The 72,089-nt window shown below is 40.0% G+C and overlaps 2 protein-coding genes and 1 pseudogene across 2 annotated transcripts; 2 read left to right on the top strand and 1 right to left on the bottom strand.

Annotated features, from left to right (window-relative positions):
* Positions 1-20,024: 20,024 nt before the first annotated feature.
* On the top strand, positions 20,025-55,966 carry VEPH1 (ventricular zone expressed PH domain containing 1). Its single transcript, XM_060149199.1, has 3 exons — positions 20,025-20,162; positions 45,842-46,057; positions 55,730-55,966. Exons 1-3 carry the CDS (start codon positions 20,025-20,027, stop codon positions 55,964-55,966), a joined length of 591 nt encoding a protein of 196 aa, XP_060005182.1.
* Positions 39,133-42,279, top strand: LOC132520761 (THAP domain-containing protein 7-like; annotated as a pseudogene).
* A 10,046-nt stretch (positions 55,967-66,012) lies between the features above and the next one.
* On the bottom strand, positions 66,013-71,440 carry PTX3 (pentraxin 3). The gene is made up of 3 exons (XM_060149198.1): positions 71,251-71,440; positions 70,401-70,805; positions 66,013-67,131 (listed from the first exon to the last, which is right to left on the bottom strand). The coding sequence occupies exons 1-3, from the start codon at positions 71,378-71,380 to the stop codon at positions 66,518-66,520; spliced, it is 1,149 nt and encodes a 382-aa protein (XP_060005181.1). The 5' UTR covers positions 71,381-71,440; the 3' UTR covers positions 66,013-66,517.
* Between the last annotated feature and the right edge of the window lie 649 nt (positions 71,441-72,089).

Genomic DNA, 72,089 nt, shown 5'->3' with positions numbered 1-72,089 from the left:
AGTAGCAATTCTCATATCAGACAAAATAGACTTTAAAATAAAGACTATTACAAGAGACAAAGAAGGACACTACATAATGATCAAGGGATTGATCCAAGAAGAAGATATAACAACAGTAAATATTTATGCACCCAACATAGGAGGACCTCAATACATAAGGCAAATACTAACAGCCATAAAAGGGGAAATCAACAGTAACACATTCATAGTAGGGGACTTTAACACCCCACTTTCACCAATGGACAGATCATCCAAAATGAAAATAAATAAGGAAACACAAGCTTTAAATGATACATTAAACAAGAGGGACTTAATTGATATTTATAGGACATTCCATCCAAAAACGACAGAGTACACATTTTTCTCAAGTGCTCATGGAACATTCTCCAGGATAGATCATATCTTGGGTCACAAATCAAGCCTTGGTAAATATAAGAAAATTGAAATCGTATCAAGTATCTTTTCCGACCACAATGGTATGAGACTAGATATCAATTACAGGCAAAGATCTGTAAAAAATACAAACACATGGAGGCTAAACAATACACTACTTAATAACGAAGTGATCACTGAAGAAATCAAAGAGGAAATCAAAAAATGCCTAGAAACAAATGACAATGGAGACATGACGACCCAAAACCTATGGGATGCAGCAAAAGCAGTTCAAAGAGGGAAGTTTATAGCAATAAAATCCTACCTTAAGAAACAGGAGACATCTCGAATAAACAACCTAACCTTGCACCTAAAGCAATTAGAGAAAGAAGAACCAAAAAACCCCAAAGTTAGCAGAAGGAAAGAAATCATAAAGATCAGATCAGAAATAAATGAAAAAGGAATGAAGGAAACAATAGCAAAGATCAATAAAACTAAAAGCTGGTTCTTTGAGAAGATAAACAAAATTGATAAACCATTAGCCAGACTCATCAAGAGAAAAAGGGAGAAGACTCAAATCAATAGAATTAGAAATGAAAAAGGAGAAGTAACAAATGACACTGCAGAAATACAAAAGATCATGAGAGATTACTACAAACAACACTATGCCAATAAAATGGTTAACCTGGAAGAAATGGACAAATTCTTAGAAATGCACAACCTGCCAAGACTGAATCAGGAAGAAATAGAAAATATGAACAGAACAATCACAAGCACTGAAATTGAAACTGTGATTAAAAATCTTCCAACAAACAAAAGCCCAGGTCCAGATGTCTTCACAGGCAAATTCTATCAAACATTTAGAGAAAAGCTAACACCTATCCTTCTCAAACTCTTCCAAAATATAGCAGAGGGAGGAACACTCCCAAACTCATTCTACGAGGCCACCATCACCTTGATACCAAAACCAGACAAGGATGTCACAAAGAAAGAAAACTACAAGCCAATATCACTGATGAAGATAGATGTAAAAATCCGCAACAAAATACTAGCAAACACAATCCAACAGCACATTAAAAGGATCATACACCATGATCAAGTGGGGTTTATTCCAGGAATGCAAGGATTCTTCAGTATACACAAATCAATCAATGAGATACACCACATTAACAAACTGAAGGAGAAAAACCATATGGTCATCTCAATAGATGCAGAGAAAGCTTTCGACAAAATTCAACACCAATTTATGATAAAAACCCTCCAGAAAGTAGGCATAGAGGGAACTTTCCTCAACATAATAAAGGCCATATGTGACAAACCCACAGCCAACATCGTCCTCATTGGTGAAAAACTGAAAGCATTTCCACTAAGATCAGGAACAAGACAAGGTTGCCCACTCTTACCACTGTTATTCAACAGAGTTTTGGAAGTTTTAGCCCCAGCAATCAGAGAAGAAAAGGAAATAAAAGGAATCCAAATCGGAAAAGAAGAAGTAAAGCTGTCACTGTTTGCACATGACATGATTCTATACATAGAGAATCCTAAAGATGTTACCAGAAAACTACTAGAGCGAATCAATGAATTTGGTAAAGTTGCAGGATAAAAAATTAATGCACAGAAATCTCTGGCATTCCTATACACTAATGATGAAAAATCTGAAAGTGAAATCAAGAAAACACTCCCGTTTACCATTGCAACAAAATGAATAAAATATCTAGGAATAAATCTACCTAAGGAGACAAAAGACCTTTATGCAGAAAATTATAAGACACTGATGAAAGAAATTAAAGATGATACAAATAGATGGAGAGATATACCATGTTCTTGTATTGGAAGAATCAACATTGTGAAAATGACTCTACGACCCAAAGCAATCTACAGATTCAATGCAATCCCTATCAAACTCTACTGGCATTTTTCACAGAAGTAGAACAAAAAATTTCGCAATTTGTATGGAAACACAAAAGACCCCGAATAGCCAAAGCAATCTTGAGAACGAAAAACGGAGCTGGAGGAATCAGACTTCCTGACTTCAGACTATACTACAAAGCTACAGTAATCAAGACAGTATGGTACTGGCACAAAAACAGAAATATCGATCAATGGAACAGGATAGAAAGCCCAGAGATAAACCCACGCACATATGGTCACCTTATCTTTGATAAAGGAAGCAGGAATGTACAGTGGAGAAAGGACAGCCTCTTCAATAAGTGATGCTGGGAAAACTGGGCAGGTACATGTAAAAGTATGAGATTAGATCACTCCCTAACACCGTACACAAAAATAAGCTCAAAATGGATTAAAGACCTAAATGTAAGGCCAAAAACTATCAAGCTCTTAGAGGAAAACATAGGCAGAACACTCTATGACATAAATCGCAGCAAGATCCTTTTTGACCCACCTCCTAGAGAAACAGAAATCAAAACAAAAAGAAACAAATGGGACCTAATGAAACTTAAAAGCTTTTGCACAGCAAAGGAAACCATAAACAAGACCAAAAGACAACCCTCAGAATGGGAGAAAATATTTGTAAATGAAGGAACTGACAAAGAATTAATCTCCAAAATTTATAAGCAGCTCATGCAGCTCAATATCAAAAAAACAAACAAACCAATGCAAAAATGGGCAGAACACTTAAATAGACATTTCTCCAAGAAGATATACAGACTGCCAACAAACACATGAAAGAATGCTCAACATCATTAATCATTAGAGAAATGCAAATCAAATCTACAATGAGATATCATCTCACACCAGTCAGAATGGCCATCATCAAAAAATCTAGAAACAATAAATGCTAGAGAGGGTGTGCAGAAAAGGGAACACTCTTGCACTGCTGGTGGGAATGTGAATTGGTACAGCCACTATGGAGAACAGTAAGGAATTTCCTTAAAAAACTAAAAATAGAACTACCATATGACCCAGCATTCCCACTACTGGGCATATACCCTGAGAAAACCATAATTCAAAAAGAGTCATGTACCAAAATGTTCACTGCAGCTCTATTTACAATAGCCCAGAGATGGAAACAACCTAAGTGTCCATCATCGGATGAATGGATAAAGAAGATGTGGCACATATATACAATGGAATATTACTCAGCCATAAAAAGAAACAAAATTGAGCTATTTGTAATGAGATGGATGGACCTAGAGTCTGTCATACAAGTGAAGTAAGTCAGAAAGAGAAAGACAAATACCATATGCTTACACATATATATGGAATTTAAGGGAAAAAAATGTCATGAAGAACCTAGGTTTAAAACAGCAATAAAGACACAGACCTACTAGAGAATGGACTTGAGGATATGAGGAGGGGGAAGGGTAAGCTGTGACAAAGTGAGAGAGTGGCATGGACATATATACACTACCAAACGTAAAATAGATAGCTAGTGGGAAACAGCCGCATAGCACAGGGAGATCAGCTCGGTGATTTGTGACCACCTAAAGGGGTGGGATAGGGAGGGTGGGAGGGAGGGAGATGCAAGAGGGAAGAGATATGGGAACATATGTATATGTATAACTGATTCACTTTGTTATAAAGCAGAAACTAACACACCATTGTAAAGTAATTATACTCCAATAAAGATGTAAAAAAAAAGTAATATAACATTTGGAAAGCTAATTTGTAAATTTGATCTAGTGTACATAAACAGAACACTGAATCCAACATACAATCATATTTTGAAAGACCATATGCTGAGACATAAAACAATATTCAAAGCATTTTAAAGGATTGAATAGAGTGGATTCTCTGCCTAAAATGGGGGAATAAAAAGGCAACTAGAAAATCACTAAATGTTTGGAAATTAAACAATAAACTTCTAAATAAGTCATGGGTCAAAGAAGTCATGATGAAAATAGAAAATATTATGAACTCAATAATGATAAAAATACCACATATCAAAACTTATGAGTGACAGCTAAAACTATGCTTAAAAGAAAATTTAGTTTTAAAGGCAAATATGAAGAAAGAAGGAAGGGTGAAAATCAATAACCTCAACTTCAAACTCAGGAAAATAGAAAAGAACAGCAAAATAAACCCATAGAAAGCAGAAGGAGGGAAGTAATGAAGAGTATAATATCTATAAATACAATATAAAGGAAATTTTTTAGAAAACTAAAAATTATATATGGCTAAGCTAGTCATTCCAAGGGACTAGGGGAAAAAAATGTAAACCCAATAAAATTTGTAGAAAAGAAACAATAGTGATAAAAGCAGAAGTTAATGAAACAGAAACTAAAAAGAAAAATAGGACTGACCAACGAAACTGATGCTGGTTCTTTGAAATGACTAATGGCAAAATGGGTTAAAAAAATCAGAAGGGGTTCAAATGAATAAAAAAGAAGAGGAATATAAATTGGGGGGGGATGGATAAAACTGTCCTATTTACAGATGGTAAGATTATCTACATTCAAAAGTCTCTATAGATAAACTTTTAAAACTACTAAAAGTATTCAACAAGGTTTTGGATACAAGATTAATATACAAATTTCTTTAAGGCTCCCTTACACTAGGAATAATAAAATAGAAAATGTAATTAAAAAAAAGAATCACAAAAAAATTATACAACAGTACCTAAGTTACAAATTACCTAGGAGCAAATCCTACAAATATGTGCATGAACTTCATAAAAAAATATGTTATTGAATAACATAAAAGAGAACTTGAATTAACTGGAAATTGTACCTTGCTCATGAATTAAATAAATCAACACTGAAAAGATATCAAGGGACTTCCCTGCTGGTGCAGTGGATAAACTCTGCACTCCCAATTGAGGAGGCCCGGGTTCAATCCCTGGTAGGGGAACTAGATCCCACACACATGCAGCAGCTAAAAGTTCACATGCCACAACTAAGGAGCTGGCGAGCCACAATCAAGTAGCCCGCCTGCCGTAACTAAGACCCAGTGCAAATAAATAAATAAATAATTTTAAAAAAGAAATCAGTACTTCCAAAATAATCTATAAAATTCATTAAAATCCATATAATTTTAATTACAATTCTAATCAAAATCTCAGATTGATTTCTATGAAAAAATATTAACTGAGTCTAAAATTTATGTGGTCAACAAGCTGTAAAGGTCAAAGAATTGCTTACACAATTTCAAAAAGAAAGCACAAAGAAGGGGTACTCTTTCTATACAATATTAAAGACATATGCAAGACATATTAAAGATATATGCAAGATATATTAAAAAGCTAAGATCATCAAAACTGTGTAGTATTGGCACAGAGGAAAACAAATAGGCCAATGGAACATAATAGGTACTTCTGAAATAAACCCAAACATATATGTAAATGTGGACTATAACAGAGCTGGTATAATAAATCAATGGGTAAAGAGCAGACTATTTACAAAAAGAAATCATGCTAGAAAAATTATATATATATACATACACATATATGTATATACATATATACTAATAAAACCAGATTCCTACCTCACATTATAAACAATAAATTTTGCATTAAAACCTAAATATGAAAAATCTCTATATTAGACATTAAAAATATGAACCATAAAAGGAAAGATGAATTTTTTAAAAGCTGAAAGCTTCTATTCTAATTTTCTACTCTATTTGTAGAAATGAAGAAAGATTGGAATTACCCAAACACCCATTACTAAATAAATTATGCCATATCCATACAGTAGAATAAAATGCAGATTTAAAAAGAATGAATTGGACTTCCCTGGTGGCACAGTAGTTAATAATCCACCTGCCAATGCAGGGGACACGGGTTCGAGCCCTGGTCTTGGAAGATCCCACATGCTGTGGGGCAACTGGGACCGCGAGCCATAACTACTGAGCCCACGTGCCACAACTACTGAAGCCCATGCTCCTAGAGCCCATGCTCCGCAACAAGAGAAGCCACCACAATGAGAAGCCCACACACCCCAACGAAGAGTAGCCCCCACTCACCGCAACTAGAGAAACCCCACATGCAGCAACAAAGACCCAACGCAGCCAAAAATAAATAAATTATTTAAAAATTTTTAAAAATTTTAAATAAAAAAAAATAACGAATAAGCTAGAGCACCATGTTATACTGTTAAGTGATTGAAGTATTATATACCTATAGTATCTGTAGTGATGTCAACTCTTTTATTCCTGATACAGGTAATTTGTGTCTTCTCTCTGTTTCTCTGATTGGGCTGGTTAGAATTTTTTTGGTAAAGGATATGCCTCCTTACTAGTACTAGGAAAATTAAAAAAAAATTTTTTTTTACCAATTTAACAAGAAAATAATTATATCTCAGCCAAATTGATTTATTTGCTATATATTTCTTTGTTTCTGCATCAGAATTCTTTTCAATTACAGAATTACTGTTTTACTGATGCTTTAAAAAGGAAGCCTTTATTCATGAAATTTTTATTGAAGTCCTCCTCTGTGCCAGATAGTAGGCTAGAGCTGGAGTTTCTCAGATGAATTAAAACCTGGTCCCTGCCCATAAGGGTTTGTCAGCTAGTGGGAAATAAGGAGATTAATATGGTAGCCTTCTGTACAAGTGCCCTGTGGAAACAAAAGACGATAAGGTCAGCTCTACTTGGCATGAGTATCTTTACAGAGAGGAAGAGGTAAGAATCATGGTGAAAGGATGAGCTGGCACTTTATAAACAGACCAGGCGTTCCAGGTAGAGGGGCTGCCAGGTACAAGGCACAGTAGCAAAAGGGAGAATGATGGCTGTATCATCGTTCCTTTTTTTAGTTGCAAGCAGTGGAAACAGTTTGGGGTTGATTAAACAGAAATGGATTTTCATTAAAAATCCATATTAGGAGTTCCCAGAATGCTGGGAGGAGTGAAGGATCATTGGAGAACAGGTGGAGAAGCCCCTTCTGCTCCTGCACTGGGAACTGTGGGGAAACCACCTCCAGCCTGGTCCCACAGGTGCCTGTGTTGAGCCAGGACCATGACCTTGCCACCACTCCTGCCCATGAAAGATGGATGTTTCTTTTACCAAACTAAATGACAAAGTGGGTTCTACACAGTTATCCTTCATCAGGTTGTTCACTTCTAAATTACAGTCTTGCATGGGGAGTCTGATTAAGCTTAAATTACCTTCCTTTATTTACTCAAAGGTTATTCAACAAGTCAGGTCCATACTATATGCCAGACACCAGGCTGAACTCTACGGAATCAACTGAACAAAGTTCCTACCTCCATGAGGTTTATAGTTTTGGAGGAATGGTGAGAAAGAAGTATAATAAAAATTTTTTACAAAGAAAGAAGTAAATATATGTTGGAGGAAAACATATATAGCATGTCAGGTGACAGTAAGTGGTATGGACAAAAATTTAAAAATAAAACATGCAATGGGCTTCCCTGGTGGCGCAGTGGTTAAGAATCCGCCTGCCAATGCAGGGGACACGGGTTCGAGCCCTGGTCCGGGAAGATCCCACATGCCGTGGAGCAACTAAGCACATGCACTATAACTACTGAGTCTGTGCTCTGGAGCCCACAAGCCATAACTACTGAGCCCACATGCCACAACTACTGAAGCCTGCGTGCCTAGAGCCCATGCTCCGCAACAAGGGAAGCCACCGCAATGAGAAGCCCGTGCACCGCAACGAGGAGTAGCCCCCACTCGTCGCAACTAGAGAAAGCCTGCACGCAGCAACGAAGACCCAATGCAGCCAATAAATAAGTAAATAAATAAATAAAACAGGAACTGAGACATGCAAGGGAGGCAGGGAATGTCACTGTTTTATAGACAGTGGTCAAGCAAAGCACGCTAAGATGATATGTGGGTAAACATGAAGTCAAGGAGCCAGCCATAAGGACCTCTGGGGGTAGGGCCTTCCAGGCAGAGGAAACACAAATACAAATGCCCTCTGGTGGAAATATATCTACTGTGTCCAAGGAATAGCAAGGAAGAAGAAAACTTTGTGTAGCTCCAGTGTGGCTGGAGCAGAGAGCAAAAACAAGAGTGGTAGATGAAGTTGAAGACAAGGAGGAAGAAGGGGGGAAAAGCTGTATCGTACAAGGCTTTGCTGATCATCGAAAGGACTTTGGCTCTGAGTCAGGGTGAGATGGAGAGCCATTCCACCGGAGAGTATTGAACAGAAGGGAGTCAGCTTTGACTTGCATTTTCATAGGATCATCTAGATGTTCTGTTAAGACTATATTTTAACAAGGCAAGAACAGAAGCCAGGGAGCTATTGCAATAATCCAAGTGAGACATGAAATAATGGTGTTTGGATCACAGTAGTAGTGGTAGTAAAGAGAGGAGAGTGAAAGGTGATAGGCTCCTGGATGTATTCTGAAGGCACTGGCCTCACTACACAGGGCTGTGTGTGCGTGAGTGGTGCAGCAAGCTTGAAAGGGGGTGGGAGCCAGATTACAAAGCCCTTTGTATACCAAGTAAAGAAGTTCGGATTTCATCTTCAGGCAGTGAGCTGTCACTTACTCATTTTTAAGTAAAAGAGTCATATATCATATTTTATTTGAGAAAGCTAATCAAAGTTGAGAATGGAATTGAAGAGGCCATGCTGGAGGCAGGGAGATCTGCTAGGAGACTTCTGTCACTATCCAGATAAGAGAGGATGAAGAATTTAACAGACCAAAAAAAAAAAAAAAAAGAAGAAGAATTTAACAGAAACAAAGCTATCTAGCTATCACAGTGGAGAGGGGGGAATGGTCATGTATTAGTTTTCTATTGCTCTATAACAAATTGTCATGAACTTAGTGGTTTAAAACGGCACACATCTATTGTTCCACATTTTCTGTGGGTCAGGAATCCAGGCATGCCTTAGGTGGGTCCTCTGCTCAGGGCTTCACAAGGCTGCAATCCAGGCGATGGCTGGGCTGTGTTCTATGGAAACTTGACTGGGGAAGAGTCCTCCTCCAAGTTCACTCAGGTTGATGGAAGAATTCATTTCCTTGTGTCTGTAGGACTGAAGGCCCTGGCTTCTTGCTGGTTCTTAGAGGCCTCCCATAGTTCCTTGTCACGTAGGACCAATTACTTCATCAAGCCAGCAAGGAGAATCTGAGAGTGAGTCTGTCAGCAAGATGGAGTCCCAGATAACATTAGGTAATCATGGGAGTAACCTTCCACCATCTTTGCCGTATTCTGTTTCTTAGAAGCAAGTCACAAGTTCCACTCACACTCAAGGAGAGAAAATTACACAGGGCATGAACATCAGAAAACGGATTATTGAGGGTCACCTTAAGATCTGCCCACCACATATAATAAAGAATGTGGAGGACACAGAATGGACAGGATCTAGGATGTGACAGGGTCATTGTATGTGAGCCTTGTGGCTTGTGGGATCTTAGTTCCCTGACCAGGGATCGAACCCACGTGCCCCCTGCCCTCGCAGTGGAAGCGCAGAGTCCTAACCACTGGACTGCCAGGGAATTCCCACTATCACATTTTTAAAATCAAAGTATTTTTTATTTTAATGAAACAGACAATAAACCTAGCCCCAGGTCCTTATTCTCCTTTTCCTAAAACAAACGAACAAACCAAAAAAAACAAACAAACTCTTGCAGTTCAAGCCATGTGTTATTTTGCTGAGCTAAAAGGAAGTTCCTGGACCTGTGTGAATTTCTGTGTTTCTAATGGACTCTTGCAAACCTGGGAGACTGAACACAGAAATGGTATACCTGAAGCAGTGTGAGTGGTTTCAGGTAAGAAAAATTATTTATAGAAAATGAAATCATCCAGGAATTCTCAGTGTTTATATATAATTTACACATTTAAAGCCATTTTAGAATTTACATATGTTCTGTAAAGGAAGCATCTTAGTTTGACTGTGGTTAGAGATTCTTTATTTCAAGTTTGCCAAGGGAGTGTGGGAAGGGGTGGCAGTTGTGCAGAAACAGGGGAGGGGGGAGAGCAATACTCTGTGAAACTAATTACCCAAAGGAATTTATGACAATTGTACATGGATGGATGGATTCCATGATTAGGTTTATTAAGGTCACATAGTACGTGACTCGGATCCACCAAACAAGTTTAGGTGGTTAAAGTGGAAATATTTGGGGAAGTTAACATGTAATTGTTTGAAAAGAATTAATTTGGAATGTCCCAGTTTCAAGTACACTGAATGACTACGTTCCTTGTAAGCCTTTCCTGTCTCTACCTGTTGTCTGTGGAAGCCTGTGGTTGTCACTGAAGAGGCCCGTTTGACAGAGGTGGTTGTCCACTTCCTTTGCAAGGAGCTGCCCTGTGGGGACCCAGGAGAGCCCATCCACAAACTTGTCTTTAGCTGATTCTGTCCCGTAAAACTTTTTCAAAACAAATGGCAGAAAACCCAACCTGAAATCACTTAAGCTATAAAGGCTTACAGTGAAGGGTGGCTCTTGCCAATATCAGAAGCAGCTGGTTTAAGAGCTTAAACAAAGTCACAAGATTTGTTTTTTGGTGGCAAGAGCAACCAGACCTTGTATCACATCATCAAGTTTAGCAGGAAAGACTCTGTCCCCCCAAAGACAAAAAATCATCTTTATCTTGACTTTCATTGGGCTGGAAGGGGTCATACACCTCCCCTAAATTAATCACTATGGTTAGGAGAATCCAGTTCTCTGATTGGCTAAGATCCAACCTGTTTATGTAAATCAACTCTATCTAAAGGACATCATTTCCAAGGAAAATTTGGGTATAGTTTTTACCAGAAGTAGGATGAGTGGATGTTGGGCAGTAAACACAGAAGAAAGTCCTCTTCACCCCATGAGAATGCCTTTGAACTGAGCCAGCAATTTATTTACATGGTAGCATGATTGCCAATGACATGGAAACCTTGATATCTGTGCAACTTGTACAGTTGTACCACTTACATCTTATTCTCCCCACCACACTCCCCCACCACACTCACATACTTCATTTGACTGAAAGCTCTAGTTAGAAGAGGCTCAGAAATATTCTATTGCTTTGTGTGCAGGCAAAACCTCAGATCAATAAGTGTAGAAAGCCCATGTCATGTACATAAGGGGAGAGAAGTGCCTCCAGATACAACAATCCACTGGGTACCGCCAATTAATTTATGCATTAGAGGTTTGAAGAGCACTCTCCTTAAAGGAGAGAGAGAGATGTAAGGATATGTAGGACTGCTTGTAAGGGATCCTCAGTGTATTAGGCCTGAGACGAGGAGTTCCATATTTGGATGGTAAGAGGAAGTGAATTAGCAATTGGGATGGGCACAAGAAGGGACAGTGCTGGCTTGGAACGATCTCTAGTGCTACTAGATGCTTCATTCAGTTGTTCAGGGTTTCACTAGCAATACTAATATAGTTAGATTGTTTGCTCATTGAGACTAGTTATTTTCCTTCTCTTGTGGTATTTTTCTTCTATCATATTTGGCTTAAATACTATCTCATTCCACTACATTCCTCCCTCCATCCCTCCCCAGACCTTTTCACTGATGCCTGCCTGATAAAAGGCCCCACGTCTGATATTAACCTAAAAGTTCCGTGATTCCTTAGAGTGAGCTATTCATTAACAGCACCTAAATTACTGGTTGTTAGGCAAATCTTCTAATTCTTTTCAATCTACGGATCTGCTCCGAGAGGCTTCTGTAAATCTACTGCAGAAATAAGTGAAGCTTTGTGCCAGTTGTTAGCCCTAAGCAGAAGTTTGAAAGAGGGAGGAGAAGTTACTCATTTGCTCGATTCAGCATGGTGAGTCCAGGGGAGGGAATCAAGTGTACCTCAGGCTTGACAAGCAGCTCAGGAAAACACGGCTGCTGCCTGCCGACAGGACAGAACCAGGCAGGGGCGACTGGGCTGCTTCTGATCATGGTCGTGGGTTCCTGCCGAATTGCTCTAAAGATCAAGCATTTTTCCATCTATTTCCTATGATGGCCAGAGTTTCCTGTGCTAAGAGGTACGGCTGTCTTCTTTCCTGTCCTTTTGTTCAGCAAAAACAAAAGCTAATTAAAGTAAACGTCAGAAGCGGTACTGGGGCAAGGAGTGGGCTTCGGGACTGGGGCAGAGAAACTTCCAGCGGCTGTGGCTGATTATGCAGATAAAGTGCATTTGGGAGCTGTGTGTCTAGCCATGTATGCATGCTTTTCAGTTATTATGATAAAAAAAAAAAGCAACCTCTCTGTGGGTTATTAAAACATGTCTCTAGGCCTCTGGAGCAGAAAACTGTGCTTCTAGATTCACAGAATGTGCATTTTTGTTTTACTCCATAATAGTCTAGGCTCATTTCTATTTCATACTTTTGTTTACCTCAAGAAACATTTTGCAACCAGCAAAGAAACTAGCTCTGCCTATGATTTTCAAAGAAAATTCAGTGGCATCATTACAATCACTGGGTAGGACAGTCACCATTATTGTTCGTTGTTGCTGTCATTTTTTTCCCTTGATGTTTCAGATACCTTACAAATCATAACTGAATCTAGCCACTTTTTTGTTTTTCAAATACATATTTAAATTGCTATAGTACTCAACTGCTGAATTCCATGACATTTATATATGTTTTCAATTTAAAGACTAGAAAAAAAAATACTTAGGGCATTATTTGAATTGGTCATGCAGTTGTTTAATATATGAAATTTAAATGTAAATAAAGATACATTTAACATTGAATTTTCCTTGTAATTTGCAACTCTGGATATGTTCTCTGGAAAAGCAAACCCAGAAAATTGGAATTAAAATTTTTTTGGTGAGATTTGTATCAATTCCAGAGCAAACGTGTCTTGTGAAGTCAAAATTTACAAATGAAAATTGATACACCTTGAAATCATTATGACAGATCACAAATTCTTGGTTTAGAAAGTTTGCTAGATGTTTCCTTCATTCCTGATGAACTGTTTCCTATCTATTTGTGTTCTCATAAGTTGCAATACATTTTCAAAATTAAGTAGAATTTTTTGAGCTCTTGCCTAAACAGGTCACCAAACCTATTTTTTGTATGCGCCTATGATAACAAGGCTGCTACAAACTTAGACTGTATGAGTTCTAGCAAAAACACCAAGGGTTGAGTCCTTTAGCATCATTTGGAATAACCCAGCCTCAAAGGCTTTCAGTAGAAGTGAAGTGTAGCAACATGTCACAGCAGAGGGAGCCAAGAGACGCCCAGGGAACAATAGACATCTTGTGGGAAGGGCTGAAATGTATGCGGCCCATTCCCATGGGAACGCCTGTAGTTCTTTCACACTGTGTGAAAAAGATGCTCCTTGAAAAGAATCTTTAATCCTTTCTTTCAAGGGAAAATCTGAGAACTTTATTGAAAGTTTCTAGAACCCAAATGGGTCTAAGTTAGTCACTGGGCATTTTAAACACAGGTGAATAAAATGAGAATTTTTTGATGCACAGTAGTGTTGTCCAAAGCATAATGTAAATAAATATTGCTATTCTAGAATTGTCTGAAGTGAAGAAACCAGAGAATATCCTAACCTGGAGTTGGAAGCTAGAGGCTCATTTCTTCAGAATAATTTGGCTTCCTGAGATAGTTATGTTTATTGAAATCCCCCCAAAAGTGGTATCCCAATAGCTGGGCGATTAAGTCCTCTGGTTCAAGTGTGTTTTCATTTAGCAGAATCTACTGATGCATAATAGAGTAAACCAGCAATGTCTTATGAGCCCCCATTCAGCGTAGGTCACCTTGAAAAGTCATAAAGAACTTTGCCCTCTGGTGCCCTGGAGGGTATAATACCCTCCCTCCTTCCTAATAAACATGGGAGTGAGCGTGACACTTAAGTAGAAAGCTCAGGTATTTGGATTACCTGGCCACAAAAAGTCTGAGATACATTGTATTTCAGTCCATATCCGCTCTGTAAAAAAATTCACTGTTACTGTTTGGCCATGGTGGGGACAGCATCACAGTAAAGCTGTCTCTCCAAGAGAACAAGGCAAGTTTGCCAAGAAATCAACAGGGACACATACAAGATAGTGTATGACCTGCCCAGATTTAAGACGGGGGGAGAGTACAACTAGGATATAAATATGACACAAATGGGAAAGACCTAGGCGTCTTTAACGCTGTGAATTCAATATCAGGTAGCAGTACAGTCATCGTTAGCATTTACAAGGTATGGCATGGGGACGTGTAAACAGGAGAATGACCTACAAGAATAATGATATGATTAAGGATATGATTGCTGTCACTCTTCGTGTGGTTGCTGTACGCCAGATCTGTGTGAAATGCTTTACATAATCTCTTTAAACCTCCCAACAACCCACATCACCATCCTCAGGTGTAAATAAGGAACCCGAGGCTCAGGGAGGTTGATTAATCTGCCCAGGTTTATACCGCAGGTAACGGCAGAGCTGAGCCCAGATGTGTCCAGGTCCCCCTGCACTTACCACTCTGCTCTTCTTACTGGGTCCCCATACTCTGTCCAATTCTGGACCCTAAGCTCATTTAAAAATGAAAGAAAATTGAATAAAAACTAGTGATAAGTACCGTGAATAATGAATAGAGGATGAAGAAGAGGGAAGACTAAAGAAATATAGTCTATTCCATTAAAAGGAAATAGAATACAGCTACTGTATCAGAAAATTATCAGTGAGAGAATACACCTTCTCACGGATGACTAGGTTCTCTATTTTTATAAAGTAAACTCTTTAAGGGGACAGTCCTCCACATGTGGATGGCGTAAAAATAGACTGACCACCAAGTGTTTAGGAAGATTTAAGAGGTTATTCTCCTGAAGCATATGACCTGGTTCAGTGGCAGGTGTGTGGCCACCCTGAGCACACACCTTTATGGGGTAGCACCACTGGGGAGACACCTGCAGTGTTCACATCTTGGTGATCATGCAGATGAATTTATCTGCAGCACAGCTTTTTGTGCACTTTGTCAGCAGATAGGTGACTCCATGGGACGAGCAGACCTACTATAGGAACAGACAAGCTAGGGGTAGAGAATAATATGGTTTAAAACATGTTTTAAAGATGTGTCACTAACTTTTGAAACAGTAAGGAAGGGTTTCGGTACCTTTTTCTCCTCTGCAGTATCAACAGATGAAGCAGATAAACATTTTCTCTGAGTATTGCTGCAATATTTAAAGTACCAATCTAAGTCTGATCCAAGAATCTCCCAGCAAATAAAGTGGGAAAAAACAGGGTATGCATCTTTGTTGGGTGAGTTTGTTCTCTTTATTAGCAACTTCCTGCATCCTGAAACTTTCAACAATGTTGATCTAGAGGCAGAGCAAAAGGATGACTTCTTTAGGAGCTGTGACTCTTCCTGAACAAACTCTCAGTGTTTCAAACTCTGTACGTGAAATCTCGAGGGCGAGGGAAGTGTTAATTAAGCTGCAATTCTCCTCCCTTCCGGGGAGGGGAGGGGGGTGGATGTTGAGAAATGGCTCCGATAGCCGTCCCATTCACCTGCTTGAGTTCCTATTGAAACCGTGTTATCTGCGTGGCTTTTTTTTTTTTCCGCCTCCATTCTTCTCAGGGAAAGTATAGATTTTCATGAACACAGGCAGTTTTGTTTTCGCTGTTAAAAACAACTCCACTTTACTGGAGCAGGCTTTCTGTTTCACCCCAGGAAACAGAGCGTTTCACTCAGAGGTAACTCTCCACTGGGTGAGGCGCAGCCTGTCACCTGACCAGCTCCAGAGCTGCCAGTGGCATTCCTAGAATTCTTGAACCCGGCACCGCAATGAACAACTTCAGGTTCACTGAGCTGAGTAGATTCCACTCCCTGTGCCCTTGGAGTCCGCTGCCCGAGTCTCCCACCCAGTCTCAAAATAGACCGTTGAGTAGCAGCAAGTGCGCCTTTGAGGAGTAGCACGCAGGTAAAGCGCGTTTGTGGGGGACAGCTGGGACTCCCCGAAATGTGTTGCGCATGGTTCAGAATAATTTCTCTTTTTGGGGTGTCTGTTTCTCCATACAGAAACCCGACTTGTCAGTCAACATCTGCTTAAAAAATGTAGACTGAATAATGAGCACCTGGGCATCAGATTAGGGAATGAAATTAGGAGGGCCAAAGGCGGGGATGAAAAGGAATTTTATAAGCCAGTTTTTGTAACATAGAAAGTAGAAGATTTGGAGGCTGACCTACTTGGATGGGAATCTTGGCTCTGTGTGTAACCTGGGGCATGATGTTTAACCTCACCAGTCCTGTTTCCTCTTCGGTAATCATATCTACCTGCAGGGTTGATGGGAGAACTGAGAAGAGTGTCTAGTGAAGAACTTGGTACATAGGAAGTATCCTAGTGTGTGTACATACGTGTGCTTGTGTGTGTACGGTGGATGCATATGTGCACCTACATATAGGCCACAGGACTATGACATTCATAAGAGCACGAAGTTTCTCAGAAGATGAGGTAAATTTGATCCGGCTCTAACCTTCTGGGCTGTTGCAAACAGAGCAGCAAGAGAAGCCAGACACCTGAGCAAAACATTGACCGGAGCTGCTGAAAAATAAATAACATGCCCTGTTGATTCTTATCCAGGAAAGGGAGGACTGGATAAGGATGCAGGGTGCTCTTTAAATGAGGACAGATGGAAGGGAGGCGCTCAATAATTACCATGCACGGTCATGTATGTACCTACACACAGTCCTGAGAGGGGCTTTGTCCTGGGAGACCAACTGCTTTCAATCCTGACTCTGCAACTTACTCTCCAGGTCCCCCTGGACTGCTTGTTTTCCTCTCTGGACATCAGTTTCTCATTGCATGGAATTGTTGTGAGAATTCAGTGGCTTGTTATGTGGGAAACTCTCAAGAGTAGTGCCTGACACATGGTAAACACCCACTAAACATCAGCTGGTGGTGTCATTATTTTACAAAGTGCTCTTTTGTGTGTTATCTGCTTTGATCTTCAAAACAACCTGATGAGGTAGATGAGGTATGCCTTACACACGTTTTGCAGATGAGAAAACTGAGGCTTGGGGAAGGGCAGAGCATGAACCAAAGGCCCCATGACCACTGACTGGCTGGGCTGGAACTTGAATCTGGGGCCCCAGACAAGCAGGTGGCTTAGTATGTACTCAGCACACATGCACTGAATGAAACCTGAAAGTTCTGGCTAAACACCATTTCCTCCACAGACCCATTCCTTGTCATCTTGCCCTAGGAGAGATCTCTCTCTCCCTCGTACTTCCCCAAACTTCCTTTTGTAGTACCTCGGCGACTTTTCTCTGGGTCATCCTTGTAATGTAGAATGTTTGGTACAAGTCTCCTCTCTGCCTCCTCCACCCCTGGATGTGTGAAAGTTTTCATGTATGGCTATGTGTTGAATAACAATGTTGCACATGGTGGACACACAAGAGTAACAGCTGCAGTTGGAAGCATGAACGTGGGACTCCACACCAGGTGTCACTGCAAGTGTGAAAAGAAAAGAAGGAGCCCAGGAGAACCCTGTGGGTGCCCCTCTCCCCCAGCACGTATTTCTGCTCCTTCTCGAGTTCCAGCTTGAGAAGCTCTGCTATGTCTGGGGCAGCTCAGTCTGCTTCCAGAAGTGCCTGATAGTGACCAACAAGCTGACTGGTCAAGGTGAAGTAATTTCCATCCAATACCTTATTTTCCTGAATATTATTTCACGGAGACTCTGTCATTGCAAATACCTGGGTGGGAGAGGGCGAGGGGAGCAGGGGAAAATTCAGGAAAACACTGCCCTAATTTTTCTTGTAGATATTGTAATTCACCCCTCCACATTTGCCAGGATGCAAAGGTCCTTTGTAGGATCCTCACTCTCCTCTCTCCCCATCCCCTGAAACCTTCCCCACCTCTCTCGTTCTTTTCTCATCCTCTAAGCCTCTCTTCCTTGTGACTCTCCTGCTCTCTGGTTGGCCTAAATCCCAGGGTGTAGATGGACAAGGATGCAGGGTCAGTGTAGGAGGCAAGAGGAATTCATCTTCTTGCTTTATGACCCTACCCATATCTTCATCCTCCAATGTTACTAATGAGGTTTCTACTCCTAATGGTAGCTTCACGTGGAGTCTTACGTGTCATCATCAGTCCACAGCAGTTATCGACTGGGAGCCCAGCACTGGAGTCTCTGGGTCCAAATCCCAGCTCTCTAATCTACTAGCTATGTGGCTTAGACAAGTTATTTAATGCCTTGCGTTCCTCACCTGTAAAACAGGAATGAAATAGCCTCATACAGTTGTTATGAGGATTAAATGAGCTAATGTTTACAAAGCATCCAGGATCTGGCATATAGACAAGCATATGTAAGTATTGGGCGTCATTTTTCTAAAGCTGGTAGGTAGTGCAAAAGTTGCATGTAGGCAATACTACCCTTGACATCTCTTCAATGGCCTGTAAATTGCACCATTTGGAATACTACAGATCGCTTCTTCAGTTAGGTGCCTGATGAGGGGTTTGGCTTGTGTTTAGAGAGCATGTTGTATGGAGAGTATGTAACTTTAAAAGTGCTTTCAGCACAGAGAGGTGCTGCCACAGTGATACCTCACGGGGGTACACCCAAGGGAGCAGCAGACTTTCCCTTTTCACACTCATTCTGGGGAACACATTCAGACTGAAATGCTGGGCAGAATCGCTTATGTTACATAAACCGCTTATGTTACATAAATCAGTCTCAGCTCTCACTCTTGGAACAAGTGGCTGCATTTGTAAGTTACCTGTATGTATGAGGTGACTCCACTCTAATGTAAACTTGGGGGGAACCCACTGGCCTGAGATCAGGAGAAGAGCACTGCCACAGCTACTGTGAGGCCTCGAAGAAGTCTTAAACCTCCCTGGTTATGAAATGATTGCTAAGGTCTCTACCAGTGCAAATGGTCTATGGTTTTATTAGGCCCAGAAAGGAGCTGATGAGAATAATCAGTTATTTAATTGGTACCATTGCCTTACTCTCTGTGGGCTGTTAATTAAGTAAGAACTACAATGGGACTTTATTATTTCAACTTTGGGAATAGAGGGAGGATTGCCCGATCCTAAAACCCTTCCTCTTTAGCCTTCATTGCAACGTTCTCACCTTCAAGCTCTGTGTTCAAGTTCACGCTCACGTTCTGTAGAGATTTATCTGGTCTCATACTCCCAGGCAGAGTTCTTTATTTCATAGCCATTTGTTTAGAGAGTACCTAAGAATAGGGCACCTTCTGGACTGAGGTTCAGGAAGCTCCTGTTGTCAATACAGCCAAGAAGCCCCGCCAAGGAGGTAAGTGAAGCATTGGTTTCCACGTCCAGGAAACAGGCAGTGGGTCTAAAAGGTGTTTCCTGTGTTCTATCTTCCTTTCATTGCCCTTTTCTGTTTGCTTCCCATGGGAATCTGTTTGGGGAAAATCTGGCAGGTATTGGGCATATTTGTTGCTGGTCCACTTGTTTCCTTGTGGCAGGGAGAGAAGGACAGGATATGGAAAGGACATAGAAAGGAGAAAAGTAGGGGATTTAAGCTGCTTTTTGAGGCTCAAATTAAATTCTGGAGAAATAGAATCATTTTTGACAGGACTTTTTGAGACAAAATAAGGAAAGAGTTCTTTTGAAGATCATCAAGCCAGAATCTGTGATTCCATGCACATTTCCAAATGTCTTTGTTTTCCTCTCTCTCTTCTGGGCACCAAGTTCACATCCTGAGCTCATGCCATCCTACTAAAGGCTATCTTGTGTCATTTGTTTCTCTTGCAGAGCGTGTCAAAGAAGACCTCAAAGTCTGGAGAAAAATGACCTTTCAAGGAATACGAAGTCTATGTCCTGCTACATGTTTTTGTCTCACTAACCTCTGGTGACTGAGACACATGGTCCTGGGCCTGCAGACAGTCCATTGATTGTCAGACCCCTCAGCATGCATCAGCTCTTCAGACTGGTCTTGGGACAAAAAGATCTTTCACGAGCCGGCGACCTCTTCTCCTTAGATGACTCTGAGATTGAAGACAGCCTGACAGAAGCCTTGGAGCAAATTAAAATCATTAGCTCATCTTCAGTAAGTAAACTCGTTCTTAGACTAGACCCCTGAAATGACCTATTCCGGAGCTAAATGACTGTACATATCCTGGGGAAAAAGATCTTTGCAGAGGAAAGAGGAAGGACCACTCATGTTGGTCTCTCTTAACCCTTCTCTGTGGTTTAGCTGGCATCTGAGAAATAATACCAGGGAAGTCTTTGACTTGGGGAGCACCCAGACCACCTTTTGCCCATTCACAGAGACCAGAACTCTGGAAATGGCAGACCAGAGTGGAATTCTCACTAAAGGCTATCTAAAGGTTGTTTCTACATCCCTGAAATGACATGGAGAGGAGAGGGAGCAAATCTGGGGGAAAGCAGACCCACCCAGCTGCACAAGAGCAGCGCCTGAGATGGGGGTTAAATAATGAAAGAAGGCAAGGTGACACCTCCTGCCACACAGGTAATACGAGACCAGGACAGCTATCTCTCTGCTGCCAGAAGTAACAGTTGCCCAGGGCTTAATCACGCTGATTCTGTTTGCTTCTGTATAATCTCCATTTTTTGAACCTTTCCTCTGCTCCTTTTTCTACACGCCCCCCCCACCCATTTAATTCAACTCACCCGTTATTAGCCCCCAGTATGATTAGACAAACTTAAAATCTCCATCAACCCTCCCATTCCTTCGCTTTTCCTCAGTGTCAAGATTATATATCCTGAAAGCACTTCTGAAAGAGAGCGTGTGTGGAGTGCCTGGCGTGGTCGGATGTTGACCCTCTTGACTGTGCTTGCAGGTTGGTCCCATTTCAAAGGCCAAGGCCACCAATTATCCCCTCCCATCCTCCCAGCTCAACAGTGTTTTTGCCAACACTTGGCACAAACACCCACCAGGCAAAGGAAAGAGACAGGACTCCAGCCATAAAATGCTGAATAGCAAGTATGTACATATTTCAGAGATAACAGCTTTCTTCCATGTCATAATGAAAAGATGCTTAAAAGGCATAGCAACCAGTGCTGCTCCCTCCTCAAATCTGTCAGCACGTTCTCTTGTTGGCTGCCATTAACGTGCCAAGTCCGCCCAGTGACAAGTGAAGTCACTGCCCAAACACTATTTTTTCCTCAGGTAATGTCTTTGACAGCAATTACGTGTCCAGAAAATTAATCAACTTAGTCTGACTCAGAAAACAAAGTATTCCTGGTACATTTCCGCTTTCTGGGTAGGATTTGTGCGCTATTTCCAGCAGTACCTTCCTTCATACTCCTCTGGAAATAAACTGGCTGAATGTGCTACAGATTTTATCTAATCTAATGGAAAATATGTGTATGTATATCTAGGTATCTGTGTCTATATTTCCCTGAAGCCTATTTCCACTAGAGGTCACTAGTGTCAGTGATTTCTTCTGTTTCCTCATCAATTGCTTTGTCTCACAGATGTCAAATTCAGAATTTCAGGACTGGTGAGTTCTATTATGTGTCCCCACTTTTAACCATTAAGGCTGGCATGTCCTTTGTCATCAAGAGCACTGTCCATACTTTAAGCCCTCCACTTAGCATCCCACGAGACAAGTAGGTCTGGAGAGCTGGTAGTTCTCTTGAGATCTACATCTACTAATTTCTGTCACATCCCATTTCTTCCATTCTCTATCTGTAACCATGGCACAGAGTAGATAGGTGGCAGAATGAAAAGAATAATTTTTTTTTAGAGGAAATCATGCCGATCATTCCAATTTTTAAATGCAGGGATCATGTTGATAGATCCAGTTTTGAAATTTGCTGATCAATCCTGGTTATAAACATGTCCCTGTTTGGCATTCCTTCCCAGCTCCCCTCCTTTGAAAGCCAGTTCAAGTTTCATTATTCCTGAAATGATTTCTAGTGGTTCTAGTTCTTAGTGGTTGCCTCTTTCTAAAAGGACTTAATTGCCCTTTTGCATTATACTTTTCTTATAGAAAGTCATCTATTCATATATCCTCAAGTGCAATCTCTACATGGGGGAATCCAGGATCTATGTTTTCAGCCTTCATATCTCTCGATGAATTTCAAGCTCATACTAATTGATATCCATCACCTCAGATTCAATATATCTAAATTAGAAGTTGTCACCTTTCTTCCAGTTATACTACCCTTTTCCTAGGTCTCCAGGTTTGAAACCTGGAGTCATTCTTGACCTCTTTCTCTCACTCTCGCCTTTTCCTGTAAGTTCAGGCAGTAGGCACTCCCTGAGAAATGCCTCTCATCTGCTGCTTCCCTTCCCTTCCTGCTGCTATCACCTTGGCTTAGGCTCTCAAACTAATTGATATCCCTGCCTTTGGCCTTGCCTTTCTCTAGTTCAATCTACTAACAGTTACCAGCTTAAATTTCCTAAGCCAGGTTTTATTACATGTCTCTCCATTGTTCAAAGTGTATCCATGATGCCTCAATACCCATGACATTCAATGACCAAGGCCAGTGATCAGTCCCCTGGACGACCATGCCTACTCTATGGTTACTTCCCTGTTAGCTGCATCCCATCCTTCCCTTATAACCAAGATCAGATAAATATTCCTTCTTAGGCCTTTCCTAATGACCCTGGATCTCAGTAATCAATTCCACTTCTCAATTCCTCTCTAGAAACATAGAACTGGAAGGACCTTCTAAACTGTCTTGTCCAACTTCCTTACAGCACAGAAATCCCTTCTTTAGGATTCTCGACAAATAGGTGGCCTCTCCTTCTGTTTTTGCAATGATGGGGACATAGTACGTTTCTGATATTTTTTTCCTGCTCCACCATTTTCCTTTGGTAAATTGCCCCTTCCCATTGCCTGAAGCCTTCCTTGATGGGGCCTTGAGTCAAGGTTTTCTACTTTGCCTTTGACAGGGAGGGGGGAAGGCAGGAGAGAGGACACCTGACCCAAGCTATGCCAATCAGATTTTCTTTCCCAGTAATTCTAGAAAAGAAATCAGCAAAGGGTGAGCTATCATGATGATGGTGTCCCAAAGAAACAGTCCTTGCTTCCTGTCCCTCTATGACTATAGCTGCCTCAGTCATTGTCTTTCTAAGACTAGATACTACAAATTTCCCTTCAAATCTGCAAGCCACCTCATATCTTTTAATTATTTTATTTGTTTGTTTATTTTGCTGCAGCTATCCAAACTTTTCCTGCTGCTTATGAACAAAGAATCCTAACTGTCAAAGAGATAGCTGTCTCACTGTTGGAAGTTCAAATTGTTAGTGTGTTCCTCCTTTTGGCCTAATAAAATCGCAGTCTATGTATTTTCTTTCTACTATTCTTTGTTCTATTCTCTGCCCTCAACAATCAAGAGAATCTAACCTCTGTTCCTACAAGAAGAACTTTAAACATGTGCAGATAGGTATCAGGTCTCACCTCTGGCTTCTCTTCCCAGCTGAATATCCTTATGTTTTTCCATGACAAAGAAGGGCCTGTAGCAGGGATAGTTTACACCAGTCTCTGGTCTGGAAACTCAATTTTGTCAGTACGTGAGAAATGCTATTTAAATCATGCTATCAGAAGTATGAAACATAATGGTGACTTAGTGATTTATAATGAAAAGTATAACGTCTGTCAGAATTATTGTGTGTTCCATGCTATTCTCCCCGACTCTATTTACCCAGTCTTTCTCTAGACAAGGAATATTATTACTGATTAGGCGTCTTCCTCCTCTATTATAATCACATTTTAGCCCTATCTCCCGGAGATTGTATTTAACTTACCTGTAAAGTCACGCATGTATAGGTAGTGTCTTGCGTTAGCCCTGTAGTTATTAGCTAATCCCACTCATACAAGTGGGTTTTTTTTTGTTTGTTTAATCCTCAAAGGGCAATCTTTTTTCCAGATTTTTGGAGGATGCCTCTTTGTAGCCTATGTTCTCAGAATTTTGGTTACCCTCCTCTGGAATCTTTTAAATTTATTATTGTAATTTATCATTGCCTAATACTTGAACCAATTGCTTGGAACAGTTGCTGATTCTAGTCAGATACTCTGCTTCTAAAACTTCTTTTCAATAGTAACATCACACAATTGGCCACATTTATCCTTTGATGTGCCAAGACCCTCAGGTTAAATCAAGATTTGTAATTAGATAACCTGAAAAAAATTTTTAAGTATAGAATGTCACATTTTAACCATTGAAATAATATTCTTGTCTTTAGGCCCTCATTCCAGAATGTTTATACCTTTTAAAAAACCATGATTCTGTCCAATATATTAGTTATCATTCCCAGCTTTGCAGAATCTGAAAATTCAGTAAGCAAGCCTCTAATCCTTCCCCCAAAGTCACTCATAAAACAATCGAATGTTACTAGACTCTGCTCTGCAGTCTATGCCCTTTTTTCCCATCAGTTACTCTAAAACAGAGCTCGAAAATATTTTATCCTCAGGCTTGATTTGAGAAAGTGACTTCTCACTCGAAATCCTAAGTTCCCAAATACACCTTTAAGTTTTGTCTTTTCATTTCAAGTCTTATCTGGACTACCCAGGCTCCCTCTTTCCAGACTATCCAGGTGAGACTCTCTCCCTATCCATTCAGCCTCTTCTCATACTCTCAGCACCACCTTTCCCACGATGCGCACCCATGCCTAATCGATCTACCCATCTTCCAGTTCTCTTTAATTTTTTTAACAATAAAAAAATGTTAGGTACACAAAAATCACCAAATTTAAGAAATTAAATAAAATTGTTATCACCTGCATGTGTCTCTCTAACCCAACGCACCTCCCTTTCCTCTCTTAAGGAAGCCAATATCCTGTTGTGGTATTTATCCATACGTGTTTTTATTTCTTTGCTACATATGCACGGCTCAAAAATGATTTATAGCACTGTAGTTCATGTTTTTAAACTTTATATACATAGTGTCATAAGTCTCAATGTTATGTTTTTGAGGTTTATCTATGTCGGTACATGTAGTTCCAATTCTTTTGTTTTCAGTGAAATAGTGTATTCCATCACATGACTATGCCACAATTTATTTATGCAATCTTCTTTTGATGGACATTCACTATTTTAACAGCGCTGCAGCGAACATTCTTATAATTAACAATTTTGGCAAATGTGCTTAATATCTAGTGTACACAATCAGTAGTGAAACAACTAATTTTGGGGTTTTGTGTACTTTCAATTTTCTGATAAACCACCAAATTGCTCTCCAATGTGGTTTTACCAATTTACACTCCCATCAAACATGTACAGTATGAGAGTCCCAGTGGCTTTATTTCCTGATCAATGCTTGCTTTTATCAGATTTTAAAGTGTCAGTTTAAGTGAAGCAGTGTCTGATTGTTATTTAAACTTTCACTCCTCTCATTATTATTATTTTTTTTTTTGCGGTACGCGGGCCTCTCACTGCTGTGGCCTCTCCCGTTGTGGAGCACAGGCTCCGGACACGCAGGCTCAGCGGCCATGGCTCACGGGCCCAGCCGCTCCGCGGCATGTGGGATCGTCCCGGACCGGGGCACGAACCCGCGTCCCCACTGCGCCACCAGGGAAGCCCTCACTCCTCTCATTATTAGGGAGTCTGACCATTTCTTCATATGTTTATTTGCTATTTGCCATTTGAGTTTTCTTTTAAGTAAAGCACCTCTTTATGGTTTGGGTTTTTTTTTTTTTCTTTCCATTTTTCTCTTGAGGTTTAAAAAGAATCTGTTCTTGTTAAAGGAGTTTTTTTGTATATTTTTCTACAAAGCCTTTGTCACTTTGTGCATGTTGCATGTCTCTTACTCCAAATATAGCTTGCCTTTTTTTTTTTTTTTTTTTCTTTTGCGGTACACGGGCCTCTCACTGTTGTGGTCTCTCCCGTTGCGGAGCACAGGCTCCGGACGCGCAGGGTCAGCGGCCATGGCTCACGGGCCCAGATGCTCCGCGGCATGTGGGATCCTCCCGGACCGGGGCACGAACCCGTGTCCCCTGCATCGGCAGGTGGACTCTGAACCTCTGTGCCACCAGGGAAGCCCAGCTTGCCTTTTACTGTAACATCTTGATATCCAATAGGATGAGTATCCCCAAACTCTTTCTTTAAAATTGTTTTGATTCATTTCTGTTCTTTAATAATTTTGTATTAAGCTTCTCAAGTTTCATGAATAATTCTGTCAGTATCTTGATTGAAATTTCATTATATCTATAGATTAATCTGAAGAAAATTAACATCTTTATGGTACTGTTTTCTTATCTGTAGATAATGTTCATCTGTCCATTTATTTAGATCTTCAATATCTTTCAATAAGGTTTTATGACTTTTTTTCTTAAGGCTCTTGAGTCTTATACATTCTTTAAAATTTATAAATATTTTATGCTTTTAGCTGAAGTTATAAATGGTACCCTTTTAAAAATTATATTTTTCAACTATTTTTGAGGTGATAATAGCATAAATGACACTTGTATAGTAATATTATGTCCAGTAAACTCCCTCAACTCTCTTATTACTTATAAATTTTTTCCATTTATTCAACAAATATTTATTAGGTACCTACTATGTTCCAGACACTTCTATGCTGAGGACATAGGAGTAAGTAAAATAGACCAAAAAAAAAAAAAACCTCTGCCTTCATCCATTGAATTGGGTGAGGCAGAAAATTAAATAAATAAGGAAAATATGTAGTATATTAGAAGAGGATAAGTGCTATGTAGAAAAATAAAACGAAGAATGGGGACATAAAATTGGAGGTTTGAAATTTTAAGTAGAACAGACAAGGCAGGCCATACTAAGAAGCTGACATTTAAGCAAAACTTGAAGGAGATGAGGGAGCATTACCTGTGGATACCTTCAGGAAATCATTTCAGGTAGAGGAACCATAAAGTACAAAGGTCCTTAAGTTGAGGGCAGCCTAGAGTGTTTGAGGAACAGCAAGGAAGTCAGTGTGCTTGCAGCAGAGGGAGCAAAGTGGAAAGATCATAGGAGATCGGGTCAGAAGGAAAGGGCAGGCTGGATCGTATTGGTCCTTGGGCAGAGAGCTGGAGAGTTCTGACCAGAGAAGTAACATGATCTGACTTTCCTTTTCCTGTTTTGAAAAGAGTCTGCAAAAAGGCAAAAGTGGAAACAGGGTGGCCAATTAACCTGCTTCTGCAATAACCCAGATATAAGAAGCAACAGAGACTCTTGGAGCAATAGAGGTGATAAGAAGTGTTCAGATTCTGGATATATTTTGAAAGTGGTACAAGCAAGATTCATTAATATGGGTACAGCATGTAAAAAGAGAGAGAGAAAGGACTCGAAGATTTTTGGCCTGAAAAACTAGAATGATAAAATTGTTGTTAAGTAAAATGGAGAAGACTGGGAGGAACAGATGTGGGGGAGAGGTAGAAAGGAATCAAGAGTTCTTTGGACATGTAAAGTCTGAGCTGTCAGACATCTGAGCAGAGATATAGTGTAGATAGTTGGATATATGAGTCTGGGGTTGAGCAGAGAAGTCTGGGCTGGACATTTTAATGTTGGAACTCATCAGCCTTGAGACTGGATGGGATCACCAAGGAAGTGAGTGTAGACAGAGAAGAAGAAAGTCCAAAGGCTGAGTCCAGCGCACAAAGATCAAAAAGATGATGAAGGAGGACAAGTCAAGTACACTGAGAGAAGGGTCCAGTGAAAGAGGAAGAAAGTCAGAAGAGCATGATGTCTTGAGAGCCAGGTGGACACTATCAAGGAAAGAGCGATGTCAAATGCTGCTGATAGGTCAAGTGATGTGAGGACTGAGAACTGACCATTATTTCAGCACATGAAGGTCATTGTGACTTGAGAAAAACAGTATCATTGGGTAGAGAGGAGTGAAAACTGGATTGGAGTTCAAGACAGAATGGGAGGAGATTTGGAGAAAATGAGCCGTGACAACTCTGGGCATTTTCCTACCAAGAGGAACAGGGAAATGGAGTGGTAATTAGAAAGAATTAGGGAGTCCAAGAAAGGATTTTTTTAAGAAAAGAAAAGCACATTCTTTGGAATTTTTTATATATACAATCATTATCTTAAAATAATGATGGTTTTGTTTCTTCCTTCTCAATTCTTACGTCTTTTGATTTCTCTGTCTCCTTGTCCTGACTAGCTCTCGAGAACAATGTTGAATACAATAGGAATAGCAGATACACTTTTTTCCTTCTTTAAAGGAAGCTTTCTGACTTTGCAATGTAAGTATAACGTCGTTTGCTCCAGGCTTTTGGTTAATATCTTTTGTCAGATTAAGGAGATTCCCTTTCATTTGTATTTTTCTAAGAACTGTTAAAGTTTATCAACTGCTTTTTCTAGATAATCCGATTTTCTCTTTTAATCTGTTAATGTGGTGAACTGCAGTAATAGATTTTTAAAATATAAAGCCATTGTTACACTCCTGGGATAAAATAAAATTTTACATTTATTTTAATATATTTCATGATTTGGTTTCATATTTTTAAAGGAGTTTTGGAACTGTAAGCTTGGCCTATAATTATCCTTTCTTCTACTAATTTTACCTGGCTTTGGTATCAAAGTATAAATACTAGTCTCATAAAATGAGTTGGGAAATATCTCCACATTTCTATTATATACAACAGTTTTATAAGGTGGTGATGATCTATTCCTTGATCTCACAAAACACCCTTGGGGCACCATGAGTTTGTTTGTTTGGTTTTCTGGGGTAGATTTCTGAGGTACTAATTCAATTTCTTTGAAGAAAATGGAAGGATTTTTGCTTCAGTCACTTTTGATAAAATATAATTTCTAGGAAATTGTACATCTTATCTGAGTTTTCAAATTGATTGGCATAAAAATGTTTGCATTATGTTGTGTGTGTTCTGCTGCATCTGTATTTAAATGCTCTTTTTCACTGATATTTTCTTTCATCAATATTTTTAGAATTTTGTCTTTTTTTAAAGCTTTTAGCATCTATATAGGATCTTTCTTTCTTATTAATTTCTTTTTTAATGTTTATGATTTTCCTCTTTATTCTTTCTCTGGTTGTATTCTGCTTTTTTTTTTTTTTTTTTTTACTCATCTCCTGAGTTGTATGATTAGCTTATTGCTTTTTTTTAACTTTCTTATTTTTTAATATAAGCACTTAAGATGATAGATTTCTTGCTAAGTACCACTTAGCTTTATCCTACAAGTTTTTGAGACATAGTATTTTCATTATAAATTCTAAATACTTTATTGATTGTGATTTCCTCTTTGACTCATAAGTAAGTTAGAAGGTTGTGCTTTAATGTCCCAAAGAATATTTGTAATCTTGTTGAGTTAAAATTTAACTGCATTGTAGTCAGAGAATGTTAACTGCATGATACCAATTGTTTGGAAATGGTTGACTTGCTTTGTAGCATAGTTTATGGCTAATCTGTGTACATAGTAATAGCTAATGCTTATGTAGCAGTTGCTTTGTTCCAGGAACTGTTCTAAGAGCTTATCACAAGTTAATATGCTTTTTCCTTTCTAAACTTTTGAGATAAATATACTAATATTACCCCCATTTTATAGACGAGGGAACTGAGAGACAGAGTTTAGTAATTTAACTTGTCCAAGATTATATAGCTAGTAAATTGTAGAGCCAAGAATCAAGTTCGGAGAGTTTGGCTTCAGAAACAGTTCTTAGCACCACACTATACTGCCTGCCTCTTTACATGTTTCATATGTGCCCAAGAAGAATGCGTATTTTCTAATCATTGAGCATAAGACATTAAGCTTGTCAATTAAAGAATTCTTATTAATTATATTGTTCAAATTTTCTATAGCCTTAATAAAATTGTTTTTGCTTGGACTGCCAATTGCTAAGAGAGGCATTTAAAAAATTTAAATTTCTATTTCTAGTCTCTTAGTAGTTACCTTTAAAATTTTAGCAAACATAGTCACTATATTTTATCAATTCTAAGATACTTTTCACATATCTATATCTCTGAAACAAGTATACATTTTATAATTGATTGAAATCTAACAGTTGCTATGGGCCAGGCAATAGGCATAATATAGTTGTCATTGCCCACGTATGCATGAACTTCTCATAGCTTTGCATATTGTTACCATTCCAACTGAATTATGTGCATTATTATTACCAATATTGAGTTAATACACATTTAAAATGTTTCAAAACTTCTAAATATAATGTGACACTGAAACAAAAACTTATTAGCAATGCAGAAAGGCATGGAAAGAGAGGACCAGGGTATAAATTCTGTATTAATGAATGAAATATTCATCATTAGGGGAAAGATAGAAATTCCATCTTTTCTTGCAAAACAGTAACTGAGAACTTTATGGAACCTAAAACAAAACAAAATAAAAATACCTTTTTATTACTGAGGTATTTGTAAAAGATTGCCTATTAAAATATAGTAAGTAGTGCAACTGAAAGCAGAAGAAACAGGCAATTCCCTTAGAATAGATTAAAGAAATTTCAAAGAAACGAATTCGTGCCGTGCATAAGATTTTCTTTAAGGCATGATGTAACTCACAATTAAATGGCACATTTTTCTCTTTCTTCGTAATGGTAGGTCTTATAATTGACACCTTCTTACATCTGATAAATTATAATGAATGTCTAAAGTTATGCAATGGCTCTGTTCTCCTCCTATTACCACAAGGAAGTTGGAACACTTTAATACTCATCTTACATATTCTTAAGCAGCACTTTTATTCTACCTTGTTTAATGCCCTCAAAACTATTCTTTAAAATTACTGACTTGTTTTTTTAAATTCAGCCAATGCTTACTTTGAGCACCTAAGGTACTGTTTCTTTTCTCACCATTCTTTTTTTTTTTTTATTCTCTTCCTCCTTTTTTTTTTCCTTTTGAATCCAAATTCCTACTTTCTGAAGTATACATTTTAAAGCCCCTTCAGTGAAGGCCTGTTAGTAATAAACCCTCTCAATGTTTGTTTTTCTGTTTTTCAGACTTTTTGTCTTTATTTTGCCCTTAATTTTGAATGATAATTACCTGGATATAGATTTCTAGATTTGTAGTCTTTTTATTCCTCAGTAATCTATACTATTGCTGTTGTGAAATCTGCTGTCAGTTTGTCATTCCTTTATGCATAATCTACTTTTTTCTATTTTAATGTTTTCTCTGTGCCTTTGATGTTATAGGTTTTCACTATTATGTGTCTAGATGTGGTTTTATTTGTGTACTTCTACTTAATCCTCATTGTGTTTTTGAGTTTTATGCCTTTTATCAAACTTGGAAAGTTCTTAAATATTATATCAAATATTGCCTTTCCCATCTAATCTCTCCTTCTGGAAATCCTATTTATTTACTTATTTATGCATTCCAAAAATATGTTTTGAGTACCTACTATCTTCCAGCAATGTTTTTAGATATTGGGAATATAATGGTAAACAAAGCAGACACAAAGAATTGCCCTCATATCCTTTATATTCTATCCTATTTTATTGATGTCTCTCTTTCTTTTTAATTGTGGTATAATTGACATATAACATTATGTTAGTTTCAGGTATACAACATAATGATTTGATATTTGTATGTATTGCAAAATGGTCACCACAATAGGTCTAGTTAACATCCATCACCATCAAAGTTACAAATTTTTCCCCTTGTGATGATAGTTAATAACACTGTATTGCATATTTGAAAGCTGCTGAGAGAGTAGATCTTAAAGGTTCTCATCACAGGAAAAAAATGTTTTGGAACTCTATGTCTCTTCATCTTTTATATTTTCCATCTCTATGTGATACTTTGTTTTTTCGTTTCCTCAGCTCTATATTCCAATCCACTGAGTATTTGGGGGTTGGAATTTGATTGCCATCCAAGTTTCATTTGGTTTCCATTCTAAGTTTCATTCGGTTCTTTTTGACATCTTTTGGGTCCTTTTTAAAGTGACTTGGTCTTTGTTCATAAAAATAATTTTCGTTTGGGACTTCCTTGGTGGCACAGTGGTTGAGAGTCCACCTGCCGATACAGGGGACGCGGGTTCGTGCCCCGGTCCGGGAAGATCCCACATGCCGCAGAGCTGCTGGGCCCGTGAGCCACGGCCGCTGAGCCTGCGCGTCCGGAGCCTGTGCTCCGCAACGGGAGAGGCCACAACAGTGAGAGCCCCGCGTACTGCAAAAAAAAATAATAATTTTCCTTTATACATTGAATCATTTTGAACATATAATTGCATAATTTGAGATCAATAATTCTATTACTTGAAATTTTTGAGTATCTAATCTGCTTATTAGAGACTTAGTTTCTTATTTCCTTGAGTGTTTTATAAATGTGAATTTTTTAGTTGTGTTTAAATAAGGATTTTACTTGTGTGAATACTGAATTGCTTGAGGGTTGAGTGTTTTATCCCTCAAAGCAGTTTTATACTTGCTTCTGCTGGGAACCCCAGTGATATTATCATCTCTGGGACAGCTTTTGGTTTTGTTGTTGTTGTTAGTGTCTTGAGTTTGGAGATTCTTGGAATGGTAAAATAAATGAGGTATGCATATAGGTGTGGTTTTTAAAGTGGAAAGAGTGATACAAATATAAAGGATTATCCGTATGGACGCCAATGTAGAATGTGACCATAACCGAGGAGTAACTATGTGGTCTTTTTTGTGCTGTATGTTATTTAGTGGTTATGGAATAAATGTATAAAAATTGTAACCAAAGAAGGCAATATCTGTAATTCTCTGTAAGTTATAAACCCAAGGCTGGCTTTTAGGGTTCTGGTATCCTTAAGAGAAATAATAAACATAGTAATAGCTAACCTTTATCTGTACTTACTATGTGCCACACACTGTTGTAAATCCTTTCCCTGTATGTTAGCTCATTTAATCCTCACAACTATTCCTATAGGAGGTAAATATTAACAACATTCCAATTTTAAAGATTAGGCAACTGAGTTATAGAGAGATAAGTGATTGCCCAAGATTGCGGAGCTGATAAGACCAGAACATAGCTTTGAGCTTGGGCAGTCTGACCCAAGAGCCCATGCTCATAACCACTATGTTATACTGTCTCTAAAGGGGAAGAGAAATGGTCCATCCTTTGCCATAAGATGTCTCCCTTCTCTCTCAAGCCTCTACTTTCATGCCAAATCCACTCTTCCCACCACTAACCATTTTATTTCAGAGGTTCCACATTCCCTTTTGCCAGTGGGCCATTCCCTGAAGAGTGCTTACAACATAGAGAAGGGTGACTGAAAGGTTAATGGATGGTGATGTGGAGGTGTGGTGTCTATGGCTGAGTGGGAGTTATCCATCCTGATAACTAGACCTGGAGCAGCACGATGCGTGGCTTTTTCATTGTCCTACTCCTCCATTTTGACATGCCCACCACTTTAGGATAAATTACTTTAAAATTGACAATGACCAGGTCACTGTGAGAATGAATCTCTAAACTCAGCTTGATGGGTTTGCTATTAAATAGATCTGGTCCTTGGAAGATACTCATTTTAATATGCATGGGTACTAACCCAATCTTGTGCTCAAGCATAAACACATACATATGAACACATATATATTTCATTAGAACAGGGTGTTTCCTGGAATGTGAATCAGGAAAACCCTAACTTCAAAGCTGATTCTTCACCAAAAAGCTTTAAACTATTCAATTACATCATTAAAAGAATTTAAAAGGTTGGGTTTTTTTGTTTTTGTTTGTTTGTTTTGTTTTGTCTTTTTGAATATCTGCCGAAGGAAGCAGTTAACTACTAATTCAGGTTTTTCCCTTTACTGGAGGAAATCTCCTTTTTAGAGAATAAATTTTTCTTCATGTCATACATAGGAATTTGAATATATAAAATTTCCAGTTGAGAAATCTCTTTATTTTTAGTGCAGTGGTATGGAATAAGAAATTATTAGCTTCAAGAGGTTCACAGTAATAAGAAGGTTCCTAACTGGTGCACCTATACCTAATATATTAACATATCAGCTGAACTTACAACCAGTGTGAAGTGATTTATCCTTATGGACAGCTGCTCAACTTTGCTAGTTAGAAATCTTTGAATATATGCCTTTGGTTCAACAATCTCACTGACACTATCCTGTACACTCCAGCGTCATTCCAAGGCAGCTTTTTCAAAATTTCCTAAAAATTCAGTACTCTCTTAGCATGGAAGTTATTGAACTTTGTGTTCATGAACCAAGACACATATATATGCCATGTGCTTTCATTGATTTGCACCTTCAACTTTTACTGAGGCTTGTTTCATCCAAATGAAAATCTCGTTGCTATTTGTTGTTAAATGATTGTTTAGGCATGGTTTAGTATGTTTCTCAATGTCATCTATATAAGCTCTGTGGTAACTGGGTTCCAGGGACCCAATTTAAAATGACTGCTCCAAGGGAGAAACAAAATCTTGGGTGAGGCCATTTCCTTTGACCAAGGACAGTTTTGGCAGGCAAACTTGGCTATGAACCAGCTGAGAAAATGAGTGTCTTTTTCCTAGCAGGGGATTTGGGCAGTGTAGCATAGTCTCCACTACAGTCTACCCCTGGCACCATGTGAGTCCATTTGCTTTATGTAATCATTTCTCCCCATATGGAAGCAGCTTCTCAGAGATGCTGATTGATCTCTACCACTCCAGTTGGTATCAGTGCTGCAATTGGTACTCATCGTCTCAGTGGTAGGCTGAATAATGGTTCCCCAAAGATGTCCACATCTTAAACTCCAGAACCTATGGATTTTCCCTTACATGGCAAAAGGGATTTTTCAGATGTAATATAGTTCAGGATCTTGACATGGGGAGATTGTTCTCTTTTATCTGGGTGGGCTTGGTATAATCACAAGGATCCTTGCAGTAGGGAGGCAAGAAAGTCAGAGGCAGAAGAAGGAGATGGAATGATGGAAGCGAGGTTGGAGTGATGTACTTTGAAGATGGAGGCTCATGGAGGCCATGAGTCAAGGAATGCACATAACTTGTAGGAACTAGAAAAGAAAAGGAATTGGATTCTCCCCTCAGAGCCTCCAGATGAACTATCCGTGCTTTAGCCCAATGAGACTCATTTTCAACTTTTTACCTCCAGAACTGTAAGAAAATTAATTTGTCAACACAAATTCTTGAGCCTCTAAATATGTGATAATTCATTACAGCAGCAACAAGAAAGCTGATATAGTCTTCCTCCTCCACCACCTATTCTAGATTCTCCTCACCTTCAGCTTGCACCTCTGCTGATTTAAGTTGCTTCTTAGTTGGGGGACTCAGATGCTTTTTCCTGAGGGATCTGAGACCCTGGTCTCCATGCCCTTCTTAGGCTGCGACTACGCCATTGTCCATTTACATCAAAATTGGGCAAGGGAGTGCCTACAGATGCCCCACTGTGTAACAGCAGCCCAACCTCCTCCTAATGCTGTGGCCAATTACCCTTGCCAGGATGGCAGCTCTTTTTGTTTTCTGCTGGTCTCTTGACTCGGGAACCTGGAGTGGCTGGGTTCCCAGGCTTGTGTATTCTACCCATAGTGAATTCAACACCATGCGATGGTCATTATTTTAGCATGTATGTATGTATATATATTGCTTGTTGGAGAATGGTGGCCCATTCATATAGAGTATTTGTCTGAGTTGCTCCTTCAAAAGCCTATTCTATTGATCTGCTAGCCCAGCAGTTTCAGGTGGTACGTGATAAGAACAAGTGATAGAATCCCATGATCATGTGCTGACTGCTGAACCTCCTTGCTGTAAAGTGGTTCTTTGGTCAGATACAATGTTTTGTGGGATCCTATGTCAGCAGATCACATACTCTGTGACCCCTTAAATAGTAGTTGAGGCTTAAGACCTGGGGGCAGGAAAGGCAAACGCAAACTCTGATTACATCTATTCAATAGGTATTGATGTCTTTTCTGGAGTGGAAAGACCTAAAGCAAAAAAATTGCCATCAAATGATTGATTGGTTTTCTTGAGGGATAGTGCCATTTTGGGGGCTCAGCACTGACCTCTGTTGCCAGCAGACTGCACGCTTAGGCAATGACAATAATAACAAGATCAACCTTGGTAAATAGGAGCTTATGCTGTTGGGTGATGCCTAGCTTATATCCCAAGGCTACTCCATTCATGCACCCATTGGATCACACTGTAGTGGCTATGATAAAGCTGATGTCATCTAAGCCATTCTATCCACTTGTTTTTTTAGTGCCTCTTCTGTGGTTAATGCTCTCATGGGCATTAAAATGGGATAAAAAAGATATCTACACTTTGTGCCAAATTCCATGTATCAAACCACATGTTTCTTGCTCAGAGTTCCTTATCTCTGATCTCTCAATCTTCCTTCTTCCAGGCCCTTGGCCATTCAGCCAAGCCATCTGCCACCACTCATGAGTCTTAGCTCTTACCTGTACGTTCCTTTTTCCATACAAAGTTAATGACCAAGTGCACAGCCTGAAGCTCTGTCCATTGGGAGAATTTTCTCTTATTGTTGTCATTCAAGGTCTACTTCTAACTAGGTCTACACTCTAACAGCAGTCAAATTTTGACTTCCATCCACATACTGAGCTAACCCATCAGTAGTCCAAGTTCAGATGTTTTCCTACTCTGTCAGCAGATCATAAGGGAACCTGCCTGGAGGTTTCATTCCTGGAGGTGTCATTTCTATAGTAGTAGATGACATAGGAGTCTAGGCTACCTGTTCACACAGTTATTTGTGCCTTCTGGCTTTGTTTGTGTCTAACCCAAGATGTGCCACTTCCTAGCAAAATAACTGAACTCCAAAAGTTAAGAAAAAACAAAATCATAGTACAAAATAAAATGACATACTAAGATCAAATATAGCTATCATATCATTTCATCTAAATGGTCAAACTTGTTTGTTATAAGAAAAAGACTTTTAGATGGGATCACAAGGCAAAAGCTAGCAAACAAGAGACATATATTAAATAAAATGATTTAGAAAATGTAAAAATAAAAAGATGAAAAACAATAATTTACTTGATTAAAGTACATGTTAAAATTAATTCAAATTAAAGCAAATCCTTTTGATATTTACAGCAAAACCATATGCCACATATTCAAAACTAATATGAGTTTATTATTATTTTTTGTACCATGCCAAATTACCAAATAAAGCACATGAAATGACACTTTGAGACAAAGTCAACACTGAGTCAAAATTAATCCTCTTTGCTGAAAATTCTGAGAAGCAGTTTGTCCACATATCTGCTAAAGCAGGGCCCTCTGTTCTCAAATGAAGATCTGTGAACTCTGCATGTAATCCCACCATGTTTAAAAAAGAGTGGATATATGTATATGTATAACTGATTCACTTTGCTGTACAGCAGAAACTAACACAACATTGTAAATCAACTATACTCCAATAAAAATTAATTTTAAAAAAGTGCTGACAGAATGATTTGGAATCATATGATCAAGTACTACCTTCTTATTTTTGTATAACCTATATACTAGGCATATCTTCAGCTATTAAGAAGCATTGAATAATGACTACTAAATTGTTTTATACAAAGTTATATTAACAGCCATTCATTTGATGTAAATCAATGTAAAAGTATGTAAAAGAAATGTTAAAAATAAGAAAATGATGCTAGGAAAATGCAAACCAAAAGAAAGAACTCATGATCTTTATATCAGACAAGGAAAAACATATGCAAAAAAACACTAAATGAGACAAAGAAAGGAAATTTTTACGACAAAGGATTTGGTTCACAAGTTATAAAGATTAAGAATATCTATGCATCAAATTATATAGCAACAATATTCATAAAATGAAAACTTTAGGAGATACCAGGAAAAAAAGATAAGATACATTAGTTGTAGGAAATTTTAATTCACTTCTCTTGGGCCATAATACATGAAAGTAAAAAAATTTAAATAAGGCTATAAGAAAGATCTTCCAAAATCTTTTTGTGAAATTGTCATAAAGTTGGTATGAAACCTGACAAAGATAAAGACAAATCCCTCAAATATTGATGCAAAATTATTAAATAAAATATTAATAAACCAAACCCAGTAGCACATTAAAAAATTAATTTCCCAGGATGCAATAGGATATATTCCAGGAATGCAAAGATAACTGACATTAGGAAATTTGTGTCTATAATTTATCATATTAATAGATCTAAGGGCAAAAATAATATATCTATAAATTCTAAAAAGGCATTTAATGAAATTCATTATCCATTCTTGATTAAAATAAATTCAATAAAACAGGAATAGATTGGTACTTTCTTAACATTATAAAAAAACAGCATAATGCTGTTTATGCTGTTTCTTAACATTATAAAATATATCTTAACATCACAAAAAAACAGCATAATACTTACTAGAGAAATTCTAGGAGTATTTTCCTTAAAGTTAGGAACTGTACAAGACTTTCTAGTATAATGTAATTCTTTTACATTTTTCTAGAGATTCTAGCCAAAACAATTAATAAGATAAAATTAGCAAAAAGTTTAAAAAGGAGTAGGTAAAATTGCCATCTTTTGCAAATAACATGAGAACATAACTGGAAATCCAAGAGGATCAACTGAAAACACTCTAACATTAAAAGAATTCAGTGAATTGGTAGGGTATTAAATTAGTGTTCAGAAATTGGTAGATTTTATATAACAATAACCAGTTAGTGGAAATAGTCACCAAGAAGAACCAATTTAGAATGTCAACAGTAAGATAAAGTATCTAGATATATAAATAATCTGCATGAATAAATGTGTATGCTCTAGATTAAGAAATCTTTAAAATCTTTCTGAGGGACACAAAAGTGTACCTGAAAAGTAGAGAGGCATGCTATATTCTTACATAGGAAACTCAGCATCATAAATATGTCAGTTATCCCTAAATTAGTTGAAATATTTTAATAAAAACATCATCAGAAATTTTCTTTCTGAACTAGGCAAGATGATTCTATAGCTCCTCTGTGTAGCAGTAGTAGTACTCACAGTAGTGATAATAACAACCAAGAAAAAATATAAAACAGAAGAGTAATGGAGAGACACCAATCTACTTCCACTTATAGGAATTTGTTCTATGCACATGCTCCTGTAAGTGTGAAGTAACTTGCATATGAAGTTAGACAATGCAACATTTTTCATAATTCCAAAGACTGGAAACTGCCTAAATGTTCATCAATAGGGGGCAAATTAAATACACTATGGTACCTCCTTACATTGGTATACTATCCTACCATAAACGTGAATGGCGAAACTCTTCATATGTTAGTTTGAAAAGATCTCCAAGATTCAGTATGAAGTGAGAAAGCAAGATGCAGATGTGTATGTCCATTTTGCTACCATTTGTGTGTAAAATAAGGAGTGGGGGAGTATATATGTATATGCACGTATGTATGTGTATCATATATTTCTCTACGTACATATGTACATTTGCTTGAATATGTATATAAAGTCTTTGTAAGGATACACAAGAAAGTAATAACTTGGTTCTTTGTGGGAGGGTAATGAGTAGGGGAAAAGGGAGACTTTTTTCTTATTTCCTACTTTTTAAATTAAATTTTAAATTAAGATTCATAAATATATTTTTTCACATAATTAAATTCTGAAAATTAGTGCCAACAAAATCTTCTTTCCTATTCAATTAAAACCAATGAGAATATTATGCTTAGTGAAATAAGTCAGAGAAATACAAATACTATATGATATCACTTACATGTGGAATCTAAAAAAATAATACAAATGAATGTATACAAGACAGAAACAAACTCACAAACATAGAAAACAAACTTGTGGATATCAAAGGGGAGAGGGAAGAAGGGAGGGACAAATCAGGGGTATGGGATTAACAGATATAAATCACTATATATAAAACAGATAAGCAACAAGGATTTACTATATAGCATTATACCCATTATCTTATAATAACCTATAATGGAATATAATCTGCAAAAATACTGAACCACTATGCTGTACACCTGAAACTAACACACCTGAAACTAACATAATATTGTACATTGTGATATATATATCAACTATACTTCAATTTTTTACAAATTAAATAAATGAATAAAACTAATGAACCTTTACTGGGCATCAACTATGTACCAGGTACGATTATATGTTCTGGAAGCACTGTGGTACACAATTTCCTCCTCTTCTTGGAGTCCAGAGAGCTTAGAGAAGATGTTATGGAGCAATCATATTAACCATCTTAGCATTTACAGTTGGAATACAGGCTTCCTTCTGTCTATGGTATTGGTTCTGTTTCATCTGATTTTATGTATATTCCCTTTATTACATAAAGTAACCAATATGATGCTGCTTCATATTTGAAGATGATGCCATTAAAATAACTGCTTTTTACAAGAACAATTATGGCCAAAGATAGTGATTTTAGCCCAATGGTGTTCTCTGTTATTTTTCTCCCCTAAGGATGGTTTCGGTTTTTCTGTTGCTGCAGAGATTTTTGGAAAAGTCAGCATCACTTATTTGCCCTCTAATATTCCATTTTTCTCTATGACTTGGCTCTATAAGTACCTATTTGCTATATAGGTTCTGGCACAAGTAATAAGTCTGCTGCATTAAAATTAAAAATACACTCACCAACAAAGGAGAAAGGTAAAAGAAAATATAATAAACAGTCCACCAAACCAAGTGATGTTCATTCTAGGAATATGGTGATGGATTAATATCCGGAAATTTCATACTATATGATAACGTAACACTTCACATCCATAAGCCAGGTAAGGAAAAAAATGCTTGGTTACCTCTATAGATGCTGAAAGGACATGAAAAAAATTAAAACAAATATTTAAACTTTCAAAATAGAAAGTGGTGCATCTATATGATTTAAAACACAGTATTTTCTTGCTTTTGGCCATAAAATTGTATATATCAAAAATCAGGAACTAAAACCAGAAACTAAACCGCATTCTTTCGTTTATCCTTTTTATGTGAAATAGCTTAGGAAATTCTAGCTGACACAATAAGCCGTGAGATATATAAAAGGTACAGATACAATACAGAAATCTTTCTAGTAAACCCAAGAGAATGATCAGAAAAAATACTACAATTAAGAAGGCTAGAGGGCTTCCCTGGTGGCGCAGTGGTTGACAATCTGCCTGCCAATGCAGGGGACATGGGTTTGAGCCCTGGTCCGGGAAAATCCCACATGCTGCAGAGCAACTAAGCCCGTGCACCACAACTACTGAGCCCACGTGCCACAACTACTGAAGCCCACGCGCCTAGAGCCTGCGCTCCACAACAAGAGAAGCCACCGCAATGACAAGCCCGTGCACCGCAAGGAAGAGTAGCCCCCGCTCGCGGCAACCACAGAAAGCCTGCCCTCAGCAACGAAGACCCAACGCAGCCAAAAATAAAGTAAATAAAATTAATAAATTTTTTTAAAAAAAGAAGACAAGCTAAACGGCTTGGTATGACACCTCGCCAGACTTCAGCGCAACAATGGTGAAACCACGTCCCATCACTGCTCCGTGCAGGGAAGTGCACGTGGGACACATGCGAGACGTGCAACCGTGGCATCTTCTTCAACAGGCTTCCCAAGAAGGACAACCAGAGGCGAGGCTTGTGGCTGGCCAACTACCAGTGCCTGGACCCCAGTGGCCAGGGCCTGTGGGACCCGGCACCCGAGTACATCTGCTTCAAACACTTTGAGGAGAACTGCTTTGAACTGGTGGGAATCAGTGGGTATCACAGGCTGAAGGAGGGAGCAGTTCCCACAATATCTGAGTGCTTCTCCAAGTTCCGCCCAACGACCAGGACCCAGGGGCACAGTTACCCACTTGGACCTCCTAAAGTCAGCCAGCTCCCGCCACGCAGTAAGCACTGCTCTGAGGGCCAAGGGCCCACAATGCCAACTTCTCCGCCTCCACCTCCTGACGTCACCTGCCTTCCGGCGGAAGAGGCGTCAGCCCCTGCCGCTTTGCCTACCTCCCCCGCTGAGAGGCTGGAGGCTCGCCTCAGTAGCGCCTTCTCAGACCTCTTGGGGCCCCTGGGCGCCCAGGCAGATGAAGCGGGCCGCAGCACTGATCCGGCACCCAAGCGGGAACCGGCAGCCGTCGCCTCTGGAGCCGAGGACCGCCTACCCCTCGGCCTGCGTGCTGCGCCTCCCGCCACCCGCCGGAGCCTCCATCCAAAACGAGCCCAGCGACCGGATGGGCAGCGGCCTGCTCTGGAAGCGGCGGGCTGAGGCCGCACCTGACGCCCTGGAGAAGGCCCAGCGCCAGCTGCAGGCCTGCAAGCGGCGGGAGCAGAGGCTGACCAAGCTGCAGCAGGGGCGGCGCGGGAGAAGAGGGCCCAGGCGGCTGCCCGCCGGACTGTGCAGGAGTATGCGCAGGACTTTGCCATGCAGCTAAACCGCAGCGTGGCCTGAGCGAGGGGCTGCCCGTCAGGGTCCAGCCTCTGCCAAACTCAGAATCCTCCTGGAGAGGGACCTGACCTGAGCTGCGTTCACCAGACCTGCCAGATGCCAAAATAAATGGGATTCTAGAAGGAAGCCCTGCTCTCTGGCTCAGCTCCCCACTCACCACCAGGCCTGTCTCATCGGAAAAACCCAAGAATGACGATTACTGACCTCCTGAGGCTGCTATGCTTGGCAAGTAGTGAGGGCCCTACAATGACCTTTCTGGTCCCTGGAGGGCAGGGATGAGGCATGTGGGGAGCAGAGGGACAGGCACGTGGGCAGCCATCCTGGCCTCGACCTGTGTCCTCATTTTCCTTCAGTTCAGCTGGAATGTGGAAGGCTTCCCCTCACCTGTGGTCATCAGGTAAGTGTGTGAGGTGACGTACAGCACACGTGACCTCTGCCTCTTGGGCCTCGGCCACAACGGCCCCAAGAGCACCACTGAATTCTTTCTAGTCCTGGAAACAGCCACACGGTGTTGTGAAATTTGCTTTTGGGGGCCCTCGGAGTACAACTTCATTGATTCACATTATGTCTGGGAGAGTGGAACGGCCATTACAGGAGGCGGACGCAGAGCAGGGTTCACAGGTGGTTCCCGAGCCCAAACTCTGAGGCCAGCTGAGGCGCATCTTGCACCGCCGGCTGCTAGCTTGCAGGTGGCTACAGGTGAACTCCCATCGCCTCAGGGCCACCCGGTCACCAGCACACGGCACCCGGGACTCTTCAGCAAGGCCTGAGGAGTGGCAGGTGCTGCATTTACGCGGGGCACAACCAGAGGCAGGAAACGAACTCTAAGGCCCAGAAGGTAGACCATCTTTCCCTAAAGTGGCTTCCTGGCAGCTGGGGCAGAAGGGCGCTTGTTCCCAGAAGGGAGGCAGAGTGGTGGCTTCTGCACCGGGCTGGACTCTCAGCACCTTCTGCCGGGACAGGGAAGGACCCGGTGGGGTGGCCTGCCCTCGCTTTCCCGGCCCAGGCAGGAGCCTCCAGTGCAGCCCAGGAGCAAGGCAGCCACAGAGGGGCCGGGAGAGCCGGCTCCAGCCCCCCAGGGCTCCGCTCCGGTGGGGAGAGGCCGGAAGTCGGCCTGCATTCCTCCCACCGGCCTTCCAACTACCTGGCGGGGGCACCCCCGGTAGGGGTGGGGAGCTGCTGGCATGAACAGAGAACCAGGCAAGACTGGCTGATCCTGAGGCCTCTGGTGGCATGGCCAGGCCTCAGCTCCAGGAGACCGCGGACTGGAACCCACGAGTGGGGACTGTGTGGCAAGGTTTGTGTGTAGGTAGCACTGCTGTGGCTTTAATGGAGCAAACCTATGACAAATACTTACGAGAGACAAAAAAAAAAAAAAAATTGAACAAGTAAACAGAAGAGACAGCCCTGAATTAGAACCTGATATACACATAAAACAATAACTAGGAAATGCATTATTCAGTGAATAATGATGGGAAAATTAGATGAGCTAATTCGTAGAAAATGAACATCTTTACTTACTTCCATAAATGCCAGATAGACTCAAGAGCTAAGTGAATGGTTAAAAGATTAATTTCTAAAATACTAAACATTAAATGTTGTTGAGTTGTTTTTTTAATGTAGAAAAAATACAGGTAAATTTTTAAAAAATATTTATTTATTTATTTGGCTGTGCCGGATCTTAGTTGTGGCATGCAGGATTTTCGTTACCACGTGCGGGATCTTTTAGTTGCAGCATGTGAACTCTTAGTTGTGGCATGTGAGATCTAGTTCCCTGACCAGGGATCAAACCTGGGCTCCCTGCATTGGAAGTGTGGAGTCCTGGCCACTGGACCACCAGGGAAGTCTCCAGGTAAATTTTTATTAAACCTTTGAATAAAGAAAACATGAAGTTAATAAAAAGCTATTAAAGGAATCACAAAGAAAGGGAGGGAGGGAGGGAGGGAGGGAGGGAGGGAGGAAGGAAGGAAGGAAGGAAGGAAGGAGTGCATGTAGATGGAGATTTGTATGAGCATAGAGTACATCTGTCAAATACGTGAGAAATTGGTGAGCATGGTTTCCCCAGGGAAGGGAACTGAGGTGAAGGGGAGCCTAGCTTTTCAGTGTAAATCTTTTGTGTCTTTTGTACCATGTCCATGTATTATCTTTTCAAAAAACTAAATAATTTAACTAACTTTAATTTCCAATTAAAAAAAGGAGAAACAATAAAGTCCCCAAAGACTGATAGATTTGGCTATCTAAAACCTTAGCATGTCAATAAGAGCAGCAAAACAACTAAAAATAATGTAACATGGGGACATATTCACAACCAATATGCCATAATATCCTTAGTAGAAAAAGATATTATTTCACCAAAGAAGGACCAAAAAAAAAAAAAATGAAGTCATTTAAGGAAAAATAGACATAAGATACAGTGGGCAATTCCCAAAGGAGGAAATACAAATGACAAATTAAACGTGTGAAAATATTCAACCTTACTTCTGATCAAGAAATTCCAAGGAAAACAGCAATGAGATACTGTTTTTCACCGATCAAATTAGCAAAAATTAAAAATACTGTGTTCTTGCAAAGGTACAATGGGCAGAGCTCGCTTTAACCCAACTGATGGGAGTATAAATCAGTAAGACCTTTCTGGAAAATAGTTTGGCAGTATGTATCATGAGCCTTAAAATGTTCCTGAGTTTTGTCTCAGAAATTTCCACTTCTGGTGAATCTGGACTATACATAATCTACAGCATGGAGAGGGCTTCACGCACAAGATATTTACTGCAACATTAGTTGTAAGAGTAGAAAAAAGATCAAGCTAGAGCCTGCAGTTGGACAGGAAAGCCCCACCACTTCCTGGCTCTAATGGCACATGATGGTGCAAGAGTCTAAGCTCTTCCCTGCTCTGTTTTGTGTTCAGTTTTACCAATCCACCACACAGAGTTCACAGGCCAATTTTCCAAGTTAAAGTGATGGACCTATTTTTCACATTTAGATTTTTTGAAGGGTCATATTACCTCTCCATAAAGATCATTAGGTATTTGAGGAAGAATTAGAATAGGAGAGTGGAAGGAAATTTGGTTGGGGAGAGCTACAATGGACTTGGTAGTTATTTGAATTGAAAAGGAAGAGATGAAATGATAAGTTTTGTTATGTGCAGAAAGAGAGAGAACACTCCTGAGGGGAAATTGGAGAGTAATTTGAAACATTTCACAAAAGTTGCTGAAATGTCAGAGCAAAAAGTAAACCCTGACCTCTAATGAACTTAGAAACGGAAATAGCCTGAAATTTGAACCCACGTGCAAGTGAATAATTAAGCTCCTTTGGACTCTCTCTGCTCCCTGTCTGTGTATCTGGGATAGTACAAACCTGCTCCATTTTAGCACGTTTGCAAATCTGCCTAGTACACAAAGTACTCATCTCCAAAGAAGGAGGTATTGCATTGGGCTTTACAACCTCATCCTTTAAAAGCCGCAGTGTGGCACACCCATTTGCTAAGTGACTGAGTTCATATTTTGTAGGTCCTTCAAAGGATAACTTTCCAGAGTATTATTTAACATGAAGGTTTTCTTTCAAACAGGATTACCAAACCAATAACAATGACCAAGCAGTGGTTGAAATCTGTATCACACGAATCACAACAGCCATCAGAGAAACAGAGTCGATTGAAAAGCATGCAAAGGCCCTTGTGGGGCTCTGGGACTCCTGCCTGGAACACAACCTGAGACCGTCCGGGAAAGACGAAGACACTCCCCACGCAAAAATCGCGTCTGATATCATGAGTTGCATTTTACAGGTACGTCAGTGTTCAGCATCATGCTATTTGAGACCGGCTTGGCAGCTTAGGTGAGCACGTGGTGTCTCTGAACCGAGAGCCAATGTTTCTGTAGCATTCAGATACTGTAAAAAGACACCACCAACCATCAGTAGCTAAGCTGAGCAGGCTGGTAATTAATAAACCGGGAAGGTTGTACTGAGCCCCTACTGTATGCAAGACACACTGAGGGGAATTCAAAGTAACACCACAGCAAGCTCTGATCTATTTGGAGAGATAAGACGTGTACATATAAAAAGCTAACAGTAAAGCACTGTGTGTCCAGGTCCAAATGAGGAACATTGGAAAATTCAGAAAAGGAGACCAAAGAGGGGGTAGAGTCTGAGTTGAGGGGCAGTGAGCTTGGAATATGTGGAGAGAAGCGGCTAAGTCATTTTTAAGTGCATTTCTGTATGTACTGTGAATTTTCCATTATAATAATATTTGCCTGTTCTGACCATGTTTAAGTTCTTTCCTTTGGCATAAACATGAATTTGGAATTTTGGCTTAGCCATGAAATAATTATCTAAAATTAAAATGTTGGACAAGTCACATAACTTCTAAGCCACGGTTTCCTCCCTACAAAATGCATATGAAGTGACATTGTGACAAATTTTACCAACCAGTAATGTTGATAGTTGTTTCTTTAAAAAGAATTCTGTGGTCAAATAAGTTGGGAAACACTGAATTCAGTTTTTCCCTTTTGAGCTGTCACAATGTTTCATAGCACATTAAAAGCTCTGAAAAGTTCTGCAATAAAGAAAGCTGGTTAATTGTTTAGAACAGCATTTTGCAGTCTGATTTGACCATGTAACTTCCTTCCCCATCTCACCCCAACACAACGTTTATGAGCATCCCTCAGAACTAGTGTTCTATTGAGCATAGGTCAGGAAATTCCAGCTATGTTAAAGTGTTTAGCACTGTGTGTAGCAGCTAATATTAGCTTCCTTTCTTCTGTTTTTCCTCACAGTTGTCTGTGTTTAACTGAAGCATATTGCATTTTGTCTGCTCAGTTCCAGGACTGGTCAACTGAACAAAAGAGTCTCCACACACTATCATACTGTTTTTCCTTTGTCCCCAGGGTTAGAGATGGGAGGGGAGGAAATGGGAATTTCAGCGAAATTAATGGAAGATTAATGCTTTTGGATATAATAAAGACCTAACACACCTTTTCTTCATTGATTATTCTTCTATTTTTATCTTGAGTATTTATTAATTTTTAAATTTTATTTATTTTTTATACAATTTTTAAAGGTTACACTCCATTTATAGTTATTACAAAATATTGGCTATATTCCCAATGTTGCACAATACATCCTTGAGCCTATCTTTCACTCAATAGTTTATACATCCCACTCCCCTACCCCTATGTCGCCCCTCCTCCCCTCCACAGGCAACCACTAGTTTGTTGATTATTCTTGACTATGTTATTGAAATACATCAGAAACCTAGATTATTTCACTCCAAAGTGCCACTCCAACAGACATTCAGACAGAAACTCATAAATCAGCCCGATTCTCCAGCTCCCCCTGTGATTTCAAAACCACTGGTCTAGATTCCAGCAGCACTGTCCAACAGAAATACAATGCAAGCTACAAACATTAGCCACATATGGAATTTAAAATTTTCTAATAGCCATATTAAAAAGAGGTGAAAACAGATTAAATTGATTTGATATTATATTTTCCTTAACCCAGTATATCCAAAACATTATTTCAACATGTAATAAGTGTAAAAATTAATGAGATGTTTTACTTGTTTTGTCTACTAAGTCTCATAAATCCATTGTGTGTGTTAGCATGTGTTACTTTGCACTGGTCACAATTCAGGGGCTCAGTAGGTTCACTCGGCTCCTGTGTTGGTACAGTTCTAGAGAGTCTGGAAGGCTTTCTGGATGGAGATCGAATTTGAAAGGGTTATGAGCAATTATCGGGAATTTTACCAGGTAGGAAAAGTGGAGTGAGAGAACATTCCAAGTAGACAAAACAGATTGTACAAAAGTCCAAATTTGTGAAATGAGACCCAGATCAGAGAACTAAGCAGGCTGACCTTCCAAAATGCCCCAAAGTCTAACATAAAGGAGTGTTTCATTCTGGGTAAGGCATTATGTCTCCTACTTTAAAAAGGGGATGGTGGGGAGCAAATAAAAACGTGAAACTCACTGCTGATCAATGAGAATGAGTTTGTAAGATTGTTGAGAGCAGGGCCCTGAGGACAAGCACTGACATTTTGGGAAAGGACAGAGAAAAGGGCTAAGGGTTAGGCGTCTTGGTTGAGAGGGACAAGTGAGTCACAGGAGTGGGAGATTCTAACCTGTAGGGCCAGTGTGGTCACAGGGCGTCCATTGTGTGCCCTCTGAGCAGGCAGAAGGTGTAATAATGGAAGATGGAAAGCCCTAAATGTAAACTTGCCTTTTTCAGAGCAAAGTGCAGCAATTTGTCCAGGCTACCCCTAGGGGTGTGGTCCCAGAAAGTCATTTCCCACGAACCAAAGGCAAGCCTGTGGTTGCAGCTTTGGCATTTAGCTTTCAATCAGATTTTAAGGGGAACATTTTGGCCTGCGGTAAATATTGAAAAGAAGATTTTGTCCTACTTGTAAAATAGGTTCTTGTGGGAAACATGTAGAAATCCAGATGACTCATATTCTGTTTTGTTTTTTCAGTAAAATAAAACAGTAGGTCAACTTTAAAGTCAACCACTTAACATTTTTAGCTACACACACACAAAGATTCCCTCTCCGCCCACCTTACCTCCCAAGATAAGCAATCCCAGCCTCACACAACCTGCTCAAGCAAGGGCCCACCAGTTCTTCTGCCCGTATTCTTAAACATTTTTTTTTTTCTGGCCACTTTGCTGTCATTTGAAGCTAAATATGTTCACACACACACAAGAAAAAACCTTTTTTTTCCCCTAAATTTCCTTTTTCAACCTACACTCAAACCTACTTCAGATGACCATTCCTATTCTACTTTTATATCTTTTTTTTTTTTTTTTTTGCGGTACGCAGGCCTCTCACTGCCGCGGAGCACAGGCTCCAGCGGCCACGGCCCACGGGCCCAGCTGCTCCGCGGCACGCGGGATCCTCCCGGACTGGGGCACGAACCCGCATCCCCCACATCGGCAGGCGGACCCCCAACCACTGCACCACCAGGGAAGCCCCCTATTCTACTTTTAATAATTAGTGGTTATACTGCTTTCTTTTCTTGGTCCTAACTGTATGAACTTGCAACATTTACCTCAAAATAGTTTTAAAGTTTTCAGAATTCACCTTCTATACCTTCCTCAGTGCAGAATCTGTACATGTATGAGGCATGCACTTGTGAGTTCTGGTTTCTTTTGTGGTGGGTGATACTATCCTGCCATCCCACCCTGTGTCCTTAGACTTCTGTAAAATGAAGGATGAATCAGGTGAGCTCTCAGATCACCTCCTAGTCTGAAATTCTGACTCCCTTAGGAGATGCTGAGAGGTAGAACAAAAGGCTTTAGAGCTTGAGGGCCTTAGAATCAGATACTCTTGGTCTTGTATCAGTGAGAGATTGGCAAGTTATTTCATCTCTCCAAGCCTCTGTTCTGCCATCTGTAAAATGGGCATAACAATACTTGCTGCTCACGAAGAACAATTTTATTATAAAAGCAATCTCCATTTGTGATCCAGCCACTATCTGGAAGTACCTATTTCAAACCACAGCTTCCTCTGACCAGGGTTCTATATGGAGTTGGCCAATGCTTATTTGTTTGCCTGTAGAAAAATCCTGAAAGAGTAGATACCCCTCTCCCCCTCCACAAAGCACATTACATTCTAGGATAAATCCAAACCTGAAGAGGGTTGAAGAAAATACACATGCATCTCAAGGGGGTTGTAATTACTGACATAACTGATGGGCTAGAATGAAATTCTAGAGAACTGACAGACCAACCATCATGATGTTGAGAGCCAATGCCTGGTTTTCTCCTCAGTACAAGTTATAGTGGTTTCAGCCTCTTCCCCAACCAACCAAATCGCTTAGCAGAGCTAATGCCAAGTAAGCTCTGGCTTTTATCTCTTCCTCCACATCTTCTCACACTGTTGTTGATCATTTGAAGAGGGAGATAGCCAAAGCAGGGAGGAGGGAAGAATGAAATAGCCACCAAATTCACTGTGGGAAAATGCGAAAGTATCTGTTTTTCCTTCTTTATAGAAGGACCCCCCACTATCCATTCACCTTGATTCCACGCTTCAGTTTTCTTATTTCCTCTTCCCCAGTTAATGCTGCATGAAGATTCAAAATCTGTCCCTGGCTGGCATGCAAAATGCCTTAGGCAATGTTGAGAGCATTTCCTTTTCAGCTCTCAGAGGCAGGACTGGTCATGTTCATCTAGAAGTTTATTCAATAGGCAATCCCAGCTTTACCATTTACTGGCAGGGTGATCTTGGGCATTTCATCTTTCTGTGCCCTAATTTCCTCATCTATAAAATGAAGGTAAGAGTAGCTGCCTCATGAGTTTGTTGTGAGGATTAGATGGATAGACATTAAAAAATAGACATAAAATATTTAAGACACAGGAAGTGCTGTATGAGGATTAGCTCTGGTTGGTATTGTCATCATTATCATCTGCAGGAAACTCTAAAATAGCATCAACACTTTGTCATTTAATTATTTATTTTAGCCATCGTTCATTGCCTGTCTCCCCCTGGCCAAAATAGAAGCTTAGTTTTATTCACTGATATGGTCCCATCACCTAGAACAGTGAATGGCACATAGTAGGTGCTCAAGATCATATTTACTGAATGAATTAATTAATGGACAAATGAACACATGAGTAGCTCAGGAGACCTGACTGCCCTCTGGCTTTTGTACTAGCCGTGCTTCACCCCAGAGTGGGCTCCAGTACCATTTCCTCACTTAATGCTGCATAAGACAGGGGCATGAAATGGGAGGAGATTGGGACACCCCCCTACCCCCCAGGTTCCTGAGACCCACTCCCTTATTGCCTGTCAGAAAATACACTGGGAAAACTTAAGTGGATGCCATTTAGATTTTATATATAGCCATGCTTCTAAGAACCAAGCATTTTATATATAAATCCAAAATTTGATTTATCTGATCCATGATGGGGATGAAAGACAATAAAATAACCATTTTAATATATGGTATTTAATATTTCTTGAGATTACTCTTTTACGGCTCTTAGTTGAATTCAAGGCCTGAGACCAAAGAGCTTTTTAGTTGCTATCACCTCAGATATCTATCTCTTTTACTTAGCTTTATTCTTTTCAATTATAAAACACTGGGAAACCTTCCCAAAGTGCATTTTCCAAAGGAAAATCTCCACCAACAGCTCAAATTGGTGCTAATCTAGTCAAGAAATAGAATTCTTGGCATCTGTAGAACAAAGCCCTCTTGTTTTGCTTCTACTGCTAGATATAACTGTCCCTATGAGCAAGTCTTTATTGCTACCTTGTACTACACTGAATTGTTCCCTGAGTACTGAGTATTGAATTGTGCGTAAGAAGATACACATGCCATCATGCTCACATCTGCATGGAGGGGCAAGATGTAGCATAAGCTCTGGCATTAACAGTTGCTGTTAAAGTGGTTTATTTGTATGAGCAATCACAGGGGCTTTGTCTGCATGTATACCATTAGCATTCCTGGGATCCAGATAATCATAGAGATAAAATAATTTCAGGGGCCTGAGATCTACTGCATTAGCAAATCCTTTTGCTTCACCTGAGAGCAAAGCTCAGCCATTAGAAGGAGGTCCATAGGACCCATGTTTGCCCAGCCTCACCTTGGCCTACCAACCCCTCACTCATATCCTGTTGCTGTCACTAGTGCCCATGGTCTCTTGAGACACTAGGAACTGTCTAGATGCTGTTTAGAGATTGAGAGCCTTTGGTGGCAATTACTTGGTGTTTATATGAACTGTTTGCTCTTTGCTTAATGTTTCACTTCTCTTCTCATTTGAGAGATTTCCAGATGACATATGTGGGAGGAAAACAGAAAAATTGAGTGTGTTATAGTTTTGTTTTTTAATAATGATATTATACATTAAAAATTTTTTTAATAATTTTCACGTGGAACCACACTTCAAAGACTTCAATAGCTGCCCACTATTTTTCCCTAAGACATCTAGAATTGTTGTAAAAAACATATGACCAAATTGGTTAAGACAGCCTGTTCTTTCATTGTTGCTGGCAAACGTTAGCTCATTCCCAAGGTTTAAAAACATTAGTTGCTGTTAATATGATTTTCACTGATCTTTTACTATGCCTGTCAGTGTTCACAATTAGTAGGAAACACTTGAGTTGTACTTCCAATGCCACCATCGTGGTTTCTCAAAACGTTACAGGTAAATATGCTTAGAGACATTTTCCTCCAATGGAAGGCGTATACTTCTCTAGCTGCAAGTTGTTTTGGCTAAAGACAGAAAAGATAAAGTAACTGGGCCATGATATTCTTTGTTGGAAAGCTCTAAGAAGAATTGTGTGATTGTGTTCCACTCTCAAAACTACAGCTTTGGCAGCCATGACAGGGACAAAGATATGTCATGTAAAAGGTAAACTAGCAAAAATCTACACACTATGGAGAGATTGGGGCAACCCAAGAAAATTGATAGATGAGACGGAAGCGTTTGGGAAATACTCTGTTCAAATTGGAGTATAACTTAAGTGTAACCTTAAGGGAGCGGGCATAGAACAAGATTATAACAGAGAAAATCGACAAATCATTCGGGCTTCCTAAACACCACATGTCTGAAGTGCATGTCAACAAAAAGAGCATGCTCAGTATGAGGTCATTATTTTGACACATTTCCTCAGCACTGTCTGGGGGTGGGGGTGAAGGGTGGGTAGAGACTTAATCTGATGGAGAGGAAAGTTCCAATCACCAGACATGGGGATTCGGCTGTAGGGCAGGACCGTTAGGTTTCACCATGGCGTAGATGAAATAGCCCTCAAGATATTCCTTTGCTCTGAGCTGCTCTTGTGCCCATGAGTGAACATTCTGGTTAGTATTCTGGCTCCTGATTTCCTAATGGTGTGAAAGGGTCTGACCTGAAAACACTGTCACTGTGAGAGAGTAAATTGGCTTACCTGATCATGCACCAGCCTTTTGGAAATCCCTCGGTGTGAGTTTCCCTCAGTGGATGCAAACAGTTCTGTAAGGCCTGGCCAAGTACACAGGCAGACTTCTAATGCTGAAGGGTGGGGAGCAGCCAGCCTCCCAGGGATGCCTGACAGCTCATCATTCCAATAATGGCCCAGTCTAATCAGGCACAGTTAAATTACCAGGAGGGGAGACACTCTAGATAAAGCCTGATCTGAGAGAAGTCTGGCTGCAGGCCCTGGTTCTGATAGTTAGATGGTGTTAGGAACTCTAAGAAGGATAAGACAGAGACTTACTGAGTGGAACTGATACATAAACACATGATTCGTCACCAAGGAATAGAGTCAGAGCTTTCATCATGGCTGACTTCATGGTGAGACATCAACTTAGGTTGTTGAATACCTATTTTCTCTGCTCAGGAGTCAGACTGATCCTTGAATCTGAAAAATGGGTGGAACTACAGGAATGGATTATGGATTTATCAGGTCTATTTTTGTTTCTAGGGACTGGGAAGAAAAAAAGTTTAAGCATAAGAGACTTAACTGGCTCACTTAGAAAAATTTAGGGGTAGAACTGGCCTCAGGCACAGCCTAATACATGGGGCTCAAATGATGCCACCATGTTTCTCTTAACTTGTCTCAGATAGATCCATGTTGCCTTGAATCTCATACAGATTCTCTCCTACTGAGGTCACAAAATGACAGCTACTCTTTTTTTTTTTTTTTTACTGTAGTGTTTATTTGTGGCAAACTGTTTTTTTCGTTTGTTTGTTGGTTTGTTTCTTGCGGTACGCGGGCCTCTCACTGTTGTGGCCTCTCCCGTTGCGGAGCACAGGCTCCGGACGCGCAGGCTCAGCGGCCATGGCTCACGGGCCCAGCCGCTCCACGGCATGTGGGATCCTCCCGGACCGGGGCGCGAACCCGCGTCCCCTGCATCGGCAGGCGGACTCCCAACCACTGCACCACCAGGGAAGCCCTGACAGCTACTCTTGATCTTCCATTCTCAGCATTTTGAATACAACAGAAGAGAGAGAGTCTCTTTCACAGAGCCCTTGAATGGCTCCTGCATTATAATTGGGTAACTTGCCCATCCCTGAACTTATCATTTGGAAATGTGATTCTCTGGTTGGTCAGCGTCTGAGTCATTTGACGGCCCGTGAAGCTAAGGGTGTAAATGCCTTCATTAGAAGTACCTGGGAGGTGGCCGTGGAAGTCCTATTTGCTAAGGAGTGTGTAACAACTCACCTGCCCAATCAACTAGCCCTGAAAATGGATGGCACTGGAGGCCATTGCTGGCAGTTGGTGACCCAAGCAAGAAGGTGGGAGCCAGCAGGCCCTTTCCCAACCCCATCACCTGCCCTTCCTTCTTCCCACCACATTGTGTTCCCAATCATAACTACCACTATAGATTTGTATTTTCTTCATTAGTTATTCAACTTGACAAATGTTTATTGAACACCTGCCATAAACCTAGAATTGTGGGAGGTATTAGAGGGGATAATCTATGGGTAGAAAGATAGAAGCATTTTTCACATGAACGGTCAGAGAAAAACAACCACTTTTTATTTCTAATGTAGTAATGTAAAGTTGAACAAATTGTGCACTGTGCAACTTTTGCTTTATAGTTAGCCTAAGGGGTGGGGTTGATGGTTAGAATGGTTAATGGTAGGGAAGACATATCATTCATTTGTAAGAAAACAATTTGTATTTTCCAAATAGTATTCCCTAATTAGGTAATTGAATGCTGATGGCACTATTGTGTATGTAAGGATATTGATGTTCAGTCACAAAGTACATCAAAAAGAGAATTATTTCAGGATCCAGAATTCCTTTAGTTTTTAGCCTTACGTTCATTCATCTTTTTCCTTCCGAATCTCAGTCGAAACTTTAGTTTTTAACATACAGTCAGGAAGCAACTGATTCAACATTCCGTAGGTTTTTTTTCTCAAGTATAAATCTAAGTTATTCCTCTCATCAGTGACTCCTGATCACCCTAAAGATCAATTCCAAGCTCCTTAGCATGGTGCCAGACCTTTCATAATCAAGCCTGTTTACCTCTCCAGTCCCCTCTCTCATCTCCTACCCCAGCTTTCCCATGTGTACCCCACATCATCCATACTGAACTATTTACAGTTCCTCAGATGCACAAGTTCTCTCACCTCTCTGCTTTCACACATGCTTTTCCTTTTGTCCACTCCTTTCCTAGCTATCTCCCAGCCATTTCCTCTTCATCCACCAGGTCTCAGGGAAGACATCACCTCCTCCAGGAAGTCTTCCTTGACACCCCCTTCAGACTGGATTAAGCGCTCCTTTTTTGCTCCCTTATCCCCCTGCACATTCCTTATCATGGCCCTCATTAGCCTATGCTATTAAGCGCCAGTTTGCCTCGAAGTCTCCCTAACAAGAACAAGAGTTCCCAGAGTTCCCAAATACAAGGAAAATAAGGCGGGCCCTGTGTTTTCACAGCTGCACTCTGAGAGCTTAGCTCAATAAATATTTTTCGGATGAATGAATAAATGAATAAAGAATGAACCACTTATTATTTGTTGATTTCTTATATTTCCTCAGAATTACAACCGGCCCCCTGTGATGGCATTAGCCATCCCTATTGCAGTGAAATTCCTCCACAGAGGCAACAAGGAACTGTGCAGGAATATGTCCAACTACCTGTCCCTGGCTGCAATTACCAAGGCAGACCTCCTGGCCGATCACACAGAGGTTATAGTAAAGAGCATACTCCAAGGTATGGTGCAACGGCTGAGCTTGGGGACGTGTTTTAACAATCATTTTAAAGTATTTTCATGAAGCAGTTATGGTTTGTGGAAAGTAAGACTTTGAGTATTGAGAGGTACGTTAGATTCTCTGCTTTGCCACTAGGTGGCTGGGGAACATGGATAAGGTTACTTGAGCTGGCTGAGTCAGGGTCTCTTCACCAGGCAGATGAATTCTTTGGACTCATTAGATGAGTCGCACGCTTCCTCTCAACTCTTCGTGTCTCATTTGGAGAACTGTGTTTTCCGTGCTTCTGGTAATCTTGTCCAACTACCAACTGTGCAGAACCTGTCTGTACTAAGTGGAATGTGTTCCACTGCTGTCGGTGGCAGATGGAAAAGCTCTTCATCCTTTGTTTTCCAAAAGCACAAAATGCTAGATAAAATACACCAGAGAATGTGTAAAGACCTCTTAAATGTGAGCACGATTTGGGACTGATTTATAATTGTGTTAAATACTACCATAGAGTATCAAATGAGGACATCCCTGTTAATGTTTTCATATTTGTATGAAAGAGATCAAGTTAGTGCAGTCAGAATATTCTCTTTTCTTGTATTGTTTTCCTTTGGTTTTAGATCTATCAGAAACCTTTTTTTGTTTGTTTGTTTTTGGTTTGGGATCAAAGAGCAATATATGGTATTATTTGATAGGTACCCAAATATCCCCAGCCATATAATGTCTGAGGTCCATGAGTATCTTGGCCCACATTTGACTGCCACAGGCCCACATACTCAAATGGAGCATCCGCCTTCTGGAAAGTGCTCCCAGACCAAGTATTTCTGAAAGGCCCCAGTATTCTCTTCTTGCCACAGCATAGTGTGGTGATGCCCATCTCTGCCACTCTGAGCCCAGCAAACTCTGTGGACTGCTACCATGGAGGCCCCAGGAATGGACTTGCCCCACACTGTCCTGCCTGGGATGGCAGCCTCTGTCCCTTTGTGCTGTTACCCCTGAAGTTTCAGAAGCCACCAGTCCTCAGTCCACTGTGGTAGGATGGGGAAGAGAACCTGTCTTTCCCCTTTGTGTTAGGCTTTGGTAGACAGCCAGAGCAAGGTTGCTTGGCTCCCAGTGTCAAAGTATGGTACTGAGTTCGCAGTAGAATATGTTGTTCCATTTGATCTAAAACTCTCTCTTTCTTCCCTGGGCTCAACTATCCACCCAAGAGTCAGGCTAGTAACAAATTAGTCCACCAGTTCTCAAAATTTCTACAGCCCACCAAGGACCAAGATTTTGTTCACCATACCAGACATTCCCAAGAAGAGCTCTTAGTACCTGCCCCCAACCCTGGACATCTGACCAGCCACCCCAGTGGTCTGCCAGATGCCCAGTTTGTCTGAACCCCAACCATGACAGTGGGGTTTGGCTACAGGACTGAACTGCTAATTCCTCTTTATGCATGATCTAAATTTGCTAAAAGTCCAGGAAAACAATTATGCTTTTTTCACCACCTTGACTACATATTTGGTACACATTTTATAGAAATTACAAACACACACGCCACACATTTTAAATCCATGATAGTTAGACTTGCAAGTAACTGATTTATGAGGGGAAAAAATGGAATTGTCTCTTTGCACCTGCCAAGAACTTAACTCATGTATTTGTTTTGTTTTGTTTTTTTGAAATGCACTTTCAATGACAAAGAAATCTTTTGAAACGCAAAATACGCTTTCTGAATTAACGGCTAGTATTTAAAATAAACAAATGATTTCGTTTATTTGATCTGGCACTATGAAAATCATCGTAAAATAAATGAAAATTTAACCTATAAAAGGTTGGGACTAAATATTTCAGGGTCAGATTTTTAGGACTGATGTGTGTGTAAAACTCTGCAATCACTCACATAAGCCTATCAAACTCTGATTTGCAAAATGAAAGGGATCTTTGTGTCTCTGAGTAGTAAGTTTCCTGCTCTGCAAATCTTTGTCATATATCCCCTGCAAAACAGCCTTAGGAGGCATCATTGGGATTTCTTTTTTCTTTACATGTAGTTTTCTCCCCTTTCGATTTTCCTCCTTGATTTATATTATCCTAATCCTTATTCTCCCATTTTTCTACTTCTGCAGAAAATGCTAAAGTGTTAGAGTTATTTGATTTGATCTGCTTTTATTAGACTGGAATTGTAAAATTGTAGAATCTTAGGTTGATTCAGCTCAGTTACCCGGGCAGTGCTTGAATCCCCACAAAATTGTCATCCATTCAGTGATAACAATAATAATTATAATAACAGTAATAACTACAATGGCTAAAATTTATTTCATGCTCTCTTTATGCCAAATGCTGTACTAAGCATTTTATACTGGTTAAATCATTTAATCCCCACAAGAATTCCATAACAGAAGTCCTATTATTATCCCATTTTACCAATTAGTTATAGCTTAAGTAACAGAAACCCAGGTATAAATAGCTTGATGATGATGATGAAGAAGAGGAAGAGAAGGAGAAGAAGGAGGAGGAACTCCTTACTGGCACACAGGACTGAAAAATGCGTGAATGTATCAGACTTCCCATATGGATTGATTCAGGACTCAAATGTGGTCCCAAAAAGTCATTACTCGGTTCTGCTTCCTGTGGATTGGTTTCACTTTCATGTTTCATATAATGGGCCTCTCTCATCATGAGATCTCACATGAGCTCACATCATCATGAATACCAGTTAAGAAAAAGAAACTCCATATCCAGTCTTACTGTCCCTGTTTGACCACATGCCCATTTCTGAACCAATCCATCATTGCTGCTGGGAGATACAGTACTTCAACTGGCCGGACTAGGGTCATGAGCCACCCTCAGAGCAGGAGCTGATAGTAAACTCAGCAGAACCATATGGATGAGGAGTAGATAACCTGAAAATCCAGGACTGTAGCCAACAGTGTTGTAAATTAATACTGGGTACCAAAAAGTAGCCTTATGTAAATATTTACTTTTATCCCTTCATACTTATTAAGAGATTCAGTTCATTTCTTTGGCATGCCAAGATCTCACTGATAATGATCCTCCATTTCAATATATCTCCAATTCTTCCAAGGTTCTTGTCATCTGTAAATTTTATGAACAGAATCACTCTATCTTCATTTTAAAACGGTAATGAAAAGGTAGACCCAATGGGGCCAGGCAAGCCTTGTGGTGTACCAGTGGCAACTAACCCCTTACCCTTGGTTGGTGTTATTCCATTGATCATATTTTTTCAATTGTGTTATATACATGTCTATCCCTAATTCCAAACCAAATGCGTCCTTTAAGCTTAAATAAATCATGAGAGAATGTCAAATGGGGTTAAATATTTATCCCTGAAGGCTAGTTCCAAGCCAATGTTTTACTACTTCTCATTATTAATGGTTGTATATGAGTAATACTATTTACTTTTACAGTAAATGTAAATATGAATTCATTTATTCAAATTGCTTAGACTCCATTTGTCTGTTTTGTGTTCTTTGAATTCTCCCAGTGAGAAGGAAATTCTGAAAGTCCTTCTTTTTGGAGAAAGGATTAAAGGCACGAGCAGAATGTTGTCTTGATTTGTATTAATACTTGAACGCTAAGGAGATAGAGAACCTGAATGTCCCTATATCTAATAAGACAATTCTGTCAGTATTTTTAAATCAACCCACCAAAAAAAAAAAAAAAAAAAAAAAGCCTGTCACATTTAGTATTATATGCAAATTAGAACAAATATGCAAGGAGTAATTACAGTCTTATCTAAACTTTTTCATATAATTAAAAAAGAAGATAGGGAGGGTGGGAGGGAGATGCAAGAGGGATGAGATATGGGGGTATATATATGTATAACTGTATATATGCTATATATATGTATATATGCTATATATATGTGTATATATATAAAACTGTATATATGCTATATATATGTATATATATGTATAACTGATTCACCTTGTTATAAAGCAGAAACTAACACATCATTGTAAAGCAGTTATACTCCAATAAAGATGAAAAAACAAAGCATTATGGGAATGTATGGGCACAGATTTTTGTATAACAATATTAATGAAACTACAAAACAGAACCTAAAATACTGCTTTAATGAGTACGTGCACAGTATCTTGCAGGTGAATCACAGTACAGTTTCCCTTTTATTCTGCTTGCTTGGTAGTTTACACATGTTATTATATATGCCTGCCTGCACTTAGCTGTGTTGACAATAAATTAATGTGGTAATTTAAAAAAAAAAGTACATTCTCCAGCTAATTCTATAAGGCTGGTATAGCCATGATATCAATACCAAAGGACAATATAAGAAAGGAAAATATAGACCCATCCTAATTATAAACAGATGCACAAATCACAAAAATTTTAGCAAAGTGATTCTAGCAATGCATAAAGAATATAATAGTTAACATTCGTTGAGTTCTTGCTCTGTACCAGGTACTAGTCTTTTAACTCATATAATTCTCCTAATAACTTATGAGGGAGGAACTATTGTTATCCTCTTTTTATAAAAGTTATCCCAGGAATTCAAGGATGACAATATTCAAGATGTAATTCTCCACGGTAAAAGACTAAAAGGGAAAAAAGTCATTTGATCAGTAAAAGCATCTCATAAAATTCTGTATCCATTCATGAAAAAAAATAAAGAATGCAATCTAGGAATTTTGGAGAACTTCCTGAAACATTAAGAGGATATAATATATATATATGTATATAACTAAGATATATATATATATATCCTTTCCTTTTGTAAAATTCAAAGTCTGTTCATGATTAAAAACAAAAAAAAACCTCTCAGCAAACTAGCAATAGAGGGAACATCCTTAATCTAATAAAGGATATCTGCAAAAACCTACATCTAAAATCATACTTAATGAGGAAATGTTGAATGCTTTCCCATTGAATTAAAAAGATAAGACAAGGATGTCCCTTGGGTAATTAATTTGTTTTCTGCTTAAATCATATCAGGGCAATTTAATATTTTGTAACATCAGAACCTTTTCAGAGTGGGAGATATGTTTTTCAGTGTCCTGAATAATTCTTCAAACTTGTTCTTTGCTATGTGAAAATGCTTTGTTAAACCTGTCCAGTACTGGAATATAAAAGCACAACCAATGCTTAGTGCAGCATGAGTTAGCATATCTTTCACCTAGGAAGTTGACAGTATTATTGGTGATCCCTAAAATGAGGGTATCACCAACTGTAAGGGATTATTTGAGAGCCTATAGGGAAATCCTTTCCAAATTTTTATTTGGAACTCTGATGCAATGCACACCACTACTATCAAAACTAAAAACAGTGACGTCCTTTCATCTGCATTTCTGAATCAGTGATCATAATAAGGAAATATTCCTCTCTGTCAATATGCCTTTTACACGGTCCTCTGGCACAAATCACAAGATGACCTCAAATGATTTGAAACTTAAGTAGAAAGTCTTTGGAAAGAAATGTAATCTTGTCTCAGCAAGAGTCCAGATTCCTTTCTGACTTCCTGGCAATGGCCTAGAAAAGACTGTCTAGTTAATTATGATAAATTCACCTCATTTCTTTCTCAATGTGAGACAAAGTTCAAACCACTGATTGGTGAGCTGTCTCAGAGAAATCGAGATAGGAAATTGACCCCCCGTTTATTGTGGCAGTGACAATATGTACCAAATAGTGTGGATGTGAGGCTTAAATAGATAAAGCAGCTATACTTTGCACAGTGCCGGGCCCACAGTTCATCAGCGGTTACCATGATTCTTCTTTTTATCACCATCATCATAATCATCATCATCGTTATTGTCATCACTGAGTGTCTGCTTTATACCAAGCCCATATTAAAATATTAAAGGCAGAATCACATCCATTTGTATAGTTTTGTAATTTCTGGGGAGATACTTAGCCATTAAAAATTCATGATACAGTTATTCTTCAAGGAAAAGGTTTTAAGTTCACCATATTACAGGCTGTTGAGAAAGAATTTACTAATCAAATATTCTAGAAAACAGGCTACCAAAGTAGTCTCATTAAGAATATTCAACCTGAATATTAATAGATATAGGGAAATATTAAATATAATGTTATAGAAGTCAATACAAATGTGCAACAAGAAATAGAGACACATCTTAAATCAGAAAAGAATCTCTTCTGAATCGTTAACCAAGTCTTGGATCTGATGCACGCCAGAGTTTGCACCTTCCTGACTTCACCAGCAGATGTTGCTGTGAAGTAGAATAAGGCCTGCACAGTTACAAGCATCCATGGGCCGAACTCTGAGAATAACTTACTCACAATGGAAGGGAATCTTTATATTTATTTGTTTGTATTTTTGTTTGCTTATTTTTTATTTAATCCACTGGGAACAAGTTGAAAAACATTTTTATGATAACTATTTCATTTCAAAAATTATTTTAGGGTTTATAAAGCATTTTTAGATACATTATCTCTTGTTGTATCATTTTCATAATGCCCCTTCAGCAAGGTAGGTAAGTCCTGTTATCCCCAGTTTTTTGGCTAATTTGTGATTCATAAAGATTAGTTAGCAGGCCTGACATTTTATAGTTAGTGGGTAATGGTGCTAGGATTTGAATGTTGTGTTTTTGACCCCAAGCCCAGCAAGCTTTCTTCTATACTCCAGATTTATAAAACCAAATGCAAGGGTCAGCAATCTGAGTTTTCAAGTTCACTGAATCCAGGAATATATAAGTGAACACATACAATTACTTTGACCAAGATTTTTAACTTTTTGAGTGCCCTCCCTTCCTTCCTTCCTTCCTTCCTTCCTTCCTTCCTTCCTTCCTTCCTTCCTTCCTTCCTTCCTCCCTCCCTCCCTCCCTCCCTCCCTCCCTCCCTCCCTTCCTTCCTTCCTTCCTTTTCTGTCTTTTTATTTTTGGCTGTGGTGGGTCTTTATTGCTGCACGTGCGCTTTCTCTAGTTGCATCAAGTGGGGGCTACTCTTCGTTGCGGTGCGCAGGCTTCTCATTGCAGTGGCTTCTCTTGTTGCGGAGCACGGGCTCTAGGCGCGGGCTTCAGTAGTTGTGGCACCCGGGCTTCAGAAGTTGTGGCGCACGGGCTTAGTTGCTCCGCGGCATATGGGATCTTCCCAGACCAGGGCTCAAACCCATGTCCCCTGCATTGACAGGTGGATTCTTAACCTCTGAACCACCAGGGAAGTCTTTGAGTGCTATTTCTTAGTGGCTAAAATACAGTTCTGGAAACATTTGGCCTTAGTAAGCTTCTCAAAGAAGAGCTTTCTAATATAAAATTTAAGAAGAGATGAAATAAAAATCAATTATAGTTTCTTCTTTGTTTTCAAATCTGTTTATTAAAGTGAAGTTAGTTGAGTAATTGCAAATACCTAGCTCTAATATTCTATAATATATACTTAATAGTCAACTGTTCTGGATTTTTTTAAAGGAATTAATACTTAATTAAAAGCCAACTCACATTGCAATAGACAAGGAAAATATATCAACTCTATCTTGTTCAGATACTCTCTCTGCAAAAAAGTTGCTCTACTTACATACATATGTAGGTACTAGAGTGACAAAGTGTCACAGTTTGCCTAGGACTGAAGGATTTCCTGGAACAGGGGACTATCAGTACTAAAGCTGGGTTGGTCCTAGGCAAACCAGGACAGTTTGTCACTCTAGCACACATACATAATATTTTATATTTTGTACATGTAATGTATTATATATTAGTTATACATGTAATTTTTCCTCTGAATAACTTGAGCCATCTTGCACAGTTCTTTTACTGTGCTATAATATGATGATGCTCTCAGTAACCATCCTGGTGAGTGAAACTCTTTGCCAATGTGCTAGACTAAGCCAGCACGCTGATATTTCTCTTTAGATTATTTTATCACTATTTTACACATTTCTTACTTCCTCCTTTTGCTGACACTGTGTATTCTAAAACTCATTAAATGCTATTAGTGTAAAGAAAAGAGTCAGATAGCCAGCTTCCTGAGACTGTAAAGTGTATTTTGTACATATAGTCTGAGTATTTTGAGGGAATAAAGTGCTTGGTCTTTTTTATTAAAACGAAAAATTGCTCCACGGGATCAGGATTAGATTAAGTGGTCAACCAATAGTGGATTGAAGAAAAGATAAAGGTGTATTTTGTTGTTGTTGTTGTGTAAAAGAAGTGCAGGGACAGGCAGCCTAGGGCTGGCAAGACAGCTTCATAATATTAAAGGCCCAAGCTTATTCTATATTGTTATGCTAAATCTCTTGATCTAAGAGATGGTTGCTGAAATTCCAGCCGTGATTAACATATTCCCATCGGTCAGAAGGAGGAAGGGAAAGGGAATCACATTCGTTATTTCACCATCAGCCAGAACATAGTCATTTGGCCACATCTAGCTGCAATTGATGCTGGAAAATAGAGACTTTACTCCGAGTGGCCATACATACCATTATAACCAGAATTCTGTTACTTAGGAAAAGAGGGAAAATCGATATCAGGGAACAATTAGAAGTCCCTAGAACACTTATCCAGATTTACTGCTGTAGCAGAGGTAATTTCTACTTTAGTAACTCAAGGGTTACTTTCTTTTTTTCAGTTTGTTTCTTCTCTGCCTTCAACATGTAATTCCTGTTAAAAATTAAAAGTTCCCTTACATTTAACTCTATCAGCATATGAATTTGCATATCTCTTGGCCAGCATCATCTTGGGTCTCTTGAACAAATGTAATTCATGCTGAAATGTGAAAAGGAATTGAAAGCATGCCTAACTCTCTGCTGAAGGTTCGGTCAAGTATTTCCTCCTTCAGCTCAGCATTCAGAGTCATAGACAGTGGCTAAACAGGGACTGTAACCTTGAATTATGTAATCTCCGAGTGTCTGAGACTGACCTGTGACCTCAAAACTGGGAAGGATTTTCTTTGAGACACTTCACTCTGGCTTTGTGGGTCTCACGAGTAGGGTGAAGCTGTATTGATACCATGAGTATATCTTCAAAGATTCCTAGATTTATAGAATTTCACTAGACACTAAGAGTTTTTTTTTTTTTTTTTATGATTTTTTTTTTTTTTTTTTTTTTTGCGGTACACAGGCCTCTCACTGTTGTGGCCTCTCCCGCTGCGGAGCACAGGCTCCGGACGCGCAGGCCCAGCGGCCATGGCTCACAGGCCCAGCCGCTCCGCGGCACATGGGATCCCCCCAAACCGGGACACGAACCCGCGTCCCCTGCATTAGCAGGCGGACTCTCAACCACTGTGCCACCAGGGAAGCCCTGGACACCCCCTCCTTTTACTGAGAAGTTCCAGAGGAGTTAAATAACTTGTCTAGACAAGACCAGGATAGTTAGTTACAAAATGTGGTTTGACAATTACTCCTGGCTCCCTTCTCCACACCTCATGAACAGGAGATGACCTGTGGTTGTTCAGGTCCTACCTTTAGGTGGACACATCATCACTGTGGTTCTACCACATTTCCTACTGATGTTCACATGTGGCTTTGTGGTTCTTCTGTCAGCCCTTGCTTGCGTCGCCTCTACAGGAAGAGAACATGAGTGTGGTAGAGAGTTATCTCCCCATCTACAGGTTGAAGGGACTTGACTGTTCTCTCCTTTATGCGTAAGAGAATGGGATGTGTACTAAGGGCAGAAGTCATTGTTTCTTTTCCAGATTTTTAGATCTCCCCAATAACAGTCCTAAACCATCTCTTGCAGGTATCATGTGAATCTGAGGAACTCTGAATATAATTCATATTTTTTCCCCTGTATACATGGGACAGAAAGTTGTATATGCTCATAGCATCATCAAATTGGAAGGAATCATTATTTCTTCAATTCCTTGATTTCTCAGTTGAGGAAACTAAAACCCAGAGAGATGAATTGACTTAGCCAAGATCATATTTCTTGCCTATGATTTATAGGAAGCCAATGCTTAAAACAACTCTATAGTTTGTTTCTAACGATAGTAACTATTACTATTTACATAACAGATTAGTATCTGAAAACTAATTGCCTGCTTTAGATTAAAAAAAAGTGTGGATTTGCTCCCAAACATTTTAAATTTATAATTAGATGACATGGACTCATTTTTATAAAATATTTTATTTACAGAAGAGATTTACAAAAATAGTCTCAATAAAATTAATACAAAACCATTTTACAATATAACTTATATAACTATCTCCTCAAAAAATGACATTTGATTATAACACACACTACATTTGTATTTGTTAAGTCACATGGTAGTATAAATATGTTCTATCATCATTTTTTCATAATAAGGTATGTACCAAATACAATGAACAGTGGACAACAAATGTTATTTTATTATCCTTCCAATGTAAAATTCATCTCTGGCCAAAACAAAATTAGCCAAAGAAAAGTAAAACAATTGTCCTTCTGTTCAACCATACAGTCTTTTTTCATTATTTGAGAGTTTATCTGACAAAGACACAGCATTAATCTGAAAGCACATGGCATAAAGTCTAGTAACAATATCCCCAAAAGCCTTCTCCAATGTCTCCCCTTCGACTATTTATTCAGTATTTTGCCAAGATAAATAAAGATTGATCTCAACTCTCTCCTTCATTAGTCTCAAGTGTTCTTAGTAATGCATTCAGGTTTTTAGACCTTCCCAAGTGGCATATGCTTAAAATGTGAGTTTCTTTCTTTGGCTTTAAGTAGAGTTTCACCACACTTAAGAAACGTACTGCGCTCCTCCGTGGGGCTGAATCTCCGTGACTGCCCACCCAACCACATTGCCCCGGATGTGACAGGACTCTGCTCCTCCGGTCTTTCTTATGTCTTCATTGCTGAGAACATGATCCCAGATGTTGAAGCCCGTGAGTCTGCCAGAAAAGGCTAATGTCTCATCAAAGCCACCACCCACACAGCAGCCGTTCTTTTCTTGGCCAACCTGCAGGATTCCTCCTTCGGGAACAACGTGACCCGTGGCCATGTCTACAGTGGCGGCCACCAGGTCACCATTTACCCACAAGGCCACGTGCCCTTTCTCTGAATTCCAGGTGCTGCACAGATGGGTCCACGTTCCCAGGGAAATCACAGTATCGGTGACCAGTCTGTTTTCCTCTCCACCCACCACAAGCACGATGGACTGATAGCTGAGGTACAGCTGGATCTCATACGGATTCCTCTTTGTGCCATAGGAAAACAGGACAGTTTTGTTTAACGCATCTGTGGCTTTGACCCAAATGCAGGCACTGAAAGCCTCAAGTTTCATTGGTGTTGCTGGATGCACACTTGCAAAAATCTTCTTGGAACGCATGGGGAATAAAATCGCTGTTTCACAACCTAGAGTAGCAAGGGAGTAAGAATATGAAAGAAAATACAAATTCATTCCGAAATGATTCTGGCAGTTAGGCATTTTAGGATGGGCCTTTTAATGACTACAGTTAAAAAAGGATGGGCCTTTTAATGACTACAGTTAATGACTACAGTTAAAAACTACATATGCAGCAATATGTTATGACTTGAGGGGCCCAAGTATAAAATCTCTATAAAGGAAAGAAAACAGGAATAAGGAAAATCAACTGTCTCATTCAGAAGCATGTAAATGGAAAAGAAGGCACACAGAGAAATGGTAAAATTGGGTTTGAGCTTGGGCACTCTGGCAGCAGGAGCCACACCCTTAACCAGCACACTGCATTGCCTCTTAGTGGTAGAAGAAGCCCTGGATTTGGCTAAAAGAGCTGGAATTCAGTTTGTTTTACTACTAGTAAGCTGTGTTGCTTTCGATGAGCCCCACAGTCTCTCCAGGCTTTATAGTTATCTGTCAAAGGCTCTTCCATTCTCCTTGTAATATTCTGCAAGTCCGTAAAGAACAAGCATGTAGCAGTCGAGAAGAGCTCTGTGGACCAAAGATATGCTTAAAAATTCTTACTCTGTCCACATGCTTATAAATGCTATGTAAGCCGTAACAGAAAACCTTTAAGGAAGAGTGAATTCTTCCGAGGGATCGGATAGAGTATATATTTCTGCTCATACGCACTTAGAAGGAGACTTTCAAACTTGGGGGTTGGGAGCTTAGTAAATTCCCACCTCTGTCCATCTCCAGGTCACATGGCCAAGTCAGGGAGCTGCAGCTGCTGAAGTGAAGACCTTTTAGGTGTCTCTAGGAAATAATGTGCTAAAGCCTTTAACAAGTGAGCTCTGCCTTGTGCTAACCTCATATATGCATAAAAGACCATATAAAGAAAGAATTTTAAAAAATCTAAAGTAGGGCTAGGTATTCAGTTTATAACAACCTAAAGAAGATTTACCATAAGATACCTTTAAAAAGCAAACTCTCAGAGCTTTTAAAGACTAACTGGTGAATAGAACTTACAGGAACCAAATATCCACGCAAAGTGTGGTAAACTAAGCTAACTGCCTACAAGTGGCTGAAGGCTAGGCTCCATCCTGAAAAAATTAAGCAGATGGACCTTATCCTTTAGAAATAGTCAGAGAAGATAATGAGGTTCAGAAAATCCTAGAAAAATAACTATCATACTAAAGCACAAAATTGGTCCTGTCATACTTTGGTATTAACTTTTTCACTGAATAATTTGAATTTCTGAAGATTTTTTTAAATTAATTTTTAATGAGGTGTTGATTCTTTTTTCAGATGAAATTGGTAGGTACATGCTTTTCTAGCTATGTTATTTAAATCAATCAAAGATCATGGAACAAAAGATCACCATATGCATGGGCATTTGACATACTCTCTGTAATGTTTCAGTAGTGTTCAGAGAGGGTGCCAACTACAATCTCATGAACTGATTTCCTGTTTAAATAAGCCCAGGCAGTTAGGATTGCATTCCAAAGCCTTTCTTGATTGCTTCTCGGAGACCCAGCTTCCCCTGTTGGCTGCACTGGTTATGTGAGTTCATGGAGTAGAACTGCATGTTGACAAGTTTTTTTGTGGCTTCTTTTGGGGGCCAGTGATTGAGGCTCTTGATATGTCTTTAAAATGTCAGAAACTCTCTCATGAAATGGCTTTTAACTAATAGGTTTTTCTGATTATATTATCAAAGACCAAACAGAATTAAAACCAGGTTCTTAAGAGGCTGACAACAGAATGATTAGGAATCCCTTAGGAGCCAAGCTGGCAGGAAACCAAGAGAGGAGAAATCAAAGCATGTGGGTAAAAGTATTAGTAGAGGATGTATTATAATAAGAAATTAACATTTTTGAATTCAGAAATACATCCCTCTTCTGCTCTAACTAGTATGCAGAGGTGGAAGTGAAACAGCGTAATTCTTCAGTTTTCCTGGTATGTGATATGTACAATGATTTATACATGGTTTGCAAAAGACAAGAAATTTCATCCATTAAAACAGCTAAAGAATTATAATTTGTCTCCTTGTCACTTACATTGAGGATCTATTGTATATTTGATTTTATGATTTTTCCCCCCTCTGAAGCCCTACTTAATATTTTAAAAAATATGGTCTGTACTGATAGTCCTCAGTTATTTAGGAAAGACTCATATTCTGGTATGGTTTCTGCAATTTTAAATGCAACATGCTCTCACACATGCATGATTCTTCTCCTACCCCATCCAATAAGAGTTGCTTTATTGGACATAAAGAAAGGATGGTGCTTTTTGTAATTGTTTTCTGTTCATAAGATGCTCAGGAAAAGTGTAAGTCATATTTTCTTACATAGGACACAGATTTTCTAATGTAACCCACAATTGTTACATCACCATTTCTTAGAAATTTTGACTTACAAAGGAGTGTTACTTGGCTCCAAATCTACTCTTTATTTCCTTGAACTGTCTTTCGAATGTATTATTTTGAGCTCACATGCGTTTGAAAATTCACTTAGTATTACATGGGACTTCGACAGGTTGCATCTGGTTTGAACTGCCTCTCTCCTGTTTCACCCTGATCCTCCTCATCCCTGGGGTGCCACCTGGATACCAGTTGGCTCCTACATCTTACTGTCTCTCTTTGGATCCCTCAGCCTCTGGTTTATTCCAAACCTCACACCCTGGACCTCACTCTGGCGCTCATTTCACAGACCCGAGGGCTGGGGGGACCCCTTGGGAGATCAGATTCAGCCTCAAGTCTTTTGTTTGGAACAGGCAGGGAGGAGGGGCCAGCCCAGGGATTGGAAAACCTTCCTAAAAATTAGGCTGTGCCCTGAAATAGCGCGGGGAACCAGAGCTCCCCTAAAGAGAGAAGCCGGCTAAAATTAGACGAAGTGGAAATCCCTAACGGAGGGAAGCTGACACCGAGAGAGGTCACGGTTATAACCGGCCAATAGAGCTCCTGTAACGCCTGGTCGGATCGGGTGTCAGTGTGGGGCCCCTTGACGTCTATTTCAAGACTGTGATGATTACGTGCACATCTATCCTCTGGATTCCTCGGGACTGGAGACTACTTTTGAAAGCAATTTTCCCGCCTTGTATGGTGTGTCTGAGCTCTGTGACCATGCATGGAGAAACAGAAGGGTGTGTGTGTGTGTGTTTCTTCTCACTAAAGCCTCCCGTAGAGGGTTGGCTGACTCGGCTTCCCGCAACTCGCGCTCCGAGAACGAAGCCGCGTGGGGGTCCCCGCCCGGTCCAGCGTCCTCACCTGCTGGCAGCCAGCGTCCTGCCGCCCAGCCCTGCACAGCGCGGAGGTCGGCCTGCGTCTGCCGCAGCTCCTCGAGCACTGCGCCAAGGGCCCGCCCCGCCTCCTCCTGCGGCTGCAGCGCCCCGGCTTCCTCCAGGCGCGCCAGCCTGCGGCTCGCGTCGCGGCTCGCCTGCAGCAGCTCATCCAGCGCCCGGGCCAGCCTGGCCTCGGCGGGGGCCACCGGCGTGCACAGCCTCGCCAGGCTGCCCGCCAGCCGGCCCAGCTCGGCCCGCAGCTTCTGCAGCTCACCCCGGAGGACGTCGTCGGTGGCCTGCAGCAGCATGCCCTCCCGCATCTGCGAGTTCTCCAGCATGATGAAAAGCTTGTCCCACTCGGAGTTCTCCCGACTGCAGTCGCACGGCGTAGCTAGAGAACGGGACACACGCGTTACCGACCCGCCCAGGCCCTCCTCGGGTGTGCCTTGTAAAATGCCGACCTCCCTCGGTGGTCCCAAGTACTCATCCCCAGTACCCCCCCCTTTCCTTTCAGGATACCTGCAAAAAACCAGCATGTAAATATCTCGAGTATGACAGAAACCATGCGAGTTTATATGAAGTTGAACTCTATGAAATTGCCGTTCATGGAGCTCAAAACGAGAATATAGGCGATTTCATACAGTTCGACCCATTATGTATCTCTGACAGAAGTAACTTTTTGAAAACACTCCCTTCCCTAACGTGCTTTTCTCTTTTGTAAAACAAACTAATTTTTTTGCTTATTTCATTGGCTACAAAATATATGTATAATACTTAGACCCAAAGAGGCGGATATGTAATTAGGGTTAGCAGAGAAACAGTTAAAATGAACTTACGGTCCTCAGTGGGATGGAGTCCATTGTCTATTTCATTGTCCAGATTCACATACATGAGCTCATATTCATCCGAGTTCTCGGCCGACACTGCAGACCAGAGAGCACAAAACAGAATCACAGGGAGATGCATTGCTGAAGAGACAAAGTTCTTCCCACAGACGTCGGGAGGGGACGAGACAAGAGGCTCTCAAGTGAGTGGAGAAGCAGCGGAGGAGAGTGAGAGGCAGGAGCTGAGAGCCCTTAATAAATGCTGGGGAAGGTCTGAATGGGGATGAATGAGTAATGCCAGTGGCACTGCGTTCACGGGAGTTCCCCTGAATTGGGGGGGGAGGGGTGGGTGGGAGGGCGAAGGAGACGTGGGGAGTTGCACAATAGTAAACCACAAAGGTTTGCACTGCGGTCAGATTAATTGGAAGAGGGTCAGAGGCGAAAGAGGTGGGGAGACTGGGCTAGGACTGTCTCCCCCTGGGGATTAGCTGTTGTAACTTGAATTGGTAGCACTGAAGGATGAGAGGGAGGGGAGGGGTCTTAGGGGGAGAAATAATTCAGCAGGCATAGAGGTGTGAAAGCAAGAGCATCATTTCAGCATTTTGTGTGCACTCGCATTGTTTCACCACCGTTATGTATAGAAAACTTCTTTTCACTTTTCTTTGTACACAGTTTTACAGGTCTAAACTGTGAAAGTTACTCTGATTTCAAGACAAACCAACACAGTAAAAATTTGTATGGCTCTAGAAGCCAAATCCATTCCGAGTTATTCCACCTTTAATCCTTCTGGAGTTGCAACTATACTTTTATAAATGGACTTTCTAATGACAAACACAGCAAAACTGGTAAAC

This window comes from Lagenorhynchus albirostris, chromosome 5 (genome assembly GCF_949774975.1).
Source record: "Lagenorhynchus albirostris chromosome 5, mLagAlb1.1, whole genome shotgun sequence".
NCBI lineage: Eukaryota > Metazoa > Chordata > Mammalia > Artiodactyla > Delphinidae > Lagenorhynchus > Lagenorhynchus albirostris.
This window is presented reverse-complemented; position numbering and strand designations above follow the sequence as displayed.

Coding starts and splice junctions, on each gene's coding strand:
- VEPH1 (XM_060149199.1), top strand. CDS start 20,025: ATGCATCAGCTCTTCAGACTGGTCTTGGGACAAAAAGATCTTTCACGA. Junction 20,163..45,841: donor AAATCATTAGCTCATCTTCA/GTAAGTAAACTC, acceptor TCTTTCAAACAG/GATTACCAAACCAATAACAA. Junction 46,058..55,729: donor TCATGAGTTGCATTTTACAG/GTACGTCAGTGT, acceptor ATATTTCCTCAG/AATTACAACCGGCCCCCTGT.
- PTX3 (XM_060149198.1), bottom strand. CDS start 71,380: ATGCATCTCCCTGTGATTCTGTTTTGTGCTCTCTGGTCTGCAGTGTCG. Junction 70,806..71,250: donor ACTCCATCCCACTGAGGACC/GTAAGTTCATTT, acceptor CCCGTTCTCTAG/CTACGCCGTGCGACTGCAGT. Junction 67,132..70,400: donor AGGACGCTGGCTGCCAGCAG/GTGAGGACGCTG, acceptor TTGCTACTCTAG/GTTGTGAAACAGCGATTTTA.